General features: G+C 61.2%; 9 protein-coding genes and 2 non-coding genes across 14 annotated transcripts; 5 read left to right on the forward strand and 6 right to left on the reverse strand.

The window, feature by feature from the left end:
• Positions 1 to 1,293: 1,293 nt before the first annotated feature.
• SYNGR3 (synaptogyrin 3) lies at positions 1,294 to 4,179 on the reverse strand. The gene is made up of 4 exons (XM_077142209.1): positions 4,081 to 4,179; positions 2,215 to 2,452; positions 1,822 to 1,964; positions 1,294 to 1,757 (listed from the first exon to the last, which is right to left on the reverse strand). The coding sequence occupies exons 1-4, from the start codon at positions 4,177 to 4,179 to the stop codon at positions 1,548 to 1,550; spliced, it is 690 nt and encodes a 229-aa protein (XP_076998324.1). The 3' UTR covers positions 1,294 to 1,547.
• A 2,826-nt stretch (positions 4,180 to 7,005) lies between these two features.
• Positions 7,006 to 9,079, reverse strand: GFER (growth factor, augmenter of liver regeneration). 2 transcript variants are annotated; one of them, XM_077142210.1, is made up of 3 exons: positions 8,743 to 9,079; positions 8,128 to 8,327; positions 7,006 to 7,222 (listed from the first exon to the last, which is right to left on the reverse strand). In XM_077142210.1, exons 1-3 carry the CDS (start codon positions 9,001 to 9,003, stop codon positions 7,060 to 7,062), a joined length of 624 nt encoding a protein of 207 aa, XP_076998325.1. In that variant the 5' UTR covers positions 9,004 to 9,079; the 3' UTR covers positions 7,006 to 7,059. The 2 variants fall into 2 exon arrangements, with proteins under 2 accessions (XP_076998325.1, XP_076998326.1); XM_077142211.1 differs by having other exon boundaries at positions 8,128 to 8,324; positions 8,743 to 9,078.
• A 638-nt stretch (positions 9,080 to 9,717) lies between these two features.
• On the forward strand, positions 9,718 to 13,697 carry NOXO1 (NADPH oxidase organizer 1). The gene is given in 10 exon segments (XM_077140323.1): positions 9,718 to 9,752; positions 9,810 to 9,933; positions 10,034 to 10,093; positions 11,786 to 11,866; positions 11,980 to 12,055; positions 12,138 to 12,315; positions 12,447 to 12,628; positions 12,716 to 12,829; positions 13,032 to 13,149; positions 13,243 to 13,697. Coding segments are annotated over 10 exon segments (1,224 nt in total). The 3' UTR covers positions 13,499 to 13,697.
• Positions 13,620 to 20,054, reverse strand: TBL3 (transducin beta like 3). Its single transcript, XM_077142178.1, has 22 exons — positions 19,930 to 20,054; positions 18,273 to 18,324; positions 18,084 to 18,179; positions 17,953 to 18,000; positions 17,696 to 17,837; positions 17,529 to 17,613; positions 17,267 to 17,437; positions 17,111 to 17,186; positions 16,930 to 17,023; positions 16,670 to 16,851; positions 16,442 to 16,583; positions 16,302 to 16,360; positions 16,102 to 16,205; positions 15,573 to 15,720; positions 15,261 to 15,491; positions 15,124 to 15,194; positions 14,876 to 15,032; positions 14,745 to 14,803; positions 14,479 to 14,582; positions 14,335 to 14,406; positions 14,087 to 14,245; positions 13,620 to 14,003 (listed from the first exon to the last, which is right to left on the reverse strand). Exons 1-22 carry the CDS (start codon positions 19,968 to 19,970, stop codon positions 13,894 to 13,896), a joined length of 2,403 nt encoding a protein of 800 aa, XP_076998293.1. The 5' UTR covers positions 19,971 to 20,054; the 3' UTR covers positions 13,620 to 13,893.
• A 327-nt stretch (positions 20,055 to 20,381) lies between these two features.
• Positions 20,382 to 24,108, reverse strand: RNF151 (ring finger protein 151). Of its 2 annotated transcripts, XM_077142206.1 has the most exons (6): positions 24,005 to 24,108; positions 23,547 to 23,766; positions 22,668 to 23,170; positions 22,244 to 22,389; positions 21,871 to 21,967; positions 20,382 to 21,442 (listed from the first exon to the last, which is right to left on the reverse strand). In XM_077142206.1, exons 3-6 carry the CDS (start codon positions 22,668 to 22,670, stop codon positions 20,963 to 20,965), a joined length of 726 nt encoding a protein of 241 aa, XP_076998321.1. In that variant the 5' UTR covers positions 22,671 to 23,170; positions 23,547 to 23,766; positions 24,005 to 24,108; the 3' UTR covers positions 20,382 to 20,962. The 2 variants fall into 2 exon arrangements, with proteins under 2 accessions (XP_076998321.1, XP_076998320.1); XM_077142205.1 differs by having other exon boundaries at positions 22,668 to 23,766.
• Positions 23,834 to 23,960, reverse strand: LOC143667852 (small nucleolar RNA ACA64). The gene has a single exon (XR_013168162.1). It is a non-coding gene; the product is annotated as a small nucleolar RNA ACA64 (small nucleolar RNA).
• Positions 24,109 to 24,364: 256 nt separating the features above from the next.
• On the forward strand, positions 24,365 to 26,323 carry RPS2 (ribosomal protein S2). Its single transcript, XM_077142202.1, has 7 exons — positions 24,365 to 24,574; positions 24,659 to 24,748; positions 25,068 to 25,175; positions 25,422 to 25,595; positions 25,692 to 25,851; positions 26,020 to 26,111; positions 26,208 to 26,323. Exons 1-7 carry the CDS (start codon positions 24,398 to 24,400, stop codon positions 26,286 to 26,288), a joined length of 882 nt encoding a protein of 293 aa, XP_076998317.1. The 5' UTR covers positions 24,365 to 24,397; the 3' UTR covers positions 26,289 to 26,323.
• Positions 25,211 to 25,344, forward strand: LOC143667843 (small nucleolar RNA SNORA64/SNORA10 family). Its single transcript, XR_013168153.1, has one exon. It is a non-coding gene; the product is annotated as a small nucleolar RNA SNORA64/SNORA10 family (small nucleolar RNA).
• An 82-nt stretch (positions 26,324 to 26,405) lies between the features above and the next one.
• On the reverse strand, positions 26,406 to 28,652 carry NDUFB10 (NADH:ubiquinone oxidoreductase subunit B10). Its single transcript, XM_077142214.1, has 4 exons — positions 28,411 to 28,652; positions 27,079 to 27,217; positions 26,719 to 26,858; positions 26,406 to 26,578 (listed from the first exon to the last, which is right to left on the reverse strand). The coding sequence occupies exons 1-4, from the start codon at positions 28,556 to 28,558 to the stop codon at positions 26,475 to 26,477; spliced, it is 531 nt and encodes a 176-aa protein (XP_076998329.1). The 5' UTR covers positions 28,559 to 28,652; the 3' UTR covers positions 26,406 to 26,474.
• A 45-nt stretch (positions 28,653 to 28,697) lies between these two features.
• On the forward strand, positions 28,698 to 35,315 carry RPL3L (ribosomal protein L3 like). 2 transcript variants are annotated; one of them, XM_077142184.1, is made up of 11 exons: positions 28,698 to 28,904; positions 28,987 to 29,345; positions 29,906 to 30,098; positions 30,978 to 31,146; positions 32,257 to 32,392; positions 33,513 to 33,699; positions 33,804 to 33,964; positions 34,166 to 34,267; positions 34,657 to 34,752; positions 34,959 to 35,078; positions 35,191 to 35,315. In XM_077142184.1, exons 2-11 carry the CDS (start codon positions 29,322 to 29,324, stop codon positions 35,263 to 35,265), a joined length of 1,263 nt encoding a protein of 420 aa, XP_076998299.1. In that variant the 5' UTR covers positions 28,698 to 28,904; positions 28,987 to 29,321; the 3' UTR covers positions 35,266 to 35,315. The 2 variants fall into 2 exon arrangements, with proteins under 2 accessions (XP_076998299.1, XP_076998298.1); XM_077142183.1 differs by lacking the exons at positions 28,698 to 28,904; positions 28,987 to 29,345 and adding an exon at positions 29,362 to 29,548.
• Positions 35,316 to 35,661: 346 nt separating this feature from the next.
• On the forward strand, positions 35,662 to 40,681 carry MSRB1 (methionine sulfoxide reductase B1). The gene is made up of 4 exons (XM_077142213.1): positions 35,662 to 35,831; positions 38,661 to 38,809; positions 39,010 to 39,124; positions 39,909 to 40,681. The coding sequence occupies exons 1-4, from the start codon at positions 35,777 to 35,779 to the stop codon at positions 39,938 to 39,940; spliced, it is 351 nt and encodes a 116-aa protein (XP_076998328.1). The 5' UTR covers positions 35,662 to 35,776; the 3' UTR covers positions 39,941 to 40,681.
• The last annotated feature ends 10,081 nt before the right edge of the window (positions 40,682 to 50,762 follow it).

Raw genomic sequence — 50,762 nt, forward strand, 5'->3', positions numbered from 1 at the left:
CTGAAGAAAACCGAAATGGAAGCCAGAGGACATCCTGAACCCTCTCAACCACAAAGAAGGTTCCAGTTCAGACAATTTTATGAGTACTGCCTGAAACTTCAAGAAACAAAAAGTGGTTATCTTAATTAAATTGTTCCAGAACATACTAACAATTATTAAGCTATCCAAACCAATCAACTTAATATGGGATAAAGACATTAGAGTAAAATTACAAACCAATCCTACTTAAAAACATAGAAGCAAAAGTACTTTAAAAATGAACAAACTCACAGTGTGTTAAAGGAATATACTGAGGCCAAAATAGTGTGTTTTGTTTTTTTCCTGGAATGCAAAGATGGTTCAACACTAGACAGTTTTACAGATTACAGGATTCTTCTCCTGGAGCCCCAGACTCCGCCCCAGGCACCACGAGGGGCAGGAAGAGAAATGAAAGCAGGAGTGCACAGGCCACCATAAACTCGTTTTCAGCCTTTATTGTAAAGAAGTCACAGTTGGGACACCGGACACTGAAAATGCACGATCATGGATTGTTCTTCCAGAACAGGGAGGGAGGGGTCAATACATACAAAAATTGTAAACATGTTCACTGAAGTCTCCACGCACAGGCGGTCTACACTACAATGTACAGGGCTGTCACGCGACTGCTATCCCGGGGAGGCATCTGTCCCCAGGAATGAAATGTGGCCACTGCATTTGGTATCAAGTTAATGTGAAAAGCCAGCTTGGAGCAATGCACAAGTAGTCAGCTATGTGTGGGGACCCCCGACCTTGAGCTGGGCAGGGGGTGCAGGGTGGGATGGGATAGGGCCTGGAAACCAAGGTAAAGGGGTCTGTGGGGGAATGGCCACCTCCTCGGGCACTGTGGGCAGACGGTACCCCCAGGCCCCTCTCCTTCAAAGCCAGGTGCTTGTGAGCCCTGCACCTCCCTTGGGCAGGGTCCCAGGCCAGAGCCATCCTGTACCTTCCTGGCTAGAAGCACCCACGCGGGGGTGGGGGCGTGAGGAGCAGGGGGGGGCAGGGCAGGTGGGGAGAAGGGGGGGAGTGCAGACAGAGGAGAAGCTTGTGGGGCTAGGAGAAGTGACACCTGAAGATGTGGCCATGATCACGACACCGACAGGCTGGGGCTGCTCTAGGTGGGCTGGGAGACTAAGCAGCCAGCTGGCCCTGCCCGACACCGCGAGCCACCCGGCAGGCGAGGGCAGGTGCCTCCCACAGGGGCTCCCAAGGGGGCCACGGCCAAGCTCCCTGGGGCCCTGCGCAGGGACAGCCCTCAGCTGTGCCCCTGCCCCCGGCAGCCCCTGCCCCCTGCTTAGAGGGCAGTGGACAGGTGAGCCCCAGGCCCACCTGTGAGGGAGCGGCCCCAGAACCCATGACCATCCTGTCAACGGTGGAGGACACCCACCTGAGCAGTGCCATCCCGTCTCAGGGCCTCAGACCCGGGCTGGGCCTGAAGGGCCTGGGGGGTTTCCGGGGGGCAGCCACCCCCACGCCCGGGCCACCCCTCCTGACGCAGGGCAGCCCACCCTGGTAGCCCTCTGTCGCGGCCGCTAGTAGGCGGGCACCTGGTAGCCTTTGGGGCTGGCGTCCAGGGTCTCGGTGAAGGGCGGGCTCTGGTAGGTCTCGGGGCCCTCCACGCCGCTGCCCACCGGGTAGCCGGGGTAGGCCTGGGCCGCGCCCGCGCCCAGCTGCTCGGTGGCGAAGAGCGCCATGTCGGTGCCCAGGCGGAACCGCTGCAGCGCCTTCACGGTGAGGGCCACCTGCGGGGGCATCGGGTCAGTCGCGGCCGCCCGCACCCCCGCCCGCACCCGGCCCCGCACTCACCCAGCTGAGGACGGAGAAGAAGCTGAAGGCGATGGCGGCCCGGGCCGCGTCCCCCGCCTGCGCAGTGCCGGGCCCGGGCGCCGTGCGCTGCCACTGGTTGGTGAGGAAGCAGAAGCCCACGAACCACAGGAAGGACCACAGCCCTGCGGACCCGGGCGCGGGTCACGGAGGCCACGCCCCGGCCTGACCCCGCCCACGAGGCTCCACCCACGCATCCCGGTTCTGCCCACGCGACACCGCCCCCTCGCGCCCTGGCCCCGCCCACACATCATGACCCCGCCCCGACCACGCCCGCATCCGGCCCCCACCCTCAGAGAAACCCGCTGAGCTCTGGCCCCGCCTACAGCGCCAGACCACGCCCACCCCCTTTCAATCACGTCCTGCCCCGCCTACCGGAGAACCCCAGGTCCAGCAGCACCGCGCGGCGGCGGTCGCGGACACTGCTGATCTGCTGGAAGCGCGCGTCGAGCAGCAGGAAGGCGGCGCAGGCGAGGAAGGCGCCGAGGCCCAGCGCGACGCCGAAGCGGCAGGCGCCCGCGTTCCCGTTGAAGACGCAGCGCAGCTCGGGCCCGCTGTCGGCGTTCACGTAGCCCTCGTTGACTATGGGCCCGAAGACGGCGATGGAGAACACCTGCGGCGCGGGCGCGCGGCGGTCAGGGATGCGAGGGCTGCCCCCGCCCCGGGCTCCACGCCGCGACCCCCGCCCCAGGCCCCACCTCCGGGAGGCAGGCGGGCCGTGGCACCCCTTCCCAGCCCTGCGCCACGCCACACCTAGTGACTGTGTGCCTGTGGGGGGCAGCTACCGGGCAGACGGCTACACTCCTGCAGTCGCTCCCTGAGTTGCCTTCGCCCAGACCGGGTCCCTGTCCCCTCTCTGAGCGAGAGGCTGGCGCTCCCGTGGGCGACGCGACTGGTGGAGGACAGGGACCGAGGCTAAGAGTCAAGCCCAGTCACCCCGCGTGGGGCCGGCGGTGTGGCCCCAGAGCCCAGCCGAGGGTGTGGGAGCAGGCACCTCGTCCGGAGCCGCGGGGCGGGACCCGCGGGAGGTCACAGCGTTGGCAGGTTAAGGAGGGTCAGCTGCCCAGAGCTGCGTCCAGCCCCTGCGCGGAGCGGCCCTCGGCACTGAGGAGGTGCGTGGCCCGTTTGTAGCGAGCCAAACGGGAGGAAGAGGCACACAGCTCAAGGAGTGTGAGCACAGAGACTTAATGTCCCCCTGGGGTCCCGCCCCGGAGGGGCGCGGGAGGGGTGCCATGACTGCGGTTACTGTTGAGATCACCGTAATAACATGTGACCTCGGGTTCAGTCAGCCCTCAGCATCCTGCGCCCACGGCGATAGGCAGGCAGGCTGGCAGCCCAGGTCACTGTAAAGCAGACCTTCTCGTTTAGCTCTGGGTAGCCCCGTGTTTCCAAGAAAAGAGCTCTAGTTCCAACTTCACCTCGCCTTGTTCCTGCTCCACCTCGGAGAGACCAAGCTCTCCGTTTAGTCCAGGGGGAAACTGAGGTGCAGGGCGTGGCCACGTCCCCACAGAGTGGTCCAGCAGCGCTTCGGCTTCTCAGTATGGTCAGAGTCACTCAGGGGTGACCTGCGGCCTCCTGCCCCCTAGGGACCGCCCTGCTTGACCACAGGGCTTGAGGTGGAATGGCACCCGCCTCACATCTTCCCTGCCTGTAAGGGTAAGAAGGGGCGAGCCACCTGGCTAGGGATGCCCAGTGAGCTAGACTGCCTACAAACGTGCCCTTCCCACGCCGCCTCCAGGAAGTCCTCCCAGTGCAGAGCCCCTGCTGGCTGCCCCACCCAGAAGAAGCCCCAGAGCCCCACCCCAACTCACAGCTGCACCTGGGGGCCCTGAGAGGGGCCAGCTCCCTCCGCAGGAACCTGGAAGGTGTAGGGGGTAGGTATGGGGCTCTGTCTGAAACCTCTCGGTTCCCGTAGACCCCCCACCCCGTGCTGGGGCTGAACCCCCAAGTCCCTTGGCGAGTCCCACCCCCATCCCGGCGCCGGCTTCCAGGTCGTGAGAACCCGCAAACGGAGCGAGGGCTGAGGAAGCTGGGGAAGGTCGACCTAAGGGAGCGTCGCGGGGAGGGGGCGGCCGGCGGTGACCTCTCAAGGACCCGGGCAGAGGCCGCCCGCCCCTCCCCCGCCCGCAGGTGGGCGCGCCCAGCCCGGTGACGTCACCCCAACCTGCGGCCGTGCCGGGGAGGGACCGGGGGAGGAGGAGGGTCGGGGCGGGGGTCGGGGGCGCGGCGGGGGCCACTCACCCAGGACACGACCCGCAGCAGGGTCTGGGGCCGCCGCGCGAAGCTCACGGGGTCCAAGGCGACCCCCGCGCGGCCCGCGCCGAACGACGCCCCCTCCATGGCCCGCGGGGCCGGGCCGCGCGCCCCTGCCGCCCTCTGTCCTCTCGTCCGTCCGGCCGGCCGGCCGGGTCCGAGACCGCCCGCGGCTGCCCGCGATGCTGCTACAGCTGCGGCCGCCGCCGCCTCCCGAGAGCGCGCGCTGTCCGCGGCGGGGGCGCGCGGGGCGGGGCCGAGCCTGCGCCTCCCCCCACCTAATCCACGCGCGGGGCCAGAGTCCTCCTCCCCTCTCCGCCCCGCCCTCAGGCCCCCCATCACCTGCTTGACCATGGCCTGCCCATCCTCGGGGCACCCCCGCACCCACTGCCTCTTGGAGGGGGCGTCCCGGGCCCCAGCGGGGCAGGGCAGGGGCTGAACCCCCCAGCAGATGGCCCTGACCCCGCTGATAGGGAAGCTGGGAGGGGAGCATGGCAGAGCCCACATCTGGGGGGAGGGCATTGGGGCACCCCTGATCCTTTCAGGTCTCCCTGACCCCTCCCCATTTGTGGGTCCCGCTGATTTCGCGGAGGTTTGGGGAGAAGCATCAAAGGTGGGGAGCTCAGTCGAGTAGGTGCCTCGTTGTCCCCTGTCCCTGCCGAATCCCTTCCACACTGCCCCGCGCGCCACAGGTGAGGGGTCCCTTCCAGCACACCTGTCAGGGTCCCGAGCCACTAGTGGGTTTCTGTCTTAGGTCATGAGAAGTGACTTCACCCACTCAACATTTCCAGGACCAAGCCTGTGATTCCTGGTGGAGGCCAGGCCTCTTACCCCTTTCCCATCCGTGTGAGCACACAGCACCCCCAGGCCGGGATTGGAACCCAGGGCCTCTGACAGCAGGGCCTGTCCTGTGCAGAAGGGAGCCGGCAAAAGGGGCTGGCTTTGGGTGTGAGGAGGCTGTAGAGCTGCAGTTGGGGTGGGGAGGAGAGTGGGGGGCCGAGGCCCAGGGAGGAGCCCATGGTGGGGGGAAGGGGAAACCAAAGATGCAGGGTGGGTGGGGGTGGAAGTGGGAAGGTCTGGCTCGGGAGTGGGGTGGCTTCAGCACTTGAGTGCACAGCGCCCTCCCCCTTTGGGACCTGAGGGGGGCTGTAGCTTGTAGGAGCGGGGTGTGTATGTGTGTGCAAGAGGCCTCTGGGAAGGACAGCACCCCACCCCCGGGGACCCACAGGCTCTGCTTGCTCACCTCCGCAGGGGCCTAGCTGGGTGTCATGAGGCCAGGGGTGCTGCCCAGCACATCCACCAATCTTCTAGGTTGTTACACTGACCAAATCCCATCTTTCCCATTCGCCATCTTTTACTTGATCATTTTGGCATCGGCACCCAAATAAGGTATACCTGCTTCTATCTTGAAAAATAAACCCTCTCCCCAGCTGTCCCATCACAGTTCCCTTTGAGCTGTGGGTCCTCGGCCTCTGAGACCCCTCCTCCTGTTCCCCCTGCTTGGGCTCTCCAATATCAGATCTATCCAGAACCCTAAGCCTGTCTCAGCCTGGAAGCCTTGGAAATAGAACCTGATGCAAAGTTTGTGTGCTTTTATTGGGGGGTAAAACCTTGGGGAAGTTGAAGTTAGGGGGAAAGGAAGTGAGGCAGGCTGGGAGGGAAAGCAATTACAAGCAGTGGGTTGGAGCTGTCTACAGCTCTGGAAGCCAACGGGAAGTCTCGTGTCCCCTCTGCTTGGGGCCACGGGGCGCTCTGATCTGTCAGTCAGGTGGAGGCCTGCAGCTCCCAGGCCAGGTGAGGTCACACCAAAGGTTGGCATCTCTACCAGAGACACACTGGGGAGGAGGTGGAGCTCTTAAGAACACAGGGGCAGGGAATGCAGTCATTGGCCTTTCTGGCTGGGAGTCAAGAGGGCTGAGCAGATCCAGGTGGCTGGGGGTTGCACCTCTGGGCCCCGTTCACCCCCAAACCTCCTTACAGAGACTTTATGGGCTCCTTTTTCAGGCCCCAAATTCTCATGACTCTGAAAATCTCAAATATATTTATCATCCAACCTTTGCTTGCCCCCAGAGGGAGCCTCCCTCTCTGCTGAAAGGTGGCTGTAGCTTCCTCACTGACCTTGGCCCAGCGCAGTGGCCACAGGGGACTTTCAAAGGTCAGATCCTGCCATTCCTTCACCCCAAGCCCACAGGGGCTGCGCCTCACACTGGGAATCAAAGCCATATCCTCCGCCATAGGCCTCCCCTCCCCTCTGACCTTACCACAGGCTGCTCCAGCCACTCGGGCCTCCTTGCTGTCCCCAGCCGAAAAGCAGTCAGGCCCCCCCAACTCCTCGCAAGTCCAGCAGAGAACACACAATTCAGGTTCACAGGCACCTCTCCAGCATTTTATTTTGGTTTCAAACTGAGGACGTGAGCCCCTGCTGGCAGTCCCAGTACTGCTCGGGGGACCTGTGTGATGGACAGGTGCCACCTGCGCTGTGAGGACACCAGATCCTCAGACAACCCCACCCCCATAGGGCTGAGCAGAGCAGGAGACTCAAGCCCAGGTCTCATTCCTGAGGTGCAAGCACAGTTGCTGTGGCCATAGGCGCTGCAGCTCTCACAGCTTCACAGTAACTGAGGTCTTGGGGAAGGGCCATCATCCGGCTACAGCCCCTTCCTTTCCTGTGGGGAGCTGGGTGCCGGGGGTGGAGGTGGCAGAAGGCCATGTCCTCAATGGCGAGTGGTGGCCTTGGCCCTTCCCGTCCCATTCACCTGCAGTGTAGCCCCAGAGGGCTGTGAGGCAACATGGCCTTGGCTGAGGAGGCCATTGGGGTGTCTGCTGTGGGCATCTCTACTTCTACTCCACACCTGAGGGGGGAAAGGCCCACGGGCAGCATCCTGGGGACGACCTGATTCACACAGGACATACTCAGGCTCCGACGCACTTTAATGAGCGCCCATCCCCATGCCCACCGGCTGCCCTCTAGTCGCAGGAGCCATCCTTCCAGCCATCACGCCAGCGCTCATCCACCTGCGAGCAGTCGAAGTCAGGCTTGCCCAGCTTGCGGTTCACCTCGTTGTGCAGGCGGCACAGCCACTGCGTGAAGCACGCCCGCGTGCTTGTGTCCGGCTGGTTCCTGTATATCCTGCGGGGGAGAGGGGCAAAGCACATGGAGCATGGTATGGGGAGGCCGGTGGCCCCACTGTCTCTGCCCCTAGCCAGCCCCCTTGACAGCTCCTAAGACAGGGGAGCTGCTGAGAACTACACCTGGAATGTCCTCTAAGGGACGGGGTAATCCCAGAACAGGGTTGACCCTGCAGTGTCCTGGTCCTTCAGGGACTCCCAAGGCTGGCCAAAAAACCACCCAGGGAGCAGGCAAACATTGTCAAGGAGCCCGGGCAAATATTAAAGAGTTGCAGGCACTCCCAGCAACTTTACAACCTTTAACAGGAAATCTCTGGCCCCAGGCAGTGTGGAAGAGGTGGGACCAGCATGCTGGCATAACTGCAAACCAGACTGGTTTCTTGGCACCCGAGGCCCTAGAGCCTCAGCGCAGGGAGAGCCTTGTTCTCCTGCCCAGACTTCCAACAGTAAGGGCTGCCCTGCCCCATATGTCGGCCCTGGGAAGGGCAGAAACACCTGTGTCCACCTGATAATGGCTCTTGGTTTCCTCAACGAGGAAAAGATGCGTCTTGGGAGCAAAAACAGTGGGTCTCTAAAGTCTTGAAAGCAGCCATCCTGCTCCAGATGTTGAGGCAAGTGGACCCCTCCTTACTCTGACCAGTCTCCTTCAGTGCTAAGCAGGGCCAGCCCTTGGGAAGGCTCTGTAGCCACAGCAAGCAGGGCCCAGCCACAGACCCAGGCAGCTTGGTCTTTGAGGGGGGCCCAGATGACCCATTCCCTGCTCTGCTCATGGTCCCAGCTCAGTGGCACCTTTGTCACTCTCCAGACATTTCTAGGCACCTCTTCTGTGACATCAGCTAGGGGCCTCAGACCCAAGCTCCCCCTTACAATACTGTGTCACCCACACGTAGTGCGGCCATAACTCACCTCTTCCTTATGTCTTCAGCACACTCATCACATGGATAAAACTTGGTAAATAAATGTATGAACTGGGCCATGTCTTGCTGCTGTTCTGGGGTGGGAAGGTCCGGGTAGTAGGCAGCCAGGGTGTGGAGGACAGCCCAGCTGTGGCGGCCCAGTTCCTCGCGGTCCTGGGGACAATCCTCTCTAAACTTGGTCCCCCGCTGCTGAAGGAAGCCAACCAAGGGTCAGTTCAATCTCCCCCCAACCAGAACCCCACATAGCTACCCCTTTTCCGGCCCCAGCTGGAGGCCCCATTCTCAGGGTAGGAGCCCTGCAGCCCATCTGGCCCACGTACAGCTGAAAGAGGCAGGGCCTATGTTGGGTGGCAAGGCTTAGGAGTAGCCAACTCTAGGCGACAGAAGACTGTCAAGCAAGAGACTTGTGGGGCCGCTCATCCTGGGCCTTTGGGAAGCCTGCCCCGGGCACCTGAGAAGGTGCGCGGGGCTGAGGAGGGCGGCTGGGGCCTGAAGCAGGCGAGCCCGGAGCAGAGGCCGAGGAGAGCGTGCGGGCGGCGGGGATGGGAGGTTGCGCAGGCCTCGCGGTCCTCGCAAGGCAAGTGGCGTCCCGGGGCATCTGCACCTTCTGCTGTGTCCGCATCCACGTCTTGAAGTCCACGCAGGCCCGGCAGGCCCGCCTCCGGGCGAGGTCCTCAGCGACCTGAGACTCGGAGGCTGGCGCCGCAACTGGCGGTGGGGCCGAGGAGGCGCCCTCTCTCCGTCCCGCACCCCGGCCTCGCGCATCGGTCGCTAGATCGTCCAGCACCTCAGAGCGAGCACCGCCGGGTAAGAAAGAAAATAGGCTTCCGCGGCCGAAGCGCCCGCGCTCGTCGGGCGCCGCCATCTTGCCCGCGCAGTGGTTGCCGGGCCAGGTCGGCCTCCAAATAGGCCTCCACTTCGGTCTCCAGGCAAGCGCGCGCGCCGCCGCCAGGGCGCGGCCACAGGAGCCGGGAGCGCGCGGCGCGGGCGCGGGCGCGGGCGGGGACGCGGGCGGGGTCGCGGGCGCAGCCGGGGGCTGGGGTGCAGGCGGGGGCGGGGGCGCAGGCGCAGGCGCGGAGGCTGGGTCCTCGTTGGGGGCGGGGTCGGGGGCGGGGTCCTGAGTGGAGGCGGAGCTGCGCCCCGGGTTGGAGGCGGAGCTGCGCCCTGGGGTGGAGGCGGAGCTGGGGCCCGGGGTGGAGGCGGAGCTAGGAGCCGGGGCCGGTCTCGGAGGCGGGGCGGTGGGACGGGCCCTCGCGCTGGCGGAGGCGGAGGCTGCGGCGACCGCCCGAGCTGCGGTGGTGCCGGCGGTTCGGCCCCTGCTCGCGCCCCGGGGCTTCGATTTCCGGGCCGAGCCCGCCTTGCGTCGCCCATGGCGCGGCTCCCGCTTTCTCCAGTAGAAGAGCAGCGTGTTGTGGAAGCCGCGGCGCTGCCGCGTCGTAGACTCTGGCTGAGGCCCAGAAGAAGTCCGCGTGGCGGCCCGCGACGCCCCCATCGCTCCGCTCCTACTGTCCGGTGTGCCCGCAGCCAGGTTCTGCGCTCTCACCCGGCGGGCGCGCCCTGTGGCCGGCAGCCCGGCGCCATGGCAACGGACGCCTGGCAGCGCAGGGCGGTGCCGTGACCGCACAACCGGAGGTGCGCTCGCAGAGCCCCTGGGTCCGCGGCTCCGCCTAGAGACCAGCGCCATGGCAACGGGCGCCTGGCAACGCGGGGCGGCGCCCGCGCGAGAGGCGCGGCGTGTGTTGGGTGGGATCCTGCGGCCCCGAGAAGGGTTAAAGGCCTCCAGGAGCCCTCGGAGGTACCTCAGCTGCCACCCGCTCCTCCACTCAGTCCACAACTATCTGTGTAGGCTCGGGGCTCAGCGGGAACAAGGCCCCGTCTCTGACTTCTCCTCCTAGTCCAGAGAACAAGACAGAAAATACACGAGGGGTCACAAATGTGTTCATTTACAGACAGCGGTGAGGGCCATGAGGGGGCTGGGGTAAATCCGGGAGGCCTCCCTATGGGAGGTGACCCTTAGGTAGAGGCGCAGAGTCACACAGGGCCGAAAGGGGAGGGTGAAGGGAGGGGAGGTCCAGGACCCGGCAGGGTCGACCACGTGGGAGCAAGGTGGCCACGTGGAACTGGGCATGGATCCTGAGGGCATTCGGAAAGTACCGGACGGATTTGAGCAGATCCACCCTGACAGGATCTGATTTTTGTTTTCGGAGGCCAAATGAAAAACTGTATGGGGCAAGGTTGGCAGTGAGATACTCGGGAGTAGAGGCTGTTGCTGTGCGGGAGGAAATAAAGTGGACAGGGTACATGGCTGCTGGGGTGTGGGGCAGGGGGCTGTACTTGGGGTGGGGCAGGCCTCAGCATCCCTCTAGGTGACCAGCTCCCCACCCCCTGGCTTCTCTCCTCTCTCTTCCGGGGGAGCTGGGGGCGGAGTGGATCTATCCTGGGCCTCATCATGGCCTTCCCAATGACAGTTGGACTGAGGGTTGACTGCAGGTCAGGCCTGTTTGCCACCTGGACCAAGACAGGGCAGGTGTGAGGGCTTCAGAGAGCTGCTGCTCCGAGAGACACACAAAGGCCCTTTGAGGAGGCCAGGGCAGTTCTGGAAGTAGGCCCCAGAGGCTGGCCCCTCCCAGAAGTGCCTGGGGTGGGGGAGTCCCGACACCCAGCACCAGGAAGAACCACCAAGTTCCAGAAATTTTCCCTGTAAGGAAAGGGCCCCTGAGAGCTGGGGCACGCAGACGGGCCTCAGCCAAGAGATTCCATGGCCTCCCCCCATGGTGGCAGCTGGTAGGGAATGGATCCCTCCTGCCCCCTGAGGCCTGCAGTAAATTGTGGTACATCACAAATGCAGGGGCAGCGTCCACAGCAGCCCAGGCTGGCACCACCCTCATCCCCCAAGTGTCAGTGATGGCAGAGATGTGCTCTCTTCCTTCTGCCACAAGTCTCAGCTCAAGGGAACTTCTGGGGTGAGCCTGTAGGGTCCACTCCTCCCTCACTTCAGGAGCACAGCAAAAACTTACATTAATAATCCATTTAATACATTCTCGTAGGAGTCAGTGTGAGGATTGAAAGCCCATCAGGCACTTTAGGCCCTAGTGCACCCGCAAGTGAATTCAAGGAGAGCGGAGGGGCCCGGGACTGGAGGCTCCCCAGGGAGTGCAGGGCGGGAGGGGCAGGGCAGAGCTGGCCCTGGCTCTTTGAGGGGCCACCAGCCCTTCTTCTCCCCCTCCAGGGCCTCAGGCCCCGCCCTTCCTGGGGACAGTGTCACACACCTTCAGGGCAGGGCAGCTTCTCCTCTCCCGCCTCCAGCTCTGCTGTGCCCCAGCTCTCGGGGTGGGGTGGGGCAGCAAGAACTGTGCAAAGGACCCAGGGGCTCCTGGCTAGGGAGGGGCCTGCTCGCCAGCTTGGGGATCGGTGGGGAATTCCGGGTCAGTGTTCAGGTGACCCCACTGGTAGGGAGGTGGCAGGACGCTGGCCGCCGAGGAAGCCGCAGCACTGGCCGGCCCTCGCCATCCAGTGTCCGTGTGCGCCGCGGCCCTGGTGCAAACCGGGCGCCTCCAGGTACCCGATGGGGTCCCCACCAGCCCTAACCAGGAGGGCAGACGTCCCCAGCCCAGCCCCGGGAAGCGCCCCAACTTTTCCCTTCGCAGACATTTGCCTTCTCCGTGCGCTGGTCGGATGGCAGCGACAGTTTCGTGCGCAGAAGCCTGGACGAGTTTAGAAGATTCCACGTGAGTGACCTGGGGTGACCCCGACAGGGCGGGCCGGCTGCCCAAGCGGCCTCCCTTTGCGCCCCCGTGGTCTCCCAGACCGAGCCCCCCCACCTCGCTTCTCGACCCTCCAGAAGACCCTTAAGGAGACCTTCCCGGTGGAGGCGGGCCTGCTACGGAGATCTGACCGCGTTCTGCCCAAGCTTCGCGGTCAGGCCGGGTAACTGGAGGGGGCGGGCAGCAGCGGGGGGAGTTGGGGGTGGGGCCCACGGTCTGTCCTGCCGTCCTGCAGATGCGCCACTGGTGGTGCGCGGGGGGCGCACGGGCCGCGGCCTGGAGCGCCTGTGTCTCCTGGAGGCCTATTCCCGGAGCCTGCTGGCCTCGCAGGAGCGTGTGGCCCGGAGCCCGGCGCTCCTTGGCTTCTTCTCGCCGCAACCCCTGGACCTGGAGCCCATGCTGCTCCCGGGCAGGTATATGAGCCGCCCCCACCCCCAGCAGCCTTCGGAGGACCAGTCAGCACCGAGCAAAAATCAGGAGGTGGGGCGGACTTGGGGGGTGCGGGCTGGTCCCCACCGCTCACCCGCGCTGGCTGCCTTCCCAGCCTGGTGATCCTGCCTGCCCCCAAGGAGCCCCCAGCCCGCCCCACGGGCAACCTCGCCATTCGGAGCGTGGAGGCCCAGAGGCTGTGCTGTCTGCAGCCCTTCCACGCCCAGGACACAGGGGGCCGGCCCTTCCACACGCGGGCCCAGGAGGCCGTGGACGTGCTGCTGCGACACCCCTCAGGTGCAGGGCAGGGGTCCAGGGGAGTCGCCTTTTGCCCTCAGGCCCCCAGCGGTCTGGGAATCTGGGCACACCCTGTTCTGCGCACAGGCTGGTGGCTGGTGGAGAACGACGACAAGTAGACGGCCTGGTTTCCAGCTCCCTATCTGGAGGAGGTGCTCCCAGGCCAGGGACAAGAGGCACCCCTGCCCCCGGGAGCCAGTGGTATGAGACCGCCATTCCCCCGTGGGCAGTGTGCAGAAAGGGTGGGCAGGAGGGCACACCAGGAGGGGAGGGGGGAAGAAAATGAGCTGGGTGCATCAGGGCCCTGGAGTGTCCTCTTGGCACCAGTAGTGAGGGAGAACCCCAGGGCTTCAGCGCAGTCCTGGCGCCAGCCCCACGGTGACCCCCAAGGCCCCACCCACAGGGCTGCATTTCTGCGTCTCCCGCGCCTATGAAGGTGGCCGTGTGGACGAGTTGTCAGTGCCCGCCGGGGTGCGCGTGCATGTGCTGGAAACGTCAGACCGTGGCTGGTGGCTGTGCAGGTGTGCAGGGGTGGGGCTTGGGGCTGGGCCACACCGAGCCAGGCACGGGACTGAAATCTGACCAGGCTCCGCCCTTCCCCCCACCCCCCGCAGGTCCAGCGGCCGAGTGGGTCTTCTCCCCGCGGTGCTGCTACGGCCCGATGGCCTGGGTATGCTCGTGGACTGGCCGGGGCTCCACAGCGGGGAGGGCAGGGTGGATGAGGCCCACGGCTCCCCAGAGGTGCCCCTGACCACGAGCCCTCCCCCGGCTGTACCGGCCCGGCCCACACATAGTGCCATCCAGAGCCGCTGCTGCACCATCACGCAGAGGGCGTTGGGGCAGGACCCAGGGCACCAGGGATCCCCCTGAGGGTGGGTGGAGGCCCCCCCAGGCACCTCCTGCTGTAAGGTCTCTAGCTTTGTGGGGCCTAGAAAAAGCTGGAGGATCCAGACCCCAAGGGATGAGGATGCGGCTGTCCAAGCCCAGGGCTGGGAGCTCTCTGCTAGGAGTGCCAAGAGGCTGCAATGTAGTGTTTCCCCTGTTCCACAAATAAAGGTCGTTCAAATGATCCAAACCTGGTCTTGCTGTACCCTAGCCAGGGCTGGATCTCAGCTGGGCGTGGGGGTGGGGATCGGGCTGGCACATGGGAGACCCTCAGGCCCCAAGGCCCCCTCTGGTTGGCCAAGGCTGTGGCCCGGACCTGGGGAAAGCCAAGCCCAGATACATGGAGCCCAGATAGAAAAATGTACCAGTTTACTGGTGTTTCAGAGGGCTGGGGGTGCTGTGGGGAGGGTGGGCAGCTTCATGTTGTGCCACAGGAAGTCCAGGAAGGAGGCTGCCTGCAGCGTCCGGCTGAGCCGCTGGAAGTGCCGCTCTGCGAGAAAAGGGACAACAGAGGTGGGTCAGGGATCCACAGAGCCCAGCAGCCTGCCCCCGCCCTGGGCCCGCCTCACGCACCGGTGTAGGGCAGCAGGGCCTCCAGTGCGGTCCGCACGCCCTCGTAGGCCAGCAGCTCCTCAGGGGCCTCGTACCGCAGGAGCACGCCCAGGACAGCCTGGGCTTCATGGCAGTGACGCGAGTTGGTGTTCCACGTGACGCAGAAACGCAGCAGGGCCTCTGCAGGACAGAGGCAGGGTCAGCCACCTGCCAGGCCACCTGCCCGACTGCACCACCCACCGGGCTGCTGCCCCCGTTGAGCCATGGACCTTTCTGGTCTCGCCGCAGCCGGAGCACCGTGGTCTCCAGCTTCTCGCAGGCCTCAGGGTCCCTCCGGATGGCTGTGGGAGGAGGGGAGACTGAGCCCCTCAGAGAACCCCCAGAACATCCCCGTCCCCTTAAGCAATACTGACCCTGGATGACGGTCAGCACGGTGTGGGGCCGGTCCAGGGAGATGGCCAGGCCCAGTGCTCGCAGGTAACGCCGCTCATGAAGCAGGTTGTCCAGTTCTTGCTGCCTGGCGGGGGTGGGGAGAGAAGAGAGCCAGTGGGACCCTGCTGGCTGCCACAGAGCAGCGTGGGAGCCTCAGCGCCCATATGCCAGGGGACGGGGGAAGCTGGCACACCCTGGTAGGGGGAGGTGGTGAGGCAGGGAGCTGGGTGGGGACCTGCACACTTACTGCACCACCTGCTGCTCCTGCCGGGCCTGCTCCGCTGCTTGCTCTGCCTCGGTCACATCCTGGCATCAGACGAGGGTCAGAATGGCCCCCCACGTTCCCTGCCCCTTGAGCCCCCTGCCCTGGCCCCACACCTTCCAGAGGATGACACACGAGTCACTGGCCCCAGTGAGGGCACGGTCGTCCAGCCGGCTGCAGTGCAGCCCCCACACCTTGTCCTCGTGGGCATCTAAGGTCCGCACACACTCGTTGTTCTTGATGGTCCAGAGCTTCAGGAGCCCATCGGAGCCACTGGAGGTGGGGGCAGGTGGGAGGGGCTCAGTGTCCGGGACCTGCCCCTCCTGGCCCAGGTCCCTGTCCTGCCCGTCCTCCACTGACTGACCTGGACAGCAGCTGCGTCCCCCGGCTCACAAAGACCACTTTCAGCACGGAAGCGTCATGCCCCTCAAATGTCTGTGGAGGGGGGAGGGCCTAAGTTGCCAGCAGGGTGGGTGGTGGGGGGAGATGTAGGGCACTCACCTTGAGACAGCTGAAGTCCTGCAGCGCCCAGAGCTTGATGGTGCCATCGGCTGAAGCCGTGGCCAGCACCTGGTCCATGGGCGAGAACTGGACACACCAGAGACCACGCCGGTGGCCCGAGAAGACACCCAGCAGCTGGCACTCTGGCAGGGCCCAGAGCTTGGCCGTGCGGTCCTGCGAGCCCGTGGCCAGCAGCTTGTCGTTGGGGGCGATAGCCACACTGTTAATGTCCTGGTGGGGCAACAGGCCAGCAGCTCAGAGCCCTGTCCCAGGTGAGGGACCCACCCTGTCCCATGGGTGCCCTGTGGTCACCTTGTCATGGCAGCGCTGGGTGACCTGTGCCTGAAGGAGGGCAGGGCCAGCATCTGGGCTGGTGGCCTTGGAGGGCAGGGCTTCAGGGAGAGGCCAGAGCTTCACCGTACAGTCCTGACTGCCCGTCACCATGAAGGACTCCTTCAGTCTGCAGCCCAGTGGGAGAGGGAGACATGTGCGGGCCTAGCCACCTCACCCAGCCCTGTCCTGGCACCCACTGTGCCATTCCACACCTCTCACAAACACCCTCAGGACCACAACCCTCTGCCCACACACCAGCACCCTGTACTGCCCTGCTCGGTGCCAACTCGGCCCCTCTCCGCTGGGCTCCATTAGCGTGATTCTTTCTGCCCTGATACCCTGTTTTACCTACGCAGGCCACTGCCATTGCCAGGACACTCTCCTGATGGGTCCTAGGCCCCCAGCTTCAGAGAATGGGGCAAAGCCGCCTCCTCCCTTTCAACCCTGCCCCCGGAATAGTTTCTCCCTGGCACGGCTTGGCTCCCCTCCCAACACCCTGACCCACTACCTAGAGCAGCAGATGGCACCCACGCTGTGCGTGTGCCCGGAGCCCTGAGCCACACAGACCACCTCACCGGCCTTGTTCATCCTCCAGATGCGGACACTCTGGTCCTGGGGATGGAGAGTAGAGAAGAGAGAACGGCTCTGGCCATGCTGCCTTGGCTTCCCCACCTGGGAAGCATGCACGTACACCGCCCAGTGCCTCACCTTGGCACAGCTAGCAAAGAGCCACCCCTTCCGGAACACATCCAGGGCCAAGACGATATCTGGGAAGAAGCAGTGGGGTACTGGTCAGGGGTCACAGGCTAGCTGTGGCAGGGGGAAGGTAAGAGCTGGGGGCTGCCCACCTGTGTGGCCATGGAGGATCTGGCAGGCCAACGTCCGCAGCTCAAACACTTTCAGGCAGGGGCTGTTGGAGGCCACAACCACATGGGAGTCCTCAGGCCCTAGGAACCGTATGTCCAACACCTCCTCGCTGTAGCCAGCAAACTGCGAGGCAACAGGGGCAGACCAAGGCCTGGCTGAGCACAGAGCCAGGTGCACCTGGCTCCAGCTGGGCAGGGGCAGGGCCTCACCTGCTTCCACAGCTTCAGAGAACGGGCCTCATAGAGTAGCAGGTCATGGTCGGCGGTGACGCTGAGGAGCAGGCCAGCGGCACGAGCCAGGGCGCAGTGTGTCAGTTCCCGTCCGGGGCCTGGTGGCCGTGGCTGCACATACACACACTGCCCAGATGCCGCCTCCCACAAGCGCAGTGAGCCTGGGCGGAACACGGGCCAGTAGGTCTGCAGGTCCACACCATCCCCTGTTGTCCACCCTGCCGGCCCAGCCCACCCACCTTGGTCGCCGGCGGTCAGGAAGTGCAGGCCAGTGGACTTGACTCCCAGCTCTGGCATCAGCTCCTCTGGCAGCAGCACAGCCGCCTCCACGCTCTGGGGGTCAGCAGGTCAGAGGTTGCAGCCTACAGTTATGCCCCCCTTCCCATCTAACCCACTGACCCTGGCCCCCAGGGGCCCCACCTCAAACACTGGCACAGTCTTTGTGGCCTGGTGGCTCTGCAGGTCCCAGACGATGCAGATCTTGTCACGGCCAGAGCTGGGGGAGAAACAGGCTCTTCAGCTGTTGAGTCTCAGCTGTGGCTCCCCCTTCCCAGCCTACGTAGTCTGCCCACTGACCTGAGCATGCTGTGGCCATCAGCACTAAAGGTCAATGAGGTGACAGCACTGTAGTGGGCAGTCAATACGGCCAGGCAAGAGCGGTCCTGCAGTGACCATACGCGGATGGCTGCGTCAACAGCAGAGGAGAAGAGCAGGAGGTGTGCTGGGTCCGGGTGGAAGGCCACCAGACTGCAGGTGAGGGGCAGGGCAGGTGAGCTCTGTGCTGCCTCCAGCACCGTGCCTCCTCAGCCCCAACCCACCCTCTGGCTGCCCCTCTTACTGCACAACACCGGGCGAGCCCCGCAGCTGGTGTGTCCCGTAGTGGCGCACAACATCCCAGACACGTACAACCCCATCACAGCCACCTGCCAGGAACGTGTTTTTGAGGTGGGACTGGGCTTCCCCATACTTCTGCCCATGGGCCCTCCAGCTTGGCGGTGGCCTTACCTGTGGCTAGCAGTGTGGAGGTGGGGTCGAAGGCCATGGAGGCCACAGGGGCCGTGTGTATTGCCTTCCACAGGCGGTTGACGCTGCCCTCACGCCAGGCCCACTGGGTCAGCAGCAGTGCCCGACTGGCGGTCACAAGCACCTGGGGGAGGGCGCAGTTCAGCTAGGATGGGGGGACAGGCACAGCGCCCTCCTTATTGACTCTAGGTGTGGGTGGGTGGTCCTGAAAGCCCACCTCCCATTGCTGCCCCGCATACCTCATCATCAGGGCTGAGGTCAAAAGCTGTGATGTCCTCCTGGTCCTCCTGGGGACAAGAGTGGGCGACCAGGGCAGCATGAGAACTTGTGTCCTCCCCTGCCCCTCACACCCTCCCAGCTCTGCCCTTACCTGCTCTAGACTTCGCAGCACAGCCCCGGAGGCCACGTCCAGGACATTGACTTTGGTTCCACAGACACAGAAGAGGTGCTTCCCACTCTGGTCCAACTGGAGACACACAGAGGGGGCTCAGCCAGGGCAGCAGTCCTCTCCCCACCCAGCCCTGCCTGCCCCACTCCCCAGCCCTTCCCAAGCTGATACCTGCACCTTCCCGCCCTTGTAGAAAGGCTCAATCTTGCGCTCGATGGCATAGCTGAAGATACAAAGGGGGAGTGAGTGAATCACCTACACCCAAAGCTGCAGTGCCCAGCTCTGTGCTGAGTGCTCCCTGAGATGAACCCAAAAGGCCCCTGCTCTGGAGGAGCTCTGATTTAGGACCCAGGGAGAGACCGAGGCAGAGGTGGGGGTCTTTGGGTCAGGAAGAGGGGACCAGAGAAGGAAGAGGCTCTCAGACTGAGCTCTTCTTGTCACCACCTTCTTCAACTTTTCCAGTAACCTTGCAAGGTGGGTGCTATGTCCCCCATTTTACAAAGGTTGGTTCTCCATGCAAGGTCCCACTGCTGTAAGAAGTGAGCCCCAGAGCAGGGATTGCCCAGGTCCTGGAGGCTCCCTGCTGGTTGGGTGAGGCCATGCCTGGTAACTGGGCCTAGAGCATACTCTACAATCTCTCCGTCTCAGAGATCAGGCATACCGTCAACTCTGGTTCCCTCCTCCATCCCCAGCCTGGCCTAGAGTCCAGACTCCAAGCAGCTTTCATCTCTGTGACCTCACTCATAACACCCACTGCTTTCCCTCTGCTGCCTTCACCCTAGTCCAGGTCATTGCAGTCTCCCCTCAACAGCAGCTCTAGCTTCTTCACCAGGGCCCTGACTTTCTCTCAATCCAGAAAACAGAGCTCTGACTGCATCGCTGCCCTGCTTAAAACCCTCCCCTCTCCTCACAATCCTCCAAGGCCTTGCCCAGAGAGGCCCCTGCCAACCTTTCCTGCATCCCCTTTCCCTCTCATGGCCCACACTACAGTCTCGTGCTTTGGTGCAGCTCTTGTGACAAGCTATTTTCTATCTTCCATCTGCGCGGCCTCTTTCTGCTAGTTTAGGAAGCCTGGGCCCTTCTCCCCTGGCTTCAATGGCCAGCTAAGTGGACTAACGGGTGTCTGATTGCCAGGATGAAACCCAATAGTTAATGAACCACCTACGGATGTGTGCTCAGCACCTGGATTTCCCCTGCTAGTGTTTCCCACAATAGAAATCCTGCTGTCATGGATGGGAATGGTTTCCGCAACGCGTTTGCCCCATCACCCAGTGCACTTCACGGAGTGGGGGCTGGATCCATCCCATCCCTGGCACTAGCCCCTTAGCAGGCTTTCACCAAGGGCTTGGGTTCAAATAAGCATAGGATCCAGGGCTTCCTTTGCCGCTGCGGACACTGGCTCTCACCAGCCCGTTCCTGACCTCTTTTTCCGCTCCCTGGAGAAACCGCAGGACGGTTGAAAGCTCTCCAAGTCTGCTCTAGTGCCCGCAGCCCTCCTGCCACCTAGAGTGTGATGAGTTCCGCTTCTGTCCAGGGCGACCTCGAATTTTACCCCTCCCCTCTCCGCTGGGATTTCTCGTCCTCGCCCCGGACCCTCAATCCGGCTCCTCATTTAACGACCCGGTGCTTGGTGCTCCCGGCCGGGCTCCAGTCCCACCCTGCCAGACGGCTGTCGGCTCCGGTTCTCCCCATCTCATATTCCCGCGGCTTCCCAGGACCCCGCCGGCCAGCGCGTCCTCAGCCCTCGCCCCCCTCCGCGGGACCGAACCGGCTGGCGCAGCTCGGAGCACACCCCGGGCGACACCCGCGGCCCCAGGCCCTGGCTCACTTGGTCTTGAAGCGGCTCACTACGGCCGCGGCCTCAGCCATGTCGCCGTCGTCCCCGCCGTCCGGGCCACGATCCCGCGGAACCGCCGCCGCCGCCGCCGCCGCCGCCGCGTGAGGTAGACAGACTGTACCACCCGCGCTGCCGGCGCGCTGCTATGGCGTCACCGCGCACTACTATGTCGTCATCAACGCTGTGCGAACGACGCCATCTTTGATGTGGGCGGCCGCTGCTCGTTTGGGAAACGGAAGCTGACTGAAAAGCATTTCCGGCTTGCCGGGTCGGGGTGTACCGCTGCGTGGAGGCTGGGGAGACTTTTCATTAGAAACTTTAGAGTTGTGCCAAAATCCCTGTTCCTCCGCATTCTAGGGTATGGGACAACCGCGGTCAGTAAGTAGACGTAGCGGTGCCCTAATGCTGGTCAAGAAATAAGTCGGGCAATTTCTGTATTTAAATATTTATTGGGTACTTCCTACAGGAAAAGCATTATCCTAGGCACTGGGAGGCACAGAAGAAAACAATGCCCCTGCCCTAGATTAGGTCACATTCTACTCGGGTGGGGCTCCGCTCTTGGTAAAAGTTTTAATAATGAAGTGGTCAGGGCTGTGGAAAAGTAACTGCGGGCTAGGGGGAGCGAAGGTGGTGGAGGTAGCTTCGCAAGGTGACACCTGACTAGAAGCTGATGTGAAGCAGGGAACCTTGTGTTATGGGGGGGGGGGGGGGGACAGTGCAAAGGCTCTGGGGCAGGGGTGTGCTTGGCATTTAGGAATAGGGGCAGCAGGGACGAGCTGGGAGAAGAGCATAAGGGAGGGAGGTTAGAGGCAGTGGGGATTGCTTGTGCACCACTGTGAGGGGTTGGCTGTTACTCTGAGTTCAGGGTTTTGAATGCTGCGGTTTTGCAGGGTTTTGAAGAGCAGTGCAGAGACTCGGTGGTGGAGAGGAGTGCCAAGAGAGGAAGGCAGTGGCAGCAAGCTCCGACAGGGCATGAGGCTGGAGGTGGGGCAGGCCTGGGCTCCCCGTTTATTTACTGTTCAATTTACAAGGCACCTCTGCCACGGGCCCCCCACACCCCATCTCCACTGCTGCCTTCCAGGGCAGCCTCCTCCTCTGGGACACCCACGAACAGGGTGCTGTCCTCCTCCAGGAAGTCGCCGAGCTGGGCCAGCTGCCGGCGGATGAGGTTGGTGGCATGGTGCACCCGACGCATGTGCTTCAGCAGGTGTGTCAGCAGGGCCCGGCTGCGCTCCTGGCGCTGGCCCCAGGCCTCCCGCAGCTCACGGTAGCAGTTGTGATGCTCCTGATCAGCTGGGCCCAGGGTGGCCCCACAGCCCATGGGGCAGCACCTCTGGGCACCGTGCTGGCAGTGCTGTCCGTGCTCAGCCAGGGCCCCGCGTGGCACCTGTGCTGAGCAGCCCTCATTGGGGCAGGCTGTCAGCTCAAATGGACATGAGTTCTGGTGTCCCTTGCGATGGGCCAGGGGGCATGTCACCAAACAGCCAGCCTCAGAGTTCTTGCACTGTAGAGACAAAGGGCACACCTCATCAGCCAAACCAAGTTAGGCTTTGCCTGTTGGGGCCCCTTCAAACTGCCCACAGAACCCTCTACCCCCCACTTCACCACATTCCACAGGCCAGGGAAGTGGGAGGCCCCTAAGCTTGTCTGACTCCTCCGTGGTGGTGGGGAGAAGGGAGCAGTTGGGCAAATGCTTGGCGGTGGTAAAGCATCTAGCTGTCCCAGACACGGGCAGGGCCTTAGTCTTATATGGCCGGGTTGGTCTGTGGAGTTTGTGTGCCAGGCTATCCTCCACCCACTGCAAAACTTGAAGCCAGTCATTTCCCCCTCTTTGGGCCTCTCAAAGTTGGGATTTCTCCTCCCCACCTCTCCTGGCTCCACCTCACCCCCTGCAGGGTGACGAGGGGGGTGGAAATGGGTGCCCTGAGCTACCTTAACTTCCAGGCGGCCAATGGTTTTCCGGAGCTTATTCACAAGGACCATCCTTTTCCGTTTCACCTCCTTCCTGCAGCACGGACAGGTCTTTTGTCTAGGAGGTATGAGTGGTGATGGGAGTGAGTGTGGGAGCGGGAAGGGGGAAGCAGCAGCAACGTGCCTCCCCCAGCAGGGCCTTTGCTAAGGCCCCTCTTCTCTCCATGTCAGCCAGAGGGAGACATGGAGGGAGCATTACAGGGGCGCCCCCATACCTCTTACTGCCCTTGGGGGTTTGGTGGCTAAATTTTATAAACGTCAGTACCTGTAGCAGACTTGGGAAGGGCCCCTCTCCTGCCCCTGCCCCCCCAGCCCCACGGGTGTCCAACATCACCTGGCTAGCCACTGGAGGATGCACTTCTTGCAGAAGATGTGGCCACATAGCAACCTCACTGGCCTCTTGAGGACCCCGTGGCAGACAGAGCATAGGAAGTTGCAGTCGGGAGGGCTGACGAAGAGGTTGAGATCATACCCTCCACTCTGCAAAGGCCGGGCCACCATCAGAACCTGGCCTGGCCCAGGCCCCAGCCCCTACTCCATGTACCCGGAGGGAGAGCCCCAGCAGGCTTCGGATAGGGAGGTGGGCCCCATTGGAGCCTTGAGGAGGGGCTGAATGAGCACCCACTTGAGAGGCTCCAGAACCCTGACAGGATCCCTTACTCAGGAGAGCCTGTGACCCACTGTCCAGGTGTGGAGTGGCATCCAGCTCTGGTCAGGCATAAATCTGAGGGCAAAAGGCAAGGGGGCCCCAGGCTCACCATGATCTGTGTCTGGACAGCAGCTCCACTCGCCCCCAGGGTGCAGGGGCGTCCATTTCACTGCAGGAGTGGGCTGACATCATAGTGGCATTGTCCAGCTCAGGCATTGTCCAATCACAGTGCTGCTCCAGGGTATACTGGGACACTACCCTGCTGTCACCCCCTCTGCCAGCTTACAGGTGAGGGTGGGGCAGTCGCAACAGGGCACAGGTCCATAGGGGTTGCTGCCTTTGGGTGGGACTGACAGCTGTCTGCAAACAGCATTGGGCTGGCCACTCGAGCTTCTGAAACTGGAGCAGGATTGCAGAGCTTGCTCCCCTCTCGTCCCTCAGTGTGTCCTGGTGGCCAGGTGTAAGGGACATCAGCGGCTGCTTCAGACATTGGCCTATCCCATCTCCTCTTCAGGATCAGAGACCTAATCCTATCCTCCAGTTTCTCAGGGCAGTGAAGGCTGAATCCGTACACGACTTGCAGAGACCCACAGGGCAGCCACCTCAATCTATCTGGGCAGACCCATGAGAAAAGATGAACACAAAGAAAAATAGAACATGAAGAACTAGCATGTTCCCACAGAGACTTGTAACCGCAGGTCTAGGGCTGTTGATGTACTGTGCTCATGCCGAACAAATTCCTCAGGTCCTGAAAAATTTAAGCTCTATTCTGAGAGCAACAGTCAATGGAAGGGTTTGAAAGAAACTTTATGCTTCCTTCTTGCTAGCAGTTATCTGCCCGACCCACGTCCCCTTCGTCCAGGGCACCTTCCCTGCCCATGTGGAGATCTAAGGGTTCTTAATGGAGGGACAGACCAAGGTTCCAAACCTGGCTCAGCCACTTAGGGGACCTCGGACATCACCTGCCGACCCTGAGACCAAGTCCTACCCCTGAGATGGCGAAGCAGAGGCAACCCCGTGGGTGTTCCTCTCCAAACCACCTTGTACCGGCGTCAACATGCGCATCTTCCACAGTAACATGCGGGGCCGGGTCCCCAGAAAACACACAGACGAGTCCGTTGAACTGCTTTATTGGACAGAAGGGAAAGGCAGCCCACCGCCCCACCGAGCCAGCGGGGTCGGCCGCAGCATCCGGTCCTCAGGGCCTCCTGCGGAGAGAAGGCGGGGTCAAAAGCCGGGCCAGGCGGGGGCCTCCCGGGGCTCCGGGAGCGCGAAGTCTGTCGGGGCCTGGGTTTCACCGGCCCACACCGAGGCAGCGGGCGGTGAGCTGAGGCCCCGCGTCGCTCTGGGCGCCGAATCTCACCAGCAGCCACGGCAGAACCGCGGGTGATTTTCAACGAGCGCCGGCCTCCCCGCCCACCACCCACCACCCGGGGGGATGCTTACCTGGCCCCGGAGCAGGAGGGCAGCGCGAGGCGATGGCGGATAGGGGTACCACGCGGCTCCCTGAGCCAGCGGCTTCCGGGCCCGGCCGAGGGGCGGAGCATCGCAGGTCTCGGCTCCTTCCGTCTCGGGACGGGGCCTCCGAGATGTCGCGATATTTGACTGCCTATAAAAGCCACCTCCCGGGAGGCCTCGCTCTTCTTCTTCAAGAAAACACGTGAGTTGCGTTCGCCGTGCCTGCTCCGCGCGGGTCTGGGCGGCGGGAATCCGCGGACATCGGGCGGGGCTGGGGTTCGCGCACAGCACTGTCGTCGGGGAGCCTCTGCTCGGGCCTCTCGCGGGCCGCGGATGCTCAGGCCTTACTGACGTTTTGGTTCTTGTGGCTTTTTCCAGCAAATGGCGGACGACGCCGGTGCTGCGGGAGGCCCCGGGGGCCCCGGGGGCCCTGGAATGGGAGGCCGCGGCGGCTTCCGTGGAGGCTTTGGCAGCGGAGTCCGGGGCCGAGGTCGCGGACGTGGTCGGGGCCGGGGCCGAGGCCGCGGAGCTCGCGGAGGCAAGGCCGAGGACAAGGAGGTAGGTCCCGAGCCGCGAGTGTGCAATGGGCCGGTGGGCGCGGCGTCCGGGACCTCGGGTCACGCGCGCCCTTTCTCCCTCTAGTGGCTCCCTGTCACCAAGTTGGGTCGGTTGGTCAAGGACATGAAGATCAAGTCCCTGGAGGAGATCTATTTGTTTTCCCTGCCCATTAAGGTACTGCGGCCGTTCTGTTTTTCATCAGCGGGTCCTGGCCAAGTACGGCCTCTTCCGGGCCTCTGGGAGTGTCCCTCGGCCTTGGGTGGGAAGTCTGGCTTGGGGTTTTGAGCTCTGCCATTGAAGTTCCTGGCCCCTACCAGTTGGGCACGCTCGATTAAATCCGTGCGCCGCCTATGTCAGGAGTTGGTGCGTGGACAAGGACAGAGTAGATATAAAAGATTGGACAAGTTAAGTGATTGTGGTCACTGTTTCCAAAAGTTGGCAGTTGTTTTGCAAGCTTTTACTAGGTTTTTTGTAAATCAGTCTTTTCTTGCAGGAGTCAGAGATCATCGACTTTTTCCTGGAGACGTCCCTCAAAGATGAGGTTTTGAAAATTATGCCTGTGCAAAAGCAGACCCGTGCTGGCCAGCGGACCAGATTCAAGGTACAGTGACCACTTTGACTGCAGGGTCTAAGAAGGCTCTCTCAGCTCTGCAAAGTTACACCTGACCCGACACGTGTGACTTTCGTAACGGGGAGAGAAAGAAAAGATCTCCTTGGGACCTCAGATGGGCCTCACTGTGGCCTTTCTTTCCTCGAGGGGCGCTACAGGCCCTGGGGGGTGACTGATGATGTGTGGGACAGTGGACATGGTCTGGCTGTGCTGACCCCACCCATCATCCCTTTACAGGCTTTCGTTGCCATCGGGGACTACAACGGACATGTGGGTCTGGGCGTGAAGTGTTCCAAGGAGGTAGCCACTGCCATCCGTGGGGCCATCATTCTGGCCAAGCTCTCCATCGTTCCTGTGCGTCGAGGCTACTGGGGGAACAAGATTGGCAAGCCCCACACTGTCCCTTGCAAGGTAGGGAGTTCGGGGGTATGGTGTATCCCCAAATGGGCTAGCCAGGTGGTGTGAGGTGCCTCCAGCCCAGCCCTTGACCCCCTGTGCCCTGCCTAGGTGACAGGACGCTGTGGCTCTGTGCTGGTACGCCTCATCCCTGCTCCCAGGGGCACTGGCATTGTCTCGGCCCCTGTGCCCAAGAAGCTGTTGATGATGGCTGGTATCGACGACTGCTACACTTCAGCTAGGGGCTGTACAGCCACCCTGGGCAACTTTGGTAGGTGGTCCTCTTAGCAGCAGCTGTGGGCTTTCAGCTCTGCTCGTCCACCTTGTGTGGCTGGTGCATTTGAGGGCAGGAAGGCGCTCCCAGTGCACTGTGACAACTCTTACCTGGAGACGACTTAAGTGAATGCCACCAACCCCCTGAATGTTTTCTCATCTCCAGCCAAGGCTACCTTCGATGCCATTTCGAAGACCTACAGCTATCTCACTCCTGACCTCTGGAAAGAGACCGTGTTCACCAAGTCTCCTTATCAGGTACTGGTCTGGGAACAGCCTCATCTGCCTCCAGAGGCCAAGGGACAGGGTGGGCAAGCGTGTGGCTGAGACTGAGTGCCTCGTTTCTCTTCGCAGGAGTTCACCGACCATCTCGTGAAGACCCACACTAGGGTCTCTGTGCAGAGGACCCAGGCCCCTGCTGTGGCCACCACATAGGCTCTCGTGAGAATAAATATTGGACTTTGGTTTAACCAAGCTTGTTGAAGCCTTTTCTGGTGGGAGATAAGGTCAGGGAAGGATAACAGCTTGTTGGAAGGGTGACATGCAAACATCTGCAGGTTTCATTATTCTTTATTGTAGTTCAGGGTATTAAAAGTTGCCAGGAAGGGTCCCTAGGCTGCCTCAGGCAGCAGCAGCCTCTTTAGCAGCCTTTCTCTCTGCCAGCATCCTCTGCTTCTGCTTTGCCAGGCACTTCCTAGCAGAATAATGGCCGCCCAGGTCATGATCTGGAAAAGAAAAGGGGTACAGAGACCCGAAGAGAAATTAATATAGGTAAAGGTCTTGAGCAGGACACCTGGAACAAGGTGTCCCATGTCCCTGGGAACCGAATCCTGTTAGGGCCAGCAGGGTGGGCAAGTGCACGTACAGCGGTCGTGATAGGCCTTGGCCACCTGGGTGAACTGCTCCAGCTCCTTGGCACAGTTCTGTTGGTAGCTGTCACCTTCCCTCTGCTGGCAGGCCTTCATCCTTTCTTGGATGATGTTGACAATTTCTTGATCAACTTTGCTAAAAGGAAATGGAATAAGAAAGGTAGTATGAGGAATCAGTTTGCTACCAGAAAAAGCAGGGTGAAGCATGATTTTGGGGCTCCATGGTCAGTCTCCCTTTCCCTTCTGCCCAATGGGAGGTGTGCTGGGCAGCTTTGGGGAGTTTCTAGGAAATGAAGATCCAGCAGAATAGGTTGCTAATCAGAGCAATTGCAGAAAACCCTAGGATGCACACGTACTAGTCCCTTGTCCACTGTGTTTCCGCTTCAAATATACACAAGATGTCCTTCTCCTTGCACTCAGTGATGTCTGGCACACGGCGGAACTGTCGGTGGTAGCAGTAATACCTGTTCTTTGCATGCTGCTGCTCAATAAACTCTGCAAAGAGAGCCCCAGAGTCAAAGTGGCCCATCAGCTTGGACAGGTCAGTTTAGATGGTCTTTCAGGTTTCTTATTTCTCATAAACTAAAGAAGGAGTAATTTCCTAAGTGTTTGCAGCTTTTACAGAAATGGGCAATTTGATTCTCAAAACGTGGGTGGGCCCAGACAGCCCCAGAAAGGGTTGAGCTGCTGGTGGAAACATCTGCCAGGACAAACCCTGTGACAGGACAGGCTCCACCTAAGAAAGAGCTGAGGCCGGTGGGCAGGCACAACCCGGGTTTGAACTGCATGCTCTGCAACCCCACTCTCTGGGGGCTCTCACCCAGCTACATGCCTCACAGCAGAAAGACGGCACAGCACAGAGGCCCACAGGAAGCCGAAGCCCCAAGTTCGAGTCCAAGCTGTGGGGCGTGTAGCCCTCTCAGGCCTCAGCTTACCCACTGGGCAATTAGAAAGCTGGGCCTAGTGAAATCTTCGGCAGACACATGAAATGTATTCTAGGAAATCCTCTGGAGGAACAGCCTGATCCACTGCAGCAGTTCCCAGATCCTTGGGGGTCTCGTGTGCTGACTCCACCTCCCTAGCAGGGGCCACCACGGCGAAGAGGTGCACCCCAAACGTCACTGGCTGAATGAATGAAAAGCCTGAATGAATCCTGACAGCAAAGCGGGTCCACAGGGCAGGCTGCCTGCGGAGCAGCCTCCCCATTCTGACCCTGTACGGGGTGGGGGCGGGGCGGATTTGGGCAGCTCCCAAGAGCGAGCGCCCACGGAGATGAGGGCAAGCTGCAGCACGCCCGGGCTGGGGACCCTCACCCATCACCTGACCGCCCAGAGCGGGCAAGCGACCACCCTGAGGCGCGTGCCCGGATCGCGGCGCTTCTGCCGGACACCACCCACAGTGCATGCATCGCGCGCAGCGCACCCTGACGTCTCCGCGAGGCCAGAAGCCCGGGTGTCCAGGGCGGGGGGCGCGGGGCAGGGACGCCGCATCCCGGGGAGTGGTAAGGGGACGCGGCGTCCGAGGCTCGGGCTGCAGTGCGGCGGAAGGGGTCCAAGGAGGCGACGGGGCCCGAAGGGACTCGGGAGGACGGGGTGCCGGCGGCGAAGCCCGGGTGACCGGAACGAGGAGAGCCACAAAGGCCCTGGTGTTTCGCGGGGCGGCGGGGGACCGGGCTGGGGGCCACGTACCTCTCACGAGGGTCACCGGCCGGTCCACGAGGACGTCGAAGGCCTTGGTGAAGAAGGTGATGGGGTTGGGGAGCGAGGTCTGCGGCGAGGGAGCCGGCGTGCGGCGCGGGGGCTCGGGGTACACGTCCTTGTCCCAGTTGTCGGGCATGGCGGCGGCGCGCGTTCGGACCCGGGTCTCTGTCCCGCGGCCTAGTTCGTCCGCAGTGAAGGACGGCGATGGCGGCTGCGCATGCGCACGGGCGGTGGCGGCCGCCCCGCGGCACCATGGGACTTGTAGTCCCCCTGACCCTGCCCGCGCCTTGGCGGGGCGCTCCCGCGCGGCACCTCGGCGCTATTGCACTCGCTCCTCCCTGCTCGGTCGGCGCTTAGAGAACGCCAGCTACGTGCTGGGTTCCGGTCTAGACTTTTGGGATACAGCTGCGAAGGGAACAGAATCCTTGGTTACATTCTAAGTGGAGACAGGAGTAATGAACGAGTAAACCCCTCAGTGCCAGGTATCGTGCTAAGGGCGGCAGCAAGCAAGAGCACTGCCCTGCCGACGGATAATATGAATAACCCGATGCCCTTCCCCTCCAGGAAGTCTTCCGGGATTTCTAGGAGTGGCGCGCTCTGGGGCCCGCCCGCTGCCCTTCATCGTCTCCCGCCTGACCAGACCCCCAGCCATCCCGGGAGGGTGGTGGTTTCTCCTCTCCCCCAGGGCTGGGACCAGGGACACGAGGCGGCAACTCTTGAGACCCTTGGATCAAACTCAAGGAACCTCAGCATGCCAGCAGCATGGGATCTCGGCTCACAGACGGGCAGAGGCATCCTCCGCCTGTGACACTCTACAGCAACACAGAATCTCACATACAAGAGTTGAGATTCAATCCCCTTTTCATTCAAACTCAAGTTCAGACGAGGTTCATCAAAGTATGTCGGTGTCCTTGGATCAAGAGGTATCCATCTGGTGCCTCCACCCCCGCTGTCCTTTCCCAGACCTGCCTCTGGCACGGGAGCCTGTGCCTGCCATGGGAGATGACAGAGCTCCCCGCCAGGAGCTAAATTGGGGATCTGGCTGTGGTGTGTCCTGGCACTGCCACTCGGCCTCGGGCGCCTGGAGGGGAGGCACCTCCTGGACCTGCGGGGACCGGCCGCCATGGTCAGTGGGGCCGGGGCAACGGTGGGGGGTGGGCTGGGTCACCGGTGGTGGATGGGGCTTCCTGAGGAACAGGTGGGCTTTCGGGGTCTCTGCAGCAGGACCAGTCTGCGAAAGGAGCGGCAAGGGGTGGGGCTGGGCCTAGAAATGGGCAAGGAGATGGCCAGACAGCCATGGCCCCTGCTGCTGTGGGTCTGCCCTCCTGGGCCCTGCAGGCCAGCCACAGAGGCAGGCGGCCTGTGGGTAAGGAGGCCCGCATCCTGGGTGTTGACCTCCTTCTCGCCCTGGGCTTCGGCCTGGGGTCTCTGCTTGGTTCTGGGGAGGGAGACTCCGCCCTGACCTTCCCCTCCTGCCCCACAGTCCCACCGGAAATTCTCTGCCCCTCGGCATGGCCACCTGGGCTTCCTGCCCCACAAGAGGAGCCGCCGGCACCGGGGCAAGGTGAAGACGTGGCCACGGGACGACCCGAGCCAGCCTGTGCACCTCACGGCCTTCCTGGGCTACAAGGCGGGCATGACACACACGCTGCGCGAGGCGCACCGTCCGGGGCTCAGTGAGTGGGGGGCGGGACGGTAAGGGGGGGCCCTGAGGGGGCGCCAACCTTGGCCAACCCCTCATTGTCCTCACTTCAGAGCACTTGGGCCCCTGCCCGGTCACCCAGCCGATCAACTGGGGAGCTGGGGTACAATCGCAGGTGCCCCTTGCCCTTGCCCTGCCAGAGTGACTGTCCTTTTTGGCCACTTCTGGACTGTTCCATACTTTCACTCACACGCACACCCCTTGTGTTTTGAGATCTCCCGTAGACTCCCACGCGGCTGGAAGAAAGGATGGGGCCACACCCCCCTATCCTTGGCCTACTTCCCACCCAACGGGCACATCCAGCCAGAACGGGATCATAGTGGGACCCCGGGGCGGACACAGCCCCGCCTTACTCCCCTGGCCCCTGCTCACGCCCGCTGTCACCATGTGTGTTCACTTCCACAGGGGGCTGGCGTGGTCCCTGCACACAAAGCACAAGCCATTCCGGGGGTCCTGGTCACCCTTTGTGGCCGCAGCCCCGCCCACCGCCCCCCTCACCCGTCACCCGCCATTCTGCGCCTCGCGTCTCCCGATGGGTATTTTAAATATATACTTTTGTTTCCTGGCAGCTTAAGTAGCAATTTCTGTACAGCCATAGGTTTTAAACTACTTACAGTCGTACCAAAATCCATTCTAACTATTAACAAATGTCGGCCCATGCCCCTCTACCCATCGCCTTGTGGGCTGGTGGGGAAACTGAGGCCTGGAGCAGGCCTAGGCCTGACTAGTGGCTGCTCACTGCCTAGGGTAGGCCGAGGTTGGAGGCGTGCGTGGGGCCGTGTCCTCTGCTCCACCACACCGTCCCCCGCCGTGGGCCTCGTGAGGCCCCCTCATGCCCCTGTGTCTCATCCAGAAATTTCCAAGCGGGAGGAAGTGGAGGCGGTGACAGTCGTGGAGACGCCGCCTCTGGTGGTGGTGGGCATCGTGGGCTACGTGGCCACCCCGCGAGGCCTGCGCAGCTTCAAGACCATCTTCGCAGAGCACCTCAGCGATGAGTGCCGGCGCCGCTTCTACAGGGACTGGTGAGCGACCTGAGGGGTGTCTTGGGGCCACGGACCCTGGCCTGTGCTGGGGGGGGTCGGGGCTGGGCCCCAGGCGAAGTGTCAGGAGTGGAAGGCTGGGAGGCGGGGTGCAGTGAGGGCGCCAAAGGGACTAGAGCACTGAGGAAGCAAATGTTCCAATCCTCAGGTTAAGTAGAGGGCTTATCTGCTGGCCTGGCAGAGTTGGCTCTGAGCTTCCTAGCAGCCAGGGTGAAAAGGAAACAGCTGACCGGCAAACTCTCCTCACCAGAAAGGACGAGGAATTTTGGGGTCCCAAATCCTAACTCTTCCCTGGTCCTTAGGGAAAGACCCACTTGTCTGGGGAGCCTCAAAGACACCCCCTCCTGATGCGAGCGGAGGCCCAGCCCAGCCCTGGCCCCCTCAGGGAGGGGATATGCTTGGGCTCAGGAGTTTGAGCAGGCTATGTGGTCCCGGGCAGGCTGGTTGGCCACTCAGAGCCTCACAGCCTACACCCCCTGCCCCCCATAACATGGGGTGAGTGATCCCTGGGATGTGAGGCTGCCGTGAGGCTTATGTGAACGGAGAGAGTGAGTGCTGGGCACAGGAGGGTCTCAGCAGTGCGGCTCTCCCTGTGCTCATGGCGGCTGTTTCCACTCTGCCCGTCATCCAGGGACTTTAAATTCCGTGAACCTCCATTTCTTCATCAGCCTGATGTGGGTGGCAGAGTTCCCGGGAGGGTCAGAAACACTGTGCCCTGAGCCCAGTGGCCGGTCACAGCCACCACTCCGCACCCACAAGTGCTTCCTGTGGTCACAGCAGTGTGGCCAGGTGGGGCCAGCCTCCAAGTGTCTTCCTTGAGCTCCTGCACCACTGCGGCTCACGCTCACGCCCCAGGAGGTGGGGAAGGTGGCCGCTTTACAGGGGGGAAAACGAGGCCTGAGGTGGAGGGACAGCCCATGCTTAAAGATGGAGATGGAACCAGTCCCGGGGGCCAGCAGAAGTCCCGGCAGTGGCCTCCCCAGGAAGGCAGGCAGGAATGGGGGGGGCATGGTTCCTGGGTCGGAGACACCGGCTTGGGCAGCTCCAGGGGCTGCGGGGGCCGGTGCCACTGCGCGGCCTCCCTGTACCCAGGCACAGGAGCAAGAAAAGAGCCTTCGCCAAGGCCTGCAGGAGGTGGCGCGACGCCGATGGCAAAAAGCAGCTCCAGAAAGACTTTGCCGCCATGAAGAAGTACTGCAAGATCATCCGGGTCATTGTCCACACGCAGGTCGGCCCCCCGCCCCTACCCAGCCGCGGCCAGCCCGGCCCCCCTGCCCCCCGTCCCAGCGCCCAGGAGCCCTGACAAATGTCAGCCTAAAAATACCACGGGCCTCGGGCACGGGCCCAGCGGGTTTGCTCGCCGGCCGCCTGCAGCCGCGGGGACCTTCTGACGGGTGACCCCCACCCCCCCGGCCTATTCTGGAACATTCCGTGGGTATCCTTGCCTAGGCCCCAGAATAGCAACTCCCACCCCCACTCCTCGCTAAAGCCTCCCCGCATCCCCTGCCAGCCCCTCTACCCTGTTACACTTATATTCGTTGGGTGGTAAATGTCCCTCTTCCTGCTAGGCGGGGGCTCCAGGGGGGCTCTAGTGGGGGAGACAAGACGGCTGCCTTGTCTCCAGCCCTCACCAAGAGCCGGGTTTGTAGTAGGCGCCCTATAAACACTTGTTGAGCATTAGGCTGAGGCCTAACATGTCCCTGCTTTCAGCTGTGCATACCCGAAGCCTGTGCCTCATAGCGGAAGCCAGAGCTGTTTAAAAACATGGGTCAGCGCCTGTCACACCTGCACTTTGAATGAGGCCCACACTCCTCCCCTGGCCGGGAGGACGTGCCTGGCCTGGCCCTCAGCCGCCTGCGCCTGTCCGGTGCCCTGCTCCTTCCTCAGCCCGGTCACCCACACCCATGTCCTCTCTGCTCTCAGAACGATCGCTGCCCCAGGCCTCCACACGCGCTGTTCCCTCCGCCTGGCCAGGGCTCACATCCCACCCGGTGGCTCCTCCTGGATACAAGGGTCGCCTCCTATGAGCCGCCCCCCTTGACCACCAATGAGAGATCACAGCCCCTCCCCATGTCCCGTCCCTCGCCAAGGGTTTACTCAGCTTCCATCTGTCCTCTGACCCCATGGTGGATGGATGGGGGTCGGTACCCAGTCTGTTTCACTTCGGGGTCCCATGGAGCCCGGCCCAGCCCACAGCACCTAGATGGGGCTCAGGAACATCTGCAGAGTGGGTGCTGGAGTGAGAGCGTGATGGGGAGGTGCGGGTGACCCTCCGGGACTCTGCCAGCCTCAGCACGTGGGGGGGGCTTGGGGCGTGCCCCCTGAGCCCGGCCGCGTCCTGTCTGCAGATGAAGCTGCTGCCCTTCCGGCAGAAGAAAGCCCACGTGATGGAGGTGCAGCTGAACGGTGGCTCGGTGGCCGAGAAGGTGGCCTGGGCCCAGGCCCGGCTGGAGAAGCAGGTGCCGGTCCACACGGTGTTCAGCCAGGGGGAGGTCATCGATGTCATTGCTGTCACCAAGGGCCGCGGCGTCAAGGGTAGCGTGGGGTTGGGGCGTGAGGGTGAGCTCTGGGGAAGGCTGCCCGGAGTAGGTGCGTGGCAGGGTGGCCCCTCAGCCCTGCACCTCCTGGCCTCCCTACAGGGGTCACGAGCCGCTGGCATACCAAGAAGCTGCCGCGAAAGACCCACAAGGGACTGCGCAAGGTGGCCTGCATCGGGGCCTGGCACCCCGCCCGCGTGGGCTGCTCCATCGCCCGGGCTGGCCAGAAGGGCTACCACCACCGCACGGAGCTCAACAAGAAGGCACGCCGCGGGCGGGGGGGTACACCGCATCAGCAGACCCCGGCCGGGAGGGGGCGGGGCCCCGACACTGCCACGCCCCCCACAGCTTTGAAATGCCCCAGCGGCACCCGGGTAGGAGCCAGCTTGGCCGGTGGGCGCAGACAGGTGCCTGTCCCCGAGGCCACCACCGGCTGCCCTCACTGTGCCCTTTGGTCCTGGCAGATCTACCGCGTGGGCCGGGGGCTGCATATGGAGAAGGGAAAGGTGATCAGGAACAATGCGGCCACCAGCTACGACGTGACTGACAAATCCATCACGCCGCTGGTGAGGGCAGGTGCCCCAGGCCCAGGGCCCCCAGGAGGGCCTCTCCCCCTCTGTCCCAGCTCTTCTGTCCAGGCACCTGGGTGGTCAGTGCCCCCTCTCCCCCCAGCCTCTTCGGAGGCCACCGACACCCCAGGGCTGACACAGCAGCTCAGGTGTGGTAGGTGCAGCCGCAGGGCCTGGGGCCAACCCTCCAGTGCCTCAGTTTCCCCTCTGTAAGATGCAGACTGTTACTGAGATGCAGCCCAGGAGGGATTTGGTAGGTAGTGAGGTGCTGCCGGCTGAGTGGCGGCTGAGCAGGCCCCTGGACGTGGGGAATTCTCGGGCCCCCAGGTCCCCCCGACCGGCAGCCCCTTTCCCAGGCCTGGCCCCTGACCCTGCCTCCCCTGCAGGGTGGCTTCCCCCACTACGGGGAGGTCAACAACGACTTCATCATGCTCAAGGGCTGTATTGCGGGCACCAAGAAGCGGGTCATCACGCTGAGAAAGGTCAGGCGGTGGGGCCCTGGGCTGGGGGGGGAGGGGGTTTGGGGTATAGGCTCGGCTGGGAAGGGGGGGCAGTAAGGGAGAGGCCTGGCAGGAGCTGGTGCGCAGGACCTTCTGCGGCGGGACCGTAGGGGCAGAGGTGTGACCTGGGGGCGACGGGCGGCGGGGATCCTGGCTCCAGCTCAAGCCCCTCCCCCGCGCCTCCCCAGTCCCTCCGGGTTCCCCACAGCCGCAGCGCCCTGGAGAGCGTCGAGCTCAAGTTCATCGACACCACCTCCAAGTTCGGCCACGGCCGCTTCCAGACCGCCCAGGAGAAGAGAGCCTTTATGGTGAGCCCCCGGCCGGGGGAGGCAGGGACGCCGCTGCCCTCGCTCTCAGGACGCGGCGTCTGGAGGGGAGCACGGCCAGCCCGGGTGACGCGCGCCTCCCGCCCCTCCGCAGGGCCCCCAGAAGCGGCACCTGGAGAAGGAAAAGCCCGAGACCGCGGGGGACCTGGCGGCGCGGGGCGGGCCCTGAGCGAGCGCGTGGGGCCCCTCCTGTCCAATAAAGGCCCGGAGGCGGCTGTTCCCGCGGTGTCTGGGGACCGGGGCGCGCGGAGGGGGCTTGCTGCCGGCGGGCAAGGGGCCGCGGCTCTGCGCGCGAGGCCGGGGGCCGTGCAGGGAGGCGTCCCCACCCGTGCCGGGAGTCCCCAGCGGCGCTGGGACTGGATCCTGGCTCCGGGGGGGGCGGGACCTCCGGGCGGAGACGGCGCTGGGATTGGAACCTGGTCCTGGGGGCGTGGCCTAGGGGCGAAAACAGCGCTGGGATTGGATCCTGGCTCCGGGGCGGGGCCTCAGGACGGAGACGGCGCTGGGATTGGAACCTTGCTCCGGGGACGGGGCGCTCCGGGCTCCCGGCCCTGGTTGGTCCCCTGCGCGGGGCGGGGACTGGGGCGGAGCTTGGAGCGCGGTTCGGGTCAGGGTTCCCGGAGTCCGGTCGGCCGCCTGGGACCTGCGGAGGTGCGAACGCGCCGCGGCCCGGCTGCGCCATGGCCTTCTGCAGCTTCTTCGGGGGTGAGGTGTTCCAGAACCACTTTGAGCCGGGTACGCCTGCGGCCTCGGGGTCGGCGGGGCTGACGCGGGGTGGCGAAGCCCGGGAGGTGCTGGGGAGAGCCAGGGCAGAGCCCACGCGTCACAAGCCTGGGGTCCAGGGGAGACTCCCGCGGGGCCTCCGGGAGCTGTTCCCCGGCCTTGCCCTCGCTGGGCCCCGCAGGCCAGGCCAGCAGGCACGGGCTGCACTGCGTGCCTGCCCCGCCTGGCCCACCCCCCAGGGCCCCTGCCCGCGGGCCTCGGCCTTAGTGGACTTTGAAGTTTGGCCGACAGCCTGTGCTCTAGGAACGCCGGCCCTCAACCCTGCCCCAGTCTGTGGGAGGCTTGCTGGGCCCCTTATGTCCTGGCCTACCTAGTAGTGGACTAACGTGGTAACCTGGCTACAGGCAGCACTAGAGCCACAGAATCAGAGGGGGAGGTCTAGCCTGGTGACCCGGACATCAGTGGGACCAGCTGTGACCCAGGACCACCTGGGCAGAGGCACCCCGAGGCCCTCTGCTGAGGCTGTCCTGTCGGGCCAGAAGCTCCACTCTAGCTTCCCAGGCCCCAGGCGGGGCTGGGGAGGGGGCAGGGAGGAGGTGCCCCGGAGTGATTTCCTGGTTTGGGACCCGACCCAGTGTTGCAAAGCAGTTTCGCAACCTTTTTGTTTTTTTGTCCACAAAATGATTTGTCACAAAATGAGTCAAAATCTTCCTTTCTTCCTTCCTTGGCTCCCTGGAGACCCAGAAACATTATGTCCCTGACTGAGAGTGGCCGGGGCTGGGTGTCCATCTCAGGGCAGAAGGGGAGCAGTTCACCATGCTGACCGCTGTGTAGGACCTGCCAGGGTGGGGAAGGGTGCAGTGTCCTCATCAGACAGCCGGGCTCCTTCCTAGCCCCCCACATTCTTTTTTTCTCTTTTTAAGTTTCGTGAGGGCAGGACCAACGTCACCTGTACCCTCAGTGCCTGGCGTAGCATCTTGAAAAAGTAGGCAGCCAAGAAATATTTCTCAACAAATGCCTGAATAAATGAAAGATCTCCTTTAGCCTCCACATGAGAAAGCCAAAGTTTGCTTTCTGTTGATTTTTTTTGGCTATAGGATTTCCATAAATGTATTTTTTCCCCAGTTGTATCAGATCCCTTTTTTTCTTATCGCATAGTTGTGTATTCATCGCCATGATCATTTTTAGAACATTTGCATTACTCCAGAAAAAGAGGAAAAAAAAAAAAACCATACTACCCATACCTCTTACCTCTCCCTTTCATTGACCACTAGTATTGCAATCTACCCTTTCTTTTTTTACCCCTATTATCCCCCGTTATTTATTTATTTTGTCCTTATGTTTTTACTCATCTGTCTATACCCTGGTTGAAGGGAGCATCAGTGAAAGGGTCTTCCCAATCACACGGTCACACTGTAAAAGCTATACAGTTATATAATTGTCTTCAAGAATCAAAGCTACTAGAACACACTTCAACAATTTAAGGTATTTCCTTTTAGGTATTCTGATACACCATAAACTAAAAACGCATATCTATAGAGTGCATAAGAATAGCCTCCAGGATAACTTCTTGACTCTTATTTCAAATCTCTCAGCCACTGAAACTTTATTTCATCTCATTTCTCTCTTCTTCCTTTTGGTGAAGAAGACTTTCTCAACCTCATGATGCTGGGTTCTTGCTCATCCTTGGAAGTCCTGTCCCACATTGCCACGGAGATTTATACCCCTGAGTCATGTCCCTCGTAGGGAAGAGGGCAGTGAGTTCACCTGCCGAATTGGTTTAGAGAGAGAGGCCACATCTAAGCAATAAAAGAGGTTCTCTGGGGCTGACTCTTAAGTATAGTTATAAGTAGGCTTAGCCTCTCCTTTGCAGGAATAAGCTTCATAGGGATGAGTCCCAAGATTGAGGGCTCAGCCATATTGAACTGGTTGTCCCCACTGCTTGTGAGATGTCAGGAATTCTCCAGATGGGGAAATAGAATATTTCCTCCTTTTCCCCCAGTCCCTCCAGGGGACTTTGCAAATACTTTTTTATTCTCTGCCCAAATTACTCAGGGATATATTGGGGCATCACACTGACCTGTACAAGCCAAAAAGATCTCACACCCTATTCATGATTCCGTGTAATTATAGTGTTCAAGTAAACTGACCATACTAATCAAATTAGATATTGTGCTACCAAAGATACAAATTTTGGACCAAATAAGTGTATCTTCCTTTGGTCTCACATGGAGGTTAAAGTTTTAAAATACAGACCAGATCATCTTTTACCCTTTTACCCCAATGAGGGTAAAAGTCCTAACCAGGTCAGCTTCCTTCATATCTCTAGTTGAAGTCTCATCACTCTTATCAACTTTTTAAACAGTTCTGTAAGGGGTGAAGCTGACTTTCACAGCTTCAGGGCTCCAACTCTGAGTCTCAGGTGTCACACAAAAACCTGAAATTCCAGGGAACCACCAGGTAACATAAACATCCAGGTAACTCAAACAGCTCGGTGTCTCAGAATTTAGAAATCGCAGTTACGACTCCAGAATAGATGTGGCTGACCCCCACGTTCTTGCCCAGCTTCGTTGCATCCCCCTCGGGCCTCAGCCCCCTCCCCTGTGAAGTGAGGCTCCCCGCGGAGCCTGCCTCTCGGGGCAATGGAGAAGAGTCCATGAGGCCAGTGTGAAAGGGGCTGTGTGGGGCGGGGCTCAGATGTGGCCCCCACCCCCGGGGCCTGCCTGGGGAGGGGCTGTGGGCCACTCGGAATGGGGCAGCACTGCCTTCACCTGGGTCCGAGGATCGGGAAGTAGGTGCCCCGGGAGCCTGGCACCTGCACTGCCGCCCCCCTGCCCCCAGGTGTCTATGTGTGCGCCAAGTGTGGCTACGAGCTGTTCTCCAGCCGCTCAAAGTATGCGCACTCGTCCCCGTGGCCGGCGTTCACCGAGACCATCCACCCTGACAGCGTGGCCAAGCGCCCAGAACATCATCGCCCTGAAGCTCTGAAGGTGGGTGGCATGGGGGGAGGGTGCAGGCAGGAGGGCAGGTGGCTGGAGAGGGACTGGGACTCAGCACCGCTGTCCTGCACCAGGCTCAGTCTCTCTCACAGGTGGGTGCCGGGGAGCTGGGGAGCGGAACGGGGCTCCTGTGGGGCGGGGGCCGTTTCACAGGCCGGCAGCTCACGTGGCTATGGCTTGCGGTCTCCCAGGTGTCCTGTGGCAGGTGTGGCCATGGACTGGGCCATGAGTTCCTCAATGACGGCCCCAAGCGGGGGCAGTCCCGCTTCTGAATATTTAGCAGCTCGCTGAAGTTCATCCCCAAAGGTGAGCTACCCTTCCTGCACCTGGGGCTCGGGTCTGGGGGGTGCCCCCTGGCGGACCTCAGGCCCCAGATCCTGCCCAGGCTCACCCCAGAAGGCGGCAGCAGGGCAGGGATAAGGGGCAGCTGTCCTGCCTCCTCTGCCTGGTTAGCCACCATGCCCCAGAAAGGGGTATCTGGGGGCAGAGCTTGCCAGGGGCTCCCTGGACACGTGGCATCCCCTGTGGCTGGAGCAGGATGCAGCCTGGGCTGGGCAGCAGCTTCTCCCTCGGCTTCTCAGCCTGCCGCGCCCACCTCTTCCTTGGCAAAGTGGGCCTGGCGGTGCCTCCTTCCCAGGGACATGGGTAACGCGGTGCAAGGGGGTCCAGCAGGCCGTAGGGCCCCCCGAAAGCGCCCTTGTTGGCAGGGTTCTTGGACCTGGGAGCCGCATCTCACTTTTGTGCCCTTTGTTTGAGCTCCACGTCACTCCCCGGCCCTCCCAGCTCCACCCCAGCTCCTCACCTGCCATCTGCAGCGCCCTGGCCAGTCCCTCGTCCTCAGTGTCCGCCTCACCCAGGGGGAGGTAGTTTATGCCAGGGATAGGTAATGGGAGCGGGGGCCGTGGCTGTGGGGCCTCCTCCTGCTGGGGTGATATGTTGTTTTCTTTCTTCGTCATTCCTTCTGCTGCTACTGCAGATCCCAGGGACAGAACAGGGTCCGTGACTCGGGCCCCTCGAGTCGGGCAGGGGGCAGCGCTTGGCGCACAATGAGACCTGACTCGCTTTCCCTGCCCTCCCTCTTCTCTTTCAGGCAAAGAAACCTCTGCCTCCCAGGGGAAGTAAGCGGGCAGCCCACAGCCCCTGAGCTGCTGTACACTGGCCATCCCACGCCGGATGTGGACCCCAGGGACATCCAAGCAGGGAGCTGGGACGGGGCTGAAGCGCCAGCAGAGCTCCCCACGCCCTGGTAATGGGCAGGCTCACCCGGAGCAAGGCGCGTGGACTGCAGGCCAGGCCCCCTGGGCTGGCACAGTGGGGACTAGGCGCTGGGCTTAGCTCGCCTGCAGTGGCCCTGCAGCCCTCCCCCCAGCTCAACTAGACTCACCCCTGGGGGCCCACATTCCGTGGCGGGGTCTGGCCCTTGCCGAGGCTCTGCTAGGGGACACCGTGGGCTGTCCGGCCGGCTGCTCCAGCCCGGGTCACTGCATGACTCACTCTGGTTAAACCCTGCCCGGCCGGCCAGGGTGGTGATGGTTCGTGACCCGCTGGGGGAGCAGGCCGACGCGCGGCCCCCGACCGCCCACTGCGGCCACTCTGGACGGATGCAGCGTGCCTCACCCGGGCACAGGACAGCGGCGGTTGCTCCATGACCTCTGACCAGCACGAGGCCAGGCACCCCGGGGCCCCCAGCCCCCTGCACATGCCCCTGAGAAGTCCCTTCCTAATACAGAGCCACATGCCTTACTGCCTACACCCCAGCGCTCTTGCATCTGAAGGGCAAGCAATGCTGAAGCCCCCCCACCTGCCCCCAGCACTGAGATCCCTCTGGAGCCATCAGGCAGGAATCAATAAATGCCAACCCCAGGCCTCTTCTCCCTCTTAACAACATGGGGTGAGGCGAGGGGCAGCGGGGGCACAGGACATGGGCGCTGAGCTTTTATTCTGTTCTCGTAAGTATTTGTGGAGCACCTGCTGTGCTTGGGGCTGGGATGGGCACTCAGGGAACTGCAGCCTGGCTGCCCCAGCAGGGCCTGAGCAGATGGAATGACTGACAGGGCCAGAGCATGGGAGCGGGATGGGGCTCCGAGCAGTGACCATGAGGAAAGGAGCGTTCCAGGGTTGGGCACAGCACGGGCCACAGCCTGGAGAAGGCGGCCAGCGCGGCCTGCCCCAGGAATCAGGGGAGTGGGACCTGCAGGTGTGAGGAGGGGAGGGGAGGCCACCTGGGGCTGGGGGGGACCCGGCTCCTCCTGGCCCCTCCCATCCCTGCCTGCCCCCCCCCCCCCCAGCCCCAGGCCCACGGTCCCTGCTTTGACATGGGGGCAGCAGCTCCAGTGCAGACAGTGGCTCCGTCCCTCCCCGCCGGGCACTGGGGTGGACATACCCCTAGGTGAGGGGGGGACAGGAGGGGGCTGGGGGGACAGGTGTGCGGCGGCCTCTGCGTGTGCATTGCTTGGTGGTTAGAGAATTGGCCAAGGGGTTACCAGGTCAGCAGGTGGGGCTGGGGACCCAGTAGGAGAAGCGTCCCGTGTCCATTTCTGCCCCGCTGGAGGCCAGCAGGGTCCTGCCACTCCCAGGAAACCTCCCCGGGGCCTTCCACCCACCACACCTCCCGCCCCTGCCCCCACCTCCTCCCGCACCACACCTGCCAAGGCCCAAAGCGGGCATGGGCTAAACTGGGTGCTGGGCCCTCGGCACGGTCACTGCGGTGGGGAGCAGCTGCTGCTTCCTGGGAGCCAGCACTGGGGAGGCCCAGAGATGGGGAGGGCCTGGCCTGAGACCACACAGCTGGAGGCGGCGAGGAAGGCAGGGCCTGCCTGGAGTGGGTGCAGCCCTTCCCTGGCCTCCCTGGCCTCTCCGCCCCAAGGGAGAGCTAGCGCTCAGGGAAGGCCACTGCTGCCTTGTTTTTTCAGTTGCTGTAACATATGTAACATAAAATGTGTCCTTTTAACCACTTTTAACTTAACAGTTCAGAGGCATTACTTACACCTCCAGTGTTGGGTAACCTTTACCCAACCCATCACCAAGACTTCCTCAGCTGTAAACAAATGCTGCATCCGTGAAGCAAGAACCCCACCCCCACCCCACTTTCTCTTCTGGTGTCCCTGACTTTTGGCTACTCCCTGAGGCTTCCCCCTGTCCGGCTCCTTGGCTGCTGAGGACCTCAGCCTCGCTGGCCCCCCTTGGTCCTTGTGGCCACCTTAGCTAGCAGCATCCTCCAAGATCCTCTTTACAGAGGGGTCCATACCCATAGGGCCAGGGGTGGGAGCGGAATGGGCCTTTTGTGGGGGACACGATTTGTTCCCCAGCACTCAAAGGGAAGCAGGATACAACAGGACAACTGCAAGCCTCTGCTCTCTTATGTAGCCCCAGAGTAACTAATGCAAGCTTCAGCTGCAAACTTTCTGGGACAAAAATCTCCCCTAAAACCACAAAACTTCCCCAAACCATGGAAACTTCTCCAGACCTTAAAGTCTTGTAAAACCCTGGGCCGGAAGCAAACTCTTAGTCAATTATAAAAAGCCTGGGGTTGTGAAGATTGTTAAAAATCTGCCCAAAGACAAATCTTGGATACTTGAAGGGCGGGCCACAAACATCAGTAGTTACCTCTTCCTGAAATGATGTTGTATTAACCCTGTAAGATCCTGGTTAATACTAACCATGTAAGCCCGGAATGCTCAAAGGTAACCATGGGAACCTGCACCAAGAAGACACCTAGTATTCAAAGGTTACTGTGCAGTGCTGCCGCCAGCAAAACTTTCCTATGAAACTAGCCAACTCACTCCACTCAGTGCACGTCCCTCCCCTGGGCACGTCCGCGTTAACCTCTTTAATGTGTGCGCTCTCTTTTTTATTTTATTAATTTTTAAATTAAAAAAATATATGACAAGAAAGAAACATTCTTAACATCACAATCACACAGTCACATTGTGAAAGCTATGTCATTATACAATCATCTTCAAGAAACGTGGCTACTGGAACCTGGAACACAGTGCGCTCTCTTTTTAAATAACCTTTACTAGTTCTCTCTAGTTCTCTTGTCTCTAAGTTCCTTTAGCGGCCGGACCCCTGAGCCTGGACCGCGGCTCAGCTGGCACCATTCATTGCCAGCTGGGCACTGGGTACAATAGAAACAGAACCACACGTCTGCCCTCTTGGGTCTGGCTTATTTCCTTCACTCTGTTTTCAAGGTTCAGCTGTGTTTGCAGCATGTTTCAGAACTTCCCTTTTTTCCCTTCCTTTTTATGGCTGAATAATACTCCATCGAATAGACCATACTTTGTTTATCCGTTCATCTGACGGACGTTTGGGTTGCTTCCGCCTTTTGGCGACTGAAGAACGCGGCTGTGAGCGCTGGTGTGCTGGTATCTTCTGGAATCCCTGCTATCAGCATTTCTGGTCACACACCCAGGAGTGGAATTGGTGGGTTATGTGGTGACTTTACGTTCGATTTTTTAAGGAACTGCTAAACCGTTTCCACAGGGGTCGCACCATTGTACGTCCCCACTAGCAGTGTATGAGGTCTTCAGTTTGTCTGCATCGTTACCAGCACTGCCAGCTTTCTGTTTTATGCATTACCCACCCTGGCAGGTGTGACGCAGTATTTCATTGTGGCTTTGTCACAAAGGGGCCCAGCTTTGAGGGCAGCGGGTGCATGAGGGTGGCCAGGCCCGGGGTGGGAGGCAGTGAGTGGGCAGCAGGATGTTCCTGCCCCCGAGCAGGCTCCGAGCAGGCTCCGAGGGCAATGTGCCTTCCCGGGCTGTGCGGGAGCAGCGTGGGCTATGGGGTCATCTCGGCGGGTGCCAGGGATGCGGGGACCGGCAGGAGACCTGCGGGGGAGGGGCAGTGCCTGCCTCCCAGGATCCCCCGCTGCCTGACCGTGCTGTAAATCCACACCCTGGCTAACACAAAAAGAATGAACAAAGAAGTCCTTTGGAACGGGGCTGGGAGGCCGCGCATTCCGGAGGCCGGGGAGCCCAGACCCGCGTGTGGCCCGCGGGAGAGGAGGCCAGCACCCCAGGGGCGGGGCAGGGGCTGGCTTCCAGTTCCCGGAGCCTCCGTGGAAGGAGAATGACCGCCCCGCCCCGCCGGGCCCAGGCCTCCTCCGGACAGCGGGCCCCTGAGCGGCCAGCCCCTCGTCCCCGGCCCCTGCCCCTCGCTGCCAGGCGGAGCCCCAGGGCGCCCCTTCGTGTCCGGCAGCCGACGTCTTCCCGACGGCCGCTCGGGGGACGCGTGCTGAATGAATGAATGACTCCTCGGCGCTCTGGCCTTTGGCGCCCCCGCGGCCTTCCGTTCTCCGGGATGCCGGGCCCAGGCCCCGGGGACCTCCTCACCACGCGCTGGCTGCGGCCGGCAGGGGGCGCGCGCTCCGCGAGGACGGGCTCAATGCGCAGGCTGCTGGGTGAGAAGCTATTTGCAGGGCTCTTTTATGCGGCTTGGGGACCTGGGTCCTTGCTCTCTCACGGCCCGTGGCAAATGGCCCCTGTCTGTGCCGATTCCTCCAGAAGGGCCCATGGGAAAGGAGCAGGAGTGGCTGGAGGCAGGAAGGGGTCTGGCTTCTCCTGCCACCCTGCAGAGGTGGGGCACCTGGGGCCACTTCCCTCCTCTCCACCGCTGCCCAGGGAATCCGTCCGTGTCCCTCCTGCTGGGAATCTAGTCTGCCCTGGCCAGCGCCATGAGCCTTCTCTGCCGCAGTGTCCCCAGCTACACCAGGTCGCCAGGGATAAAACCCTGGGTCCCAGCAAGTGGGGCTGGCTTGCTCTTTGAGGCTAGGGGAGCCTTTTGCCTCCGGCCGTGTCCCCAAGGAAAAATACTTGAGGGCACCCTGATGCTTGAGGGCGGGAACAGCTCTAGGGCCCATTACTGTGCCATGGTGTCTGTCACATGCCCTCTGCCCCCTCATCGAAAGGAGCTAACATGGCTCGAGCACTGAGGACCCGGGCACCCTGAGGAGGCTGCTGTCATCGTATTGGTTTTTTGAAGAAGGAAAGTGAGGTTCAGAGAAGCTGGGGGCGGGGGGCAGAGCCGGGCCTGAGTCAGTGTGTCCCGCGGCCAGCCTTGCCCTGCTGCACCCCAGCCCCACCCAGCGAGGGCCTCCTGCCCTGTCCCCCAGTCCCCAGCAGGGTGAGCTGGGAGAGTGGGCTCTGGAGTGGAGGGGGTGGTGTTGGGGAGCAGTGCAGCCTCTCTGGGCTCAGCATCCAAAGTGGAAAAACCCCACACAAATCAAGGACAGCTGGGCCCGCCCTCCAGCTGCAGCCCCTCCTGTCGCAGGCCCCAGAACCCCGACAGACAGCGGGGTGGCTCTGGGGAGGGGCGCTCCGGGGGGCGTGGGTGACACCTCCCCCAGCTGTCCCTGGTGGGGGAGGAAGTGAATGTGTTGGTGTACATCCCTTTCCAGAGTGAGGCCCCTGCCTGGGGGGCCCGTGGGGAGGGGGCAGGCTGGGGAGGAGGGGCGGGGGCCACACACAGTCAAGCAGTCTGCAAACACGGGTGGGTGCTGGCCATGGCGAGGCGGGGGGGCGCAGACGCCGCTGCCCCTGGGGTAGGCAGAGAGGACCAAGACAAATCAAATCCAGCCATACACCTCGACTGCGCTCTGAGAAGGGGACACGGGTGGGCCCCCCAGCGGCAACCGGGCCAACTGGACCTCTGTAACTAGGACCACTGGGGGTGCCCCTACCCTGCCCAGACCTTCCCCACCCCTCCCCTCCTGCGCTGGCCTCCACCCCCCAGGAGGGCATTTACCACCCACCTGTGGCCCCTCCCATGTTCTCACCTCCCTGGTGGCTACCCCTGTCCCCATGTCTGATGGGGCTAAGGAGTGTGGACAGATGGACCCTCTGCCTGGTTGTCCAGGGACCCAGACGATGTGAGGGGAATGGAGCTGGGCTCCTTTAGACCCTCAAGGCTGCAGAGACCCCCCAGGGGCGCCCCTCCCCCACCCCCATGGGCCGGGTGGGACTTTCCTCTGGGCAGATGGTGGCGGGGGCGAGCAGCCCTTGCTGGGTGGGGCTGGGGGTGCAGCAGGGCAAGGCTGGTCGCGGGACACACTGACTCAGGCCTGGCTCTGCCCCCCGCCCCCAGCTTCTCTGAACCTCACTTTCCTTCTTCAAAAAATCAACACGATGACAGCAGCCACCTCAGGGTGCCTGGGTCTTCAGTGCTCAAGCCATGTTAGCTCCTTTCGATGAGGGGGCAGGGAGCATGTGACAGACACCATGGCACAATAATGGGCCCCCTAGAGCTGTTCCCGCCCTCAAGTATGTTTTACTTGGGGACACAGCTGGAGCCTCCCCACATCCCACAGTCACACTTTGGGGCTTGGGGCCCCAAAGTCACTTTTCAGCGATGGGTTCAGTGGGGTTCTGCCCCCCTAGGCCAGGCAAGAGGGAGCTAGGGGAGCAGGGCGCTGGCAGGGGGGAGGGCCAGGTGAGTGGGGAGCCGCCCGCATGCCCCGCCTCCGTGTCACTAAATTCAACCTCCCGAAAGGGCTCTTTGTCGCCATGTGGCCCGGGCCCCTCCACTCCTAGGGGCGCACCCTACAGCGTGAACACACGGCCACATACCAACTTGTACACGAATGTTCATGGCAGGCTCAGTCTCAACAGCCACAAAGCAGAAAGAATCCCAGTGCCCGTCAGTGCAGGAGTGGAGAAACCACATGTGGCCTGCCCTGGTGGAAAATTATTCGGCCGTCGAAAGGGATGACGTTCGGATGCACACTGCACCACACGTGAGCCCTGACAGCATCATGCTCATCATCTGGTCCCACTTATATGCAATGTCCAGAACAGGCAGATTCACAGAGCAGAGAGTAGATCAGTGGTTGCCAGGGGCTGGGGAGTTGAGGAAATAGGGAGTGACTGCTAAGGGGTACAGGGTCATTTTGGGGGGAGATGAAAGTGTTCTAGATTTACATAGAGAGGATGGTTGCACAACCGGTGAATATACTGCAACCTGGGGAATGGCGTGCTTAGAGAGTGCATTGCAGGCTACATGGATTAGGGCTCAGGAAAGCCGTCTCAAAGGACTTCAGAATTGCAATCGGTGGCTCCTTTTCACAAAGAAAGAACGGGGGGCTCTGAGTGGGAGGAGCGTGAGGCCAGAGGCGAGGATGGGGTGTGGGGCAGTGTGTGGGGATCCCGGCCCTATGGCCCTGCTCCCTCGGGCATGTGAGGATGGCCTCCAGCTCCAGCCGCCTTCTCTGCCCTCTGCCTTCTTTCTGCTGCTGAGCCTTTGCCTGTGCTGTTCCTTCTGCCTCGTATGCTGTTCCCCTTTCTTCTCGCCTGACTGCCACCTCTTCCAGAAAGCTTTCCCTGGTCTCTTCCCCCAGACATGTCCTCCTACCAAGCAGCAGTTACTGAGTGCTTCTTGGAGCCTGGGCTCGGTGCCAGGTGCAGGCATACACTGGTGAATAAACAGCCCCAAGGCTTCCATCCTGGGATCCCCAGCTTTGTACCCCCCCCTCACCTGAGAGCCAGATGGTGCGGGAGTGGGGTGGGGCTCAGCTGCCAAGCTCACCAAGCAGACCCCTTTTCCCAGGACCTCATCCCCTAGCCCCTACCCTGCTGTTCGGTGTCTTGCTCTTGGAAAGTTCCTCTTGGAAAGTCCTTTACCCCTCCGGCAGGTGGAGGGACTAAGTGGACGGCATTCCTGGTGGAGGAATGGCATGTGCAAAGGCTAAGAGGTGGAAAGGATTTAAGGGATGATTTTGAGTACTGAATCATGGCATTACTCCTTTATGCTTTCTGGTATGTTGGAGCAGACAAAGGGGAATACTTGAAATCCCAAACTAATTCGGCTGCCTGAATTATATCTAAAATGCTAGTAAAAGCCCTTATCTTGTGCCTTTGAGCCTGTAAGAGCTGTTACTCCCTTTATCTGGTCATTTTCTCGTAGGGCAAAGGCCCTGATACTACTGAAGAGTTTGAAGTCAGCCATTAACTAGTCTCAGCCCCGGACATGTGTAAATCCTACCCGCCAGGCTCTGCTAGTGAGAGATAACTTGTCTCCCTTCCTTTAGGCTCACACGGTAGTGCTGAAGTGATAGCTCTGCCTCCCCTCCTTTCGGCTTCTGTTCTCCTACTGAAGTGACAGTGAGAACACCACCTCCTTTTCTGCTTAGAACTTGCTGTCTGCAATTGTAATGGCCTCACCTCCCTTTGCTAAAATCCTTAAAAACCCTGAATCCCCAAAACTCGGGAGACAGCTTTTGGGCCACTAGGCCCTCTCCTTTTCTACTCAGTGCCTAGTAATAAACTGTTTCTCCCTTTGAAACCTCGGGGTGTCAGGCATCGGTTTATTGAGCGCATCAGGCAGCAGAATCCAAGGCCTTTGTCCAGTAACAAAATGATTCCTATAGCTTCCACTGATTTCTAGGATCAAATCATAAAAGCCTTCCCAGGAGAAGATTCTCCAACATAGCACGTTGCGATGTTGGATGGCTAACATTTACCTCCTGAGATATGCCAGCGTTTTAATACCCTCGCAGGCCCCGAGGTCTCCATCAGATACCAGCCCCCTTGCTGGGTCCTACCACGTCTCAAACCCAGGGGAATATCTCTGATTCCCAGAGAACATCTACAAAAGGAGTCAGCGAGCTTTTCCCATCAAGGGCCAGATAGTAAGCATTTTTTAGGATTAGTGGGTCATCTAGTCTCTGTTAGAAAATTCCAGCCTATTGTGGTAGCTCTAAGGAATTGTTACTTTAATCTGAGTGTCTGCACACTTCACCTGTGGGCCAGCCTGTTTTGTGCACAAAGTTTTCTTGGAGCACGGCTGCGACCATTTGCTCAGATACCGTCTATGGCTGCCTTTTGCACCAAGGGCACAACTGTGGGAAACCGAATGGCTCTTGTGCTGGTTTGAAAATGTTATGTACCCTGAAAAAGCCTTGTTCTGTGAATCCTGATTCAATCTTGTAGGGTGGAATGTTTGATTAGATTGTTTCCATGGAGATTGACCCACTCAGTTGTGGGTATGGCCATTAGCTTGGATGGAGATGTGACTCCACCCACTCAAGATGGGTCTTGGTTAGTTTGCTAGAGCTCTGTAAAAGGGGACACATTTTGGAGAAACCTCAGATGCAGATGCTTGGAGAACAGTTGCTTCAGAGCTGACAGAGACACAGACATTTGGAGACACCTGGAGTGCCGACAGAGAGAGCAGAGGCCTAGACAGGGACATTTGGAGAGGCAGAGCCCACATGTGTCCTGGAGGAGCTGAGTGAAGGCCCACAGATGCTTAGAGAGGAAACCACTGGAATGAGAAGCTGGAAGCAACGGAACCGGGAACAAGGACCAGCAGACGCCAGCCACGTGCCTTTCCGTGTGACAGACACTGGCCTTTCTTGAGTCAAGGTCTCTTTTTCTGGACGCCTTAGTTTGGACCTTTTTCTGGACTTAGAATATAAACTTGTAAACTAGTAAATCCCCTTTTTAAAAGCCGTTCCATTTCTGGTATATTGCATTCCAGCAGCTTCAGCAAATTAATATAGCTCACAAAGTCTAAAGTATTTATTATCTGACCCTTTACATAAAATGTTGGACACGTACTGCCCCCTCCTTCCCACACACATAATAACAAACTATACTGAAAATTCCGAATCAAGGGACTGCTGTGATAGAAGCTGTGAGAAGCTTACAAGTCTGGAGACTGTGGGGAGGAGCTAGAGCTGGAGGGGGGCGAGCCCTTGTTCAGCACAGTCCTGCCAGGGCCACGGGAAAGGCCACGGGAAGGGCCATGGGAAGGGCCACGGGAAGGGCCACGGGAAAGGCCATGGGAAGGGCCACGGGAAGGGGCCACGGGAAGGGCCACGGGAAGGGCCATGGGAAGGGGCCATGGGAAGGGCCACGAGAAGGGGCCACGGGAAGGGGTCATGGGAAAGGCCACGGGAAGGGGCCACGGGAAAGGCCATGGGAAGGGGCCACGGGAAGGGGCCACGGGAAAGGCCACGGGAAGGGCCACGGGAAAGGCCACGGGAAGGGGCCACGGGAAGGGGCCACGGGAAAGGCCACGGGAAGGGGCCACGGGAAAGGCCATGGGAAAGGGCCATGGGAAGGGCCACGGGAAGGGGCCACGGGAAGGGGCCACTGGAAGGGGCCACGGGAAGGGGCCACGGGAAGGGGCCAAGTGAAGGGTCCAAGGGAAGGGGCCACGGGAAGGGGCCACAGGGAGGTGACCACCTCAAGACCAGAAAGACAAGGGGGCAGATGCAAGAGACATTCCAGAGAGAAATACAACCTGTCAGCTTTGAGATGAACGTGGAGGGAAAAGAGGGAATTCAAAACCACCTGTCATGGGTGGAATTCTCAGAGTGTGACCTAATTTGGAAATACTTATCACAGGATCAAACTTTCCTAAGTCCTACTGCACCCAAGACGTCCTTTTAATATATTGTCTGTTCTGTTTCCTCCTCTAATTTTCTCCCATAACTCCTAGATGGCCTCCTTTTGCCCCCTCTGCCTGTCCCTGCATCTAGCTTTGCCACCCCCCCCCCCCAGGCGCTACCTCACTTCTCTAGTCAAGTGTTTGCAAAAAATTACAAAAATGCCTGTGACTATTTGGGCATTTCCAATCTAAGTATTGGCCACCCCAGTTCCTCGATGGAGAGGGTTTTCATTTATGATTTGGGGAGTGAGATTAGTTACTCTATTAACTAGCCTGTGAGTATATCAGAGCCTGGAAGGACATTGCAATGGCTGGTTCAACGTAAGAGAAGTTATTTCTGTAATTACAATGTTGTTACATAAATAAAAGGTTGTCTTTGCACGACGATAACTCATTTTTTTTTTCCTACCGATTAGCAGGGGTAAGGTTGATGACTACATGTTTTCCTCATCACCCTTTGCGACGTGCCCCTAGGCTGGGTGAGCAGCCTCTCGCCTTTTTGAGGGTCTTTCAGCTCTGGCTTCTCTTCACTCACCCTTGACTTCTTGGTCCTTAT

This window comes from Tamandua tetradactyla, chromosome 23 (genome assembly GCF_023851605.1).
Source record: "Tamandua tetradactyla isolate mTamTet1 chromosome 23, mTamTet1.pri, whole genome shotgun sequence".
In the NCBI taxonomy this organism is placed as follows: domain Eukaryota; kingdom Metazoa; phylum Chordata; class Mammalia; order Pilosa; family Myrmecophagidae; genus Tamandua; species Tamandua tetradactyla.

Excerpts from the sequence above, each read along its gene's own strand:
- SYNGR3 (XM_077142209.1), bottom strand. The coding sequence starts at position 4,179 with ATGGAGGGGGCGTCGTTCGGCGCGGGCCGCGCGGGGGTCGCCTTGGAC. Across the intron at positions 2,453-4,080 it reads TGCTGCGGGTCGTGTCCTGG|GTGTTCTCCATCGCCGTCTT; the intron begins GTGAGTGGCCCC and ends CCCGCGCCGCAG. Across the intron at positions 1,758-1,821 it reads TCTTCTCCGTCCTCAGCTGG|GTGGCCCTCACCGTGAAGGC; the intron begins GTGAGTGCGGGG and ends ATGCCCCCGCAG.
- GFER (XM_077142210.1), bottom strand. The coding sequence starts at position 9,003 with ATGGCGGCGCCCGACGAGCGCGGGCGCTTCGGCCGCGGAAGCCTATTT. Across the intron at positions 8,328-8,742 it reads GGATGCGGACACAGCAGAAG|CAGCGGGGGACCAAGTTTAG; the intron begins GTGCAGATGCCC and ends GGCTTCCTTCAG. Across the intron at positions 7,223-8,127 it reads GCTGAAGACATAAGGAAGAG|GATATACAGGAACCAGCCGG; the intron begins GTGAGTTATGGC and ends TCTCCCCCGCAG.
- TBL3 (XM_077142178.1), bottom strand. The coding sequence starts at position 19,970 with ATGGCTGAGGCCGCGGCCGTAGTGAGCCGCTTCAAGACCAA. Across the intron at positions 16,206-16,301 it reads TCTTTGCTAGCTGTGCCAAG|GACCAGAGTGTCCGCATCTG; the intron begins GTGAGGCACTGG and ends CTCCATCCCCAG. Across the intron at positions 15,195-15,260 it reads AGGACTTCAGCTGTCTCAAG|ACATTTGAGGGGCATGACGC; the intron begins GTGAGTGCCCTA and ends CCCCCTCCACAG.
- RNF151 (XM_077142206.1), bottom strand. Across the intron at positions 21,968-22,243 it reads ATCCTCCAGTGGCTAGCCAG|ACAAAAGACCTGTCCGTGCT; the intron begins GTGATGTTGGAC and ends CATACCTCCTAG. Across the intron at positions 21,443-21,870 it reads TTGGCCGCCTGGAAGTTAAG|TGCAAGAACTCTGAGGCTGG; the intron begins GTAGCTCAGGGC and ends TTGTCTCTACAG.
- RPS2 (XM_077142202.1), top strand. The coding sequence starts at position 24,398 with ATGGCGGACGACGCCGGTGCTGCGGGAGGCCCCGGGGGCCCCGGGGGC. Across the intron at positions 24,575-24,658 it reads GCAAGGCCGAGGACAAGGAG|TGGCTCCCTGTCACCAAGTT; the intron begins GTAGGTCCCGAG and ends TTCTCCCTCTAG. Across the intron at positions 25,176-25,421 it reads GCCAGCGGACCAGATTCAAG|GCTTTCGTTGCCATCGGGGA; the intron begins GTACAGTGACCA and ends ATCCCTTTACAG.
- NDUFB10 (XM_077142214.1), bottom strand. The coding sequence starts at position 28,558 with ATGCCCGACAACTGGGACAAGGACGTGTACCCCGAGCCCCCGCGCCGC. Across the intron at positions 27,218-28,410 it reads GCCGGTGACCCTCGTGAGAG|AGTTTATTGAGCAGCAGCAT; the intron begins GTACGTGGCCCC and ends CTCTCTTTGCAG. Across the intron at positions 26,579-26,718 it reads CAAGGCCTATCACGACCGCT|ATCATGACCTGGGCGGCCAT; the intron begins GTACGTGCACTT and ends TTTCTTTTCCAG.
- RPL3L (XM_077142184.1), top strand. The coding sequence starts at position 29,322 with ATGTCGGTGTCCTTGGATCAAGAG. Across the intron at positions 31,147-32,256 it reads CGCCGCTTCTACAGGGACTG|GCACAGGAGCAAGAAAAGAG; the intron begins GTGAGCGACCTG and ends CCCTGTACCCAG. Across the intron at positions 33,965-34,165 it reads GCACGGAGCTCAACAAGAAG|ATCTACCGCGTGGGCCGGGG; the intron begins GCACGCCGCGGG and ends TGGTCCTGGCAG.